We start from the raw sequence: 72,089 nt of genomic DNA, 5'->3' as shown, positions 1-72,089 counted from the left end.
TCTTTAAAAAATAAACGGTTTACTGACTTTTTTTTTTTTCATATTTTTCTTATTAACGAATTAACAAGGAGAAAGGTAACAGACAACCTTACGAAGTTGAAAAGGATTGCCAAAACAACAACAAAGCGTCGCCCAGACGTGGCTGGCGTCAAGAGGACTGCGCTCAACAAAGGCCACCGCCCACCGCGTCGTCTTGGGGCCCACAAAAATTCATGTCCTTCCGACCTTGGCTGTTTTCGGGGAAGAAAAAGGAAGCAGCCGGCCAAAAACTGAAAAGCAGGAAAAAAACGGGAGCCGCGCATCTGGAAAGAGTGAAGCGGCAGATTGTTGTCCTCCAGGAGACGTCCTTGAAGCGGCAAGGTCCCACCACCGCAGGCAGATCCTGTTTCAACGTTGACGCCGCCACGGTTTCGTGCACTGTTGTTGTCCTCCACGCTCCCCCGATGCAGGTCATGAACCCGAGGTGCTCAGGTAAGTAAGCCTTCGAGGGGAAGCGGCAAACATCAGAAGAGAAAACCTTTTTTCCCTAATTACAGCAGTTTTTTGGTTTTTTTTCGTATATTTACATTTATGGCGTCGTTCGTGGTGGTTCGTGGCGTCGTCTGCTCCTTTCTTTGAGGTTTAGAGCGTCTGCGCATGCGTGACGTCCGGGCACCAAGTTGTTCTGAACTTTCTTTTTGGTTTCGGTTTCGGTTTTGGTGTGACAGACAAGTATTTGCTACAGTTCATCTGTTCGTATGAGGATCGCGGTTGGGTGGTGCTGTACCGCAATCGCCGGGCATGCAGGCATATCCGCGTCTCTATCCCTTCGTTTCGGCCGTCTCCAAACACGAGCCAACGTTTTGACCGAAGCAGACGGAACGACTTACGAAGTAAATTACGCCGCGGTCGAACTCGTCGTATTCTGTATGTCTCGCGACCGACGCAGATATGCGGAGTCGATCTAAGAAATGCTGTGAATTTCATCAGCGCTGCAGTCTTGAGGTCACTGATAGGTAAACATTTCTGTTGCTGAAAAATCGGCGCGGGCGCGATGAGAAAAGGAACAAATGGTCCCAGGTAATTCTCGCCAATGTGGCTTCTACGTTTTCGGATAAATCCGATAAAATCTAAGAGCAATTGAACGCAAAGGCGAATCCAGCACTAGAATAGCGAAGGTAATCCCTGGAGAAGGGGAACAAGGGGACAAAGGACAAACACAAATCTCTAAACACAGCTAGGTGACTGGCGCGCGACCGAAACAAATCCGCCTGTTTCGGGTTTCGAACCCGGGACCTCTCCATTACAGGTGGAGCGCTCTACCAACTAAGCTAACGACGAATTAGAGATCAGTAGAACAAACTGGTTTTATCAGCTGCCACCAGTCTAACACCAACAAGGGTGAAAGATTTGCATTTTAAGGTTATGATTATGATGCAATTAAATGCAAAGGTGCAAGCCTAGCTGTGTTTGGATATTTGTTTGTCCTATGTCCCCCTTGTCCCCCTTCTCCAAGGATTACTTTCGCTCGCTCGCCAGTAGCACTCGCCGAATCTTGAGGCTGCCGGTTGCGCAAACTTGACCGGTTTTTATAATTTTCTGGGAAGCTCAGAGATGTTTTGAGCTTTGGAAACTATGAAGGCATTGAGCTCCGCTCCTTATGTGTGCTACCACCATGCGTCATGACGAGATGGAAGTAATTCGAGTTTCATCGCTTCATGACTAAGGGGAGGGGGGGGGGGGGGGGGGGGAGGAGGCACTTACTCGATCGACTGACGTTTTAGCGAACAAACACGTTTCACCGACTGACACTTTAGCGAATAGTCGGCCGCTGAGAAGCGGCATGTACGGGTGGGCCAAATGAGTTCAGATTTATGAAATGAGCCGCCGCAGACTGTCGCCGCGAAGCGGCGTAAGCGCAGCGCGGGAGGGGGTTAACACGCGCACCCGGTATTCACTAAAACGTCGATTCGCTCAAATGTCGCTGTTTGCTAAAACTTCATTCGCTCATGTGATATGGACCCGTAATAAATGCTATAATATCGTATAAGATTACTAAATTAATAGTTGGGAGATAACTGTTGGATAGTATTCATTTCGAAAATATTCTGACGATTTTGAATGAAATTAAGTTCAATACCCGACTATTTTCTTCGAAGTAACCGGCCTCAAAATATAGACGAGATCCTTCATTCCACCAAAAAATCACTGATTGCAAAACGGATGAAGTATATTGCATGCTATATCTCAGTTTCAAAACAATCTTCGTACGGGACCATTTTTTCCTACCTTGGACTTGGGACCATTAGTTCCGGGATTACTTTTTTCGGAACCGTTTGTTCCGGGACCATTAGTTGCGGGACCATAAGTTCCGGGACCATTTGTTGGACGCGATACACCGAAATAGGAGCACGTAAACGCTACGGCTTTTTGGTTGCCAAACTCCGTGACAACTTTTGATTGCCAAACTTCGCGAATTTCGTACGGTGCGACCTCACGGAAGGTACCGACGATGTCCGATGAATCGATACACACGAGAAACACGCCATGTATAGTTAGTCACAATATGCAGGGAACCAGAAAGCGTGCTGCGAGCTTAAACCAAGGAAGCCCGAAGGAGCTTAACAAAAATTGCTATAAGTTTGATATAACTTGACTAATATTATAGTAACATTACGTAATCGAAGCTAAAAAGAACAACTTTATCTATTTCTCAATTGATCAAGTTACTCCCAGCAAATAATTTTGGTCGAACTATATCCAGCTGCGCAGTGAAACGGCGTGCATCGGCGCTGTAGCTTCGGCTCCCTTGCCAAGGAAAGTTGACCCCGAGTTTAGTGGCGTACCGAATCGAGTTAGCGTATATTAAACAGTGTAAACATCTCGACTCGCTGATCATTTCTTTTTTAGGAGTCTCAACAAAATCGAGTTTACTCGATTTTGTTCGGCGGGCGGAAATGACGTCTTTCAGTCGCATTCATCGTTTTTTTTTTTTTTTTTTTTTTTTGTCTAGAAATGGATTTAGTAGTAGGGCTACTAGTGCTGCGCGGCTCGGTCAAAATAACAAAGACGTAACCATGACGTAATGAAAGCGAAATATACTTGAAGTTGAAGTTGAAAAAGAGTTTATTTATCACCAGCACTTTTAACTCCAATTGAGTAAGCTCGAGCTTGAAATATATTGCTATAGGTTCTATTGGCGACTTGAACGATCGAAAGCGTCGCGGTGGTCGGCCCTCCACGATTGGCCGAATGCTGACTATGACGTCAGCAAAGGATTTTCCATCGTCGGAAATAGGAGTAATGTAAGAACTTCAAGGTAATGACGTCACAAGGTAATGACGTCACGAGAAGTAACCATAGGAGGGCGCCACCCAAACAGCTGCTGTTGAGCGCATGCTGACGGCGAGCTTCCGCAGTCCTTTCGGAGCGTGCATTTAGCACCATCAAGGTGGCCGGTTTTAGCAGGCTATTAATGTGAGCTTGTTCTGAGCGTGCGCTCTAGACATCGCCCTCAAATATGGCGTCCAGTGAATACCTCCTATATTTCAAGCTTGAGTTTATTCAGTTGGAGTTAAAAGCGCTACCAGCAAGTGGTCAGGGCTAGGGCGGTCAGTGTGGATTCGCGGAAGATTGTTTAAATAGAAATTCCGCTCAATTCCAAAAAAAAAAAAAATGTCAGGATTATGAGGGATTTCACGTTAAAAGCACTAATAGAAGGCACTACGTCATTTGCTTCGCGAAAAATGGGATATGTATGGTGCAGAGATCGAAACCGAAACTTCGGCACCGTCCGGCAACATTGGCCTCGGGCCTCCAAAAACATGACTGTGCCGAGGTACGAGATGCCACATGATCCACTACGCGACAGGCTGCCGTTGGGGCGTGCGTGTGTCAGGCGCAAGTGTCGTCTGCGCCGCACTCTTCACGTTTCGGTGTCTATGACATTCGACGACGAAGTAAAAACAAACAAAAAAGGGCAATGGTGATGATGTTTAGCTCAATGTTGGCTGCGCCAAGGCTCTAGCCTTGACTGCGCCCGCTAGAGTCAGCCGATTTCGGCAACTTGGCGCGTTGCAAAGTTTGCCGGACCGTTTAAAAACATTTAGGCAGAACTAAGCCGTAATATTTGACGTGTGATCTTCCTAGGTGATACTTAAGAGAACTACATTGTTTTTTTGTTTTTTTTTCGAAAACAAAAATTTTACATTTTGGTGTAACAGAAATTCCCAAAAGCAGCTTTACATAAATCTTGGCAGGCACGTGGGGTAGATGTCAACTTGTCATGCTTTATTGAATGGTTAATTGATTTATTAATTTATTGATTGATTCCCGCCGGTTGTGTTCCGGCACACTATTCAGTTCAATTCAATTCAATGTTTTTATTCAGATAACATACATCAAACAGTTGTCTAGGGGGCCGTCGCAAAATGCAATTAAAAATGCCTGACGAGGCGTCGACCCCCTCCCCTCCCCTCCACTTCCCCCCCCCCCCCCCACACACACACACATCACTCAGCGTGGCACACACGAAGACAGAGTAAGGAAAACTTGCGAAACGTAAACAACGATATGAAAAGCATAAACATAACAATGCCCACGGGGTAGCACTGCATAAAGGTCAAGAAAATAACAAATAACATGCCATGATAAAATGTCACGGGGGGGCGTCGTGTGGACATGTCCATGTGACACCCCCGTGACATGAACACCAAGGTTCCTTCAATGTTCCACACGGTTACGCCGGGAGTATGGAAATAACATTATTTCTGTTCCTACCAATCAGAAAGACAAACAAAACAAAAAATAGATCGTAAAACAACATGTAAATCCCACTCCTCAAGTCATCTAGCAGTTTGCGCAAGGTGGTGATTTCGACCAGTTGGTATCATCCTTTCATCACGTCGTCTAGAGGTAATTTACCGTTCGGCTTTTCACTATCTAAGTCAGGGTCCCATTTGCAGAGCTCGTGCGCGCGCAATGTAGGATAACATTGTGCCTGCTTACAGCAGGCTTTGTAAAAGGTTGTATTGCTCTCTAACGTTATACATCCATTCTGCAAAGACAGAACATAGTCTATGGTATTAGATATTTGTTCACCTTCTTTTGCGTAAGCGTCGCCATTTTTATTTGCGACGCCTAAGATATGAGTGAAAATTGCAACAAAAACAAAAATATAAAAAACTTTTTTTTCTTAGTATATGTACCAAAGTATCCCAAATGGATAGCATGTAAGTTCTCTTTGATGTCACGATGTTACTCTGTGATGGCATGGTACCTCCACCCGTCGGAACACATTGTCATCGCGTCGTTTTGCGGTACAATCCACTTATAACGATAGCAGATATAACGATGTTATAACGCTCAGTTTCTGGTCCATATACAACGATAATCAATTATAACGATGGAATTTTCGGGTTTCCTCGTTATCGTTACAAGTGGATGGCACTGTATCCGCTTCCACCGCGTTTTGTGCCCCATAGGCCTGTAGATGTTTAGGCAGCGCCCCCTGCCGAGCAAAATTAAAGATTTCTCGGTCGCGTTTCGGTTGTGGGCCATTTTACGCACTTCCACGTTGCTCGCGTACGCTAAGTTGGCAGAATTTCATTTGGGGATAAAAAATTGTAAAAAAAAAATAAGATTTAAAAATAATAATAAAAGCTACGAGCATGGCGTTGTGCGCACGCGCGGAAGCTTACTGGCAAAAAGGGTCCATTTTCGAAATGACGTCGCACATTTCCCGCCGCATCGGCTGTCGGTGCGACGACTCCTCCGCGGGGCGGTCCCCGTGCTTGGCGCTTATCGGTGCCGTCCCGGCTTATCTCGGGCGGCGTCGATGTCCCCGGCGGCCCGCCGAAGCAGCTGCGGCGCACGGCCAGATAGCGGGCACGGTCAGCGACGAGAAATGCGGCCTTCGACGGCCAAAGGCTGCGTGCACGAAGCGCCGGTACGCGAAGGCGCGTCGCCGGAGCCGTCGACAGGACGGGTTCGATTCGAAAGTGACGCGAAGAGACAACTCGATCAGTGGGCGGTAGTAGTGCTGGACCATTTTGGTGTTCACAGCGCCGCCGCTCGGCGTGCAGTCGGGGCAGTCCTGCACACGCGCGTGTTTCCCGTTTTCGATAGAAAACAAGGTGGAAATTCGGAAGTGTACAGCGCGCGTGCGCAGCTTAGAAAGGTGCTAAAGGTCCCGAACATCTTATTACTGCTACGTAGCCAATCACGTAGCGGAATTTGCCATCCTTTGATCGCGCCGCGGCCGCTCCAGTTTGGACGCCGGCGACGCGTCGCCATTTTTGGCTCATGACGGGTCCCAGATGCGAACGCGCGCGCTCGTTTCTGTGCGAAGCGCAAGTTCGTCTGCTTCTTTTGCAGGGGTTGTGGTGACGTCAGAACGCCGAGCTCCAATCAGAGCTCGGCGTTCTGACGTCATCACAACCCCTCCAAAGAAAGCAGACGAATTCGCGCACCGCACTGGTCTGCCGTGGCTGCCGGCGACGCGCCGTCGGTGACCCGCCGCATTTGCGGCGACGCTCCGCCATTTTTGGCTCAAGCAGGTTCAATCGTGTGCTTGGAACCGTCATCCGGTGTTTTAGTAAACGCACTGACGCCAATAGCTTTGACTACGCTGTGATTTCGCTGCGTTGCATCAGAAAAGGCATTTAATCACCGCCGCCATGCCTTCGCTCGTGTGTATGCGAGCACGGGGAATAGACCTGCTGCAATACGTACAGCGCCCTCGGTACAGATCACGCGCTTTCTCGTTGAGTCTCCGCAACTGCACGCGCGAGTCGAGGCAGCTGCACGCGCGTGTCGAGGCAGCTACCGCCGGCAGCCACGGTCGTGATTAGTGAAACTAAACCAAAACGTTCGCGGAGAGATTAGCGGTGTCTCTGGTCGTTTTCGCGATTTGTTTTTGCGAATGTCCGGTGCTTGGCACTGTGATTATTCGTAGGTTAGAGACTCGTCGCTAAGCAATGCAAACGAATAGAAAGAGGACCAATATGCGCACCACTGCAGGATGCGAGACCGGCTACCCCGATTTTCGCGACATTTCCCAAGAAAGCTTTAAACATTAATTCGCGGACGTTGCAACACCCATTAAGTGTACGTGAGGTCACACTAATGAACCGCTAAGATCGAATACAGCCACGCTTTGCGCGGTCTTCGCTGGCAAAGGTGCCCCGGAATCGGTGCTCTACACGCAGCGCCTCGTCCGGAGGCTGCAGATTTTTCCAGTATACCCCTATTCCAATTCGTAGTACCGAAAAATCCCATAATTCGTCGCGCGGCAAGCGCGGGCTTCTTGGATTTTTGCGAAGGGTCTATCGCAAGCTCGCCAAGGCACATGGCTAAATTTACATTCACGCGCATGCTGCACGTGCTAGCTGCGACTGATAGACGATAAGCTATACCATAGCGTCCTCTACACTAACAATGCCTGGCAGTTTGACGACGGAGACATAGAGTGCGCGGTCGCAGATTTGGAGCGCGAGGATCTAGCACAGAGCATCAAAGAGCCATTTATCGGGGAACCTGGACGTCAGCGCACAGCTTTTGCAGCGGCGAGGACCCGAAACACACTTGTTGGCCCGGGAGAAGTGTGTTTCGGCGTCTCGCCGCAGCGGGGCGCCAGTCACGTGGCTCTCCTCTCATCCGTTGTCTGCCGCTCCAACATTTCCATTTCGGCAGCCGCTTCTCGTAGCCATCTGCCAGGCTTTGTCAGTATATAGGAGGCTATGGCTATACTCAATTCACCCAACGTTTTTGCTGATGACCAGACACGAGTACCTCACGATGCCATTTCTCAAGCCAGAGCCATCTGTTGGCAGTTGCACCAACTCAAAAATCTCTGCTCCAGACTTCCCTTCCCCTTCAGGCCGAAATAAACGAACCAAACCCTTCAGGGCACGATATTGCGGCACGCTAACCACTACACCACGATGGGGTGTAGTTATTAGGGAGTTTTCGTAGATCGTTTCCGCTGTCCCGCAACGCTCTCCGCAACCAGCTACGCTAGCCGGAACTCTACAGTCAAGGCCATCGCCGCGCCGGCGCAGTAGCGGCTGCTTCGTTGCGGAGGGCTTAGCGGAGGAAGAAACACGGTCTACGAAAACTCCCTATTAGCACTCCCTACCGTTCGGACTCCAGCGCCGCCAAAGATTTTGTCTGTCGGCGGCTTCGTGACGATTCGATCCGTAACAGTTCATTCATGCGTATATTTTCGAATATCACACGCATTCTCGCCAGCCCTGTAGGGTGCCTATTTTAAGCAATCAAATTACTCATGATTAATTTCTCTGTGGAGTAATTTTTTAAATAATTTGATTACCTTTATAGGAAGTAATCGCAAGAGTAACTTTTATACTTTTGGAGGTCATAAATCTACTCGTAACGGTTACTGTTTTCTCCAACCCTCATTAATGTCACCCGCCACCGCGCCGCCATCTTGAATTGACGTCACTTCCAGTATGGGCAAAAACATTGTTTTGCCTTTGCCACGCCAATAGAAGGCATTTAGGATAAAAGCATAACCGTCACACTTTCTCGTTTTGCCTCCCCTTTATTTTTTTTACTATTTGCAGGTTGAAACGTTGGATTATTTTTTCGTCGCCCAGACCGGATACGCCTATTAGGTATAGCTGGGGACGAGAGTACACAGAAAAGGTCTATACCAAGGAATCCTCGAATGAAGTCTCCGATAGACTTTTGGTATTTTATCTACCAAACTTAGTGGTGGATTCAGAAGATGAGTAGTTTGAAGTCCGATGATTATAATTCAATAATGGACTATACGAAAGGCTCGTTTTCAAACCGGCACAACGATTTGCTGTATTAAAAATTCGAAGTAATCGGAAAAGAAACGGTTACTTTTTGGTGTAACGGTCAGTTTCTTTTCCTTTCAAGTAATCAAGTACTCTAATTGAATACTTTTCAACCAAGAGTTATTGTAATTGTATTCGATTACGTTTTTCGAAGTATGTGTAAAGGAATAGTTGCCGTACATACATGCAGGTTGACGCAACTGATGATAAGTTGCCAGGATCACAACTCGTGACGTCACGTCTCAAGGTCGGTGTAAATACGCGCGTGTTCGGCGATCCGACCGAGACAGGTCTCGGCGCTTCGGCGTATTTCGGCGTGACGTAACCGGAAGCGTACGGAGCCAGCCAATCAGCTCGCGAGTTTACGGCCGGAAGTTGCTCGACGAGGATCGGCTTGCCTAGTTTTGCGGCCGGCTGGCTGGCTTGACCTAGCCGCAGAAATGGGCGCTCGCTTGTCTCGTTCGCAGGTGTGTCGAAGAACTGTACGAAATCGCTATATCTTTTTCGAACCAGCGATGACCGACTGAAACAGAAGGACAGAACATCTATGTGGCGGGCGAAGTGGAAAAAAAAAATTATAAAAGGAAAGCAAAGATCGTGACTGTCCTCCTGTCGGGACTTGTTGGCACGTGGCTGTTGCGAGGGGCATTTGTAAGACAAGCGTCAGCAAATTAGGCTTTCGTGGTTGATTCACATTTGGTTATTTCTGCCCCCTTGCGGAAAGCAATAATATAACAGCCGATCTAAATTTTGTCTCGTTTCGTGAGAAGTGCGAGTCGGGCCACACTGTACCAAACGCCGAGGAGACGTCGACGAAAAGCACCGTGTGTGGTTTGGCTACCTTCCCCTCTTCCCTTCTGCGAAAAAAGCGCCCGCCAAATGCCGTGAGTACGCCCGCTCAAACGCGCGTAAATATGTTGGTATCACATAGGAAGACTACACGTCAAACATTGCAACCTAGTCCAATCTAAATGTTTCTCAAACGGTCCAGCAAACTTTGCAACGCGCCAAGTTGGAGAAATCAGCTGACTCTAGCGGGTGAAATGAGGCGCAACCAACAACGCAGTTAAGGCTATAGCGTTGGCGCAGCCAACATTGAGCTAAACGTCATCACCACTGCCCCTAGAAAAAGTCGTAAGGGTGCAGGCAATCTGGTGAATATTAACCATGTTCAAGAAACCTATTTTCAGTCCCTTCTACGTTTTGATGGTTCTTCTCTTCACCAGTCCCAGGTTAATTCAACATAGTGCTTGTTTTGCTAGGGAAGTCGCGAACCTTCCCAGGTTCGAGTTCGACCAAGGTCGATTTTTCGAACTTTCAACGTGATGTTCGACAAAGGTTCGACTGAAGTTCGACTTTTGTGCGCATGCGCAAAAATGAAAAAAAAAAAAAAAAAAGTTGACTCCACCTGGCGGAGGAAACGTGCAATACGAAAGTTGCGTCGTTTGTTTCGTCCTCTTGTGTGTTTCTTTCGTTTTAAGTAAATGTAGGTCACCAACACGCTCAAGTCTTTAAAGGTTCTCATTACTAACGAAATCATTAAAAGCGCATATTTTCGCTTTTATATGCCGTAAACATTGGAAACCGTTTTATAAAATATGAAATAAACTACTTCCTAAATTATTTGTTTTCCAAAATTTGAAATATTTCCGTAGAAGCCGGGCAACGCTATCCATAAGTCGAACTTCTGACTTCAGTGAGAGGTCGAAGGTTCGGCGAACCAGTCGAACCTTAAGGTTCGACAAAAGTTCGCGACACTCCTAGTTTTTACTAGGGGTGTCGCGAACTTTCGTCGAACCGGATTTTTAGGTCGAACTTTCGGGGTTCGACTGGGTCGAACCGGTTCGACGAGCAATCGACCTTTTCACCAGATTCGACCGGTTCGACTTTGCGGACAGTGTCGCCAGACCTTAATACAAGCATGTCTAGCTTCGGAGAATTTTTTTTTATGCAAAGGGTTATTTTATTTTGTGAACAGTTGCAATTAAAAGAAGCTAATTCTAATCACCGAAGAAATTAATAACTCAATTTTTTGTACTGTATTAACGGAATAAAACCAATCAGCGCTGCCCTTAATTCATCTTTTATCCATCACCATCCAATCCGAAGCCAACTGGCCAGCCTGTCGCGCATGCGCACACGAGTCGAACCTTAATACAAGGTTCGTCGAAATTTCCACTAAAGGGTCGAAAAAGTCGAACCTGGTCGAACACGAACCTCGGCCGGTTCCCTAGTTTTTACTTCTCCGGTCAAGCGTAACGAATGACGTCAGCAACTTTTCCACTCGGCGCTCAGCGCTGTCCACGTGATCGGACGTATTGCGCACACGCAACGCGCTTCTTGGGAGATCTCCGGCCGGCCACCGCGCCGCTTCCCGTGTCACAATCGCCGTCGTCGGAGTTTCGTTCAGACTACGTGCACAGACTGTTGCCGCGGTTGTGCCGACGTCGTCGAATGTCGTAGACGCCAAAAACGTGGTGAAGAGAGCGGTGCAGGCGAGCGTTGCGTGGAGGATCACGGGACATCTCGCACCCCGTGGCAGCCATGTTTTTGGCGGCCCGAGGCCAGTGTTGCCAGACACAACCAAAGTTTCGGTTTCAATTTCTGCTCATGTTTAAAGTAAGATTTAACGATATATATTTCACTTTTCGCCAAGCAAACGACGAAGTACCTTTTATTTGTGCTTTTTAATGTGAAATCACTTATTTTTGCGAGGGAGTTTCGGGAATATCTCGGCGCCATGAGTGTCCCTTTCACATGCTGTGTGGAGAAGAGGGCCCGTAGGAATCACGTTAGCGTATGATTCTAAGCTAATTGGGTCAGAAAGAGTTTGGAGCAGGTAAGTTGTATTAACCGCGAAACCTTAGGACTGTCGGAAAGCAAGCCACGGGTCGATATGGGGAAGAGTGGCGCAACGGCGGTAAGAAGCTTATGAAAGGGAACGCCGTCCAGATTGCGAAATACAAAACGGCATTCGTATAAAAAAAAAAAAAAAAATGGCAAGAGAAAACGTGCGGCCGCGAACGATACTCGTTGCCCTTCCTCGCACGCGGCGTTTTGTTTCATGCTGCATTTTGACGAAGTCACGTTTTGAAACGTCAGGTTTTGGGGAGCTTTTGTAGAACGTGTTTCCCTCCCAGGGCTAGACTTCAGACTGTCCGTAACAAAATTTCGTCCAAGGGGAAGTGTGCACCGTACACACACACACACAGACACAGATATATTTTTCCCCAAAAAGGTCTCCTTCTCCTCTTCACATTCTTCCAGTTTGTTTTCTTCTAAAACATGGATTAGGGAGCTAGCTGGGGCATAGGCCTAGGCCTTCAACTGATCAAGAGCCTAATCGTTCGGCCAAAAAGAATGAAGCAGTCCCCTCTTTGATTTCCTCTTTTGAGGAAATGTCAATGTCCCGGAGAATAATAATTTAATTATTGAATTAATTAACAAACAAAGTTTCACAAGCGTGACCGTGCTGACAAAGGCCGGGAACCACAGAATGTGTTCGTGTGCGTCGAACTACCACGTCGTTAACTAGAGCTGAAAGTTTAGCGGGGCCATTGATGTCACCTAAATTGAGGTCGCACGACGCGATCACGTCGCGTCAATTTCCCCGCTAAATTTGGCGTGGAAATTGTTTCTGTTTCATAATTATGCTTCAAGTTTTCAAGTACATTTCTACCTAAAGGAACCTAAAAAAAGGAAACGCGAAATAGAAAAAAAAAGCTGCTGTTATTATCGAATCGAATATGGTATAACATTAGATCTGTTTAAACAATACTAAACACAACCAATAAGGGCGCCATAATATCTTACTTCACGCACCAATATGAAAACAGAAAAGCAGTCTTGAAAGGTTACTGCATAGTCTTAAATTTTATTTGCAATGAAACCTGACAATCGAATGGTGCTCGCCATAGACGTAACGGTTCTTCCTTGCGGTTTTCTCGTGTCCGACAAAACACATTCTTTGTTTAAAAAAAAAACGTCTCTAATATATATTTGTTTTACGTAAAATATGTCTTTGATTACACCGCGCTTTACCGACCCAGAAACACAGTCTGGACATGGTGAATTTGTTTGGCATTAGCAAAACACTGCCGCACCAGATTTTTTTTTCTTTTTTTTTTATTATTAAAGATAAAAATGCGGCTATGAGAATGATTCGCCGTGGTGGCGCTGATGTCGCCACTTGCTCATGCGCAGACGCTTCCCTTCACTCCAATCTGGTTCCTGCTAGAGCACTATATAGCTCCTTCGGAGCAGAGTAGCGCAATCTAGAACGCCGTCTCTCGGCGACTAGCGGCGAACGCCCGGAGGTTCCAACTGCGGTCAGAAATGCATGGAGAACGTGAGAAAATCGTTATTTCTTCAGTTTTGTGGGGATGTGCGGAATGGAAATCATTTTTGACATAATAATGAAACATTTTAGAATAATATGCGATAAGTTTTGTGCCATACAAGGACGTAACTTTTTTTTAAAAATTGCCTGAGCGGCATCATGCAGCAGACGACACGGCGACGTCACACCATTCACGTGACCCGCTCCGGCCAACCCGAAAAGCCCATCTCCGCTGCGAGCAAAAATCGTCTGCTTCAAACGCCATTGCCTTGGAAATTGCCTTCTCAAAATTTGCACACGCATCCGATATTATTGAAACTTTGATAAAGTTTTTAGCGCTTTACTAACTTCACGACAGGCTAGTTTTGAAAAATGTGAACTCGCTGTTAGTTTTTTAATCAGCCGTGTTATGTCGATCTCCATGTATTCTCCCATAGGGCGGGCCGCCTCCTGGAACCCTGAGTACCACGTGACTCGCGCCGAGCCGCTCTGTCGGCCATGTTGTCGGCAAAACATGGGGTTCAAAGGATTGCGCTACTCTGCTCCGTAGGAGCTATATAGTGCTCTAGTTCCTGCATGCGCGCGCGCAGTGCGAGCAAACGCGGGAATATGGAGTTTCATGGCGAATTCGCGTGGTTCTTTCTGCGCGCTCTCGAGCGCTCTTTCCATAGCGGGCTGGGCGTGTTCCAGGGCGTCTTCAGAAATTTGAATGTGACCAACCAGAAGCCGGAAATAATACCCTGGCAGTGGTCGCGAGAAACAAACCTGATAACTGCAATAAAGTAACTCTCAATGGCTGAAAATATGGTACACGTGATGTTTCAATCACGTTAATCCAAAATGATGGTGGAAGAGTGCGACTAGCGGAACGATCGACATAATCCATACGCCAAGCGCCGAGGGCCGGGAATCTGCCGTCCGAGCGGTCACACTCTGTCCGCGCAAAACAGATTTGCGCGGCGCATTCGGTTCTTACATCTTTCTGCATGATCATGATCAAAACTTCACGTGCACCCTATTTTCAACCACAAAGAGTTACTACACTTCGCTCTCACGCGCTTATTAAAACCATATACGAACATAGACTTTTGATCAGAACTGTTTGCCGCTACCACCGCTAGGGGATTCTTTTCGGCTTCTGGTTGGTCAACAGAGCATGCCAAGCCCTCTTTCCGACTCTGCCGCACGCCATGACTCTGCCCGCGCCTCCCATTGACCAAATTCTCTACATATACGGCTCTGCTCTCTAGCAGTCCGTCTGTAGCCGTCGGAGTGCGGAGCTGCGCAGGCGTCACGTGGTACTTGGACGGGGATCACGTGGTTATGTTGTGCGTTGTCCGGCGAGACGGCGATTGATATCTGGTTCTACAAAGTGCTTGTGCATTCGACGGTGCGAGGATTACAACGGACTGGACGACATTCGTGTGTGACCTAAACAGAAAAAGTCGACGTGTGAAGTATTCCCAGTGCTTGTACAAGATCATAAATCTCGCGGCGGTGATTTCGCTAAGCTTAACCGACGAAGAAACAGCTCGGAGAGCTCGCCGCGTTGTTTTACCGGGTTTTCTGGTCGCTTCAAGAAATTTTCAGGTTTGGTAAGAGTGCGTTCAAAGGTTAATGTTGTAAAATAAAGGGAAAGCCGAATTTAATGCACAGTCATTTGTGTCACATGGCGATATGTGCTATATCCCGCTTGCACAGTATTTCGCCGTGAGAAAAATACGGTTTATTAAACATTTTATAATTGCCGGCCCTGCCGTACGCACGACCGCTATCGCAGCGCGTTCGCTGTCAAAAACGCGATGAGTTGACAACTCGTTCCAATGGCTTTCATTCTGTTCTGCAAAAATCAATACGCATACTGCTGTCTTTTTTTTTTTTTTTTTTTTACGTGCCGATGCGTAAAACAATTTACGTCACAACCGTTATTTCCTCACGTTGCTAGCGTAAATTTTTCTCAATCGTCCACCGTACGCTGTAAAATCTTGTTGTTTTTTTTTATGCATTTTTAAGATTAAGAAGTTTTACTTCCATTACTAGTCTGAGGATGTCAGAGCGCTCTGAAGCCAGCAGTTGTGATCGGCTGAAAAGGATCCCGAGTAGCTCTGGCGGCGAGGAAGGGGCGCTCTGTTGAATCGAGGTCACCATTAGGGAACCGTTTTTGCGCATCCGATAAGGTACGGGTGCGTTCCGGTACGTACTGCGCATGCGCTATATCACAGAAAATTCGCACATGCGCACTTCGTACCGGAGGGCCGATCGTTCCGTACCGGATGTGCAAAAACGGCTCCCTAAAACTCCCCATTGTTTTGAAAACAGCGGGTCGGCGTACACCTTTCCAGCTCACGTCATACTTGGACGGTACCCATTACGAGTTATCAAATTACCTGCAATTGAATACATATTGGCAGGGTGGAACAAATTATGAGGTTTTTTTTAATCAAATAAATCAGATTTATTTTATTTAATTAATATTAATTTGTTTTAATCACCGTAACTGGAAAATAGTGGCTCTATATATCACTACATGCTAAGCGTGGCAGACTCAATCCGTCCGATCATATGACAATGAGGGAGAAATAATTACTGTAAATTTAATGTACGGTTAAATTAATAACTCTCTTTTTTACGTAACCCCGCCATACTATAACAAAGACAGCTTGATTTTGTTTTTCTTTTTAGTTAGCTAAAGTTTTATTTGCTCTTTTTTTACGTTGCAAATTTTTTGCGATAAGACATTGCTTTTCTAGTTGCAGATAGAAAGCATAAAATGGAAAACAAACGGTAAATAAAAGCTATTTCAGGAATAAGTTTTGCGGAACATTTTTTTATTTAAACAGAGTAAACAAAATTGTCAAGATTGTTTCTTTTTTAACCCTTAATAGGGGTCTGTTTGATAGAAATCATCGTAGCTATGAGGTAATGATACTTAATAGCGAGTTTTAGTAGATCGTTCCCATACCCCCGATAACGATACCCAATGACGATACGACGCATGCGCAAAGGCGGCGGCGGTGCATCGCGTACCATTATCGGAACGATCTACAAAACCTCTATTCACTGGACACATTTTCTAACATGCAAGACTGATCGACAAATTCGTCCCATTACTGAAAACAATGTGGCAGAAAAAAACACTTTTTTTCCGCCACATTTTCGCCGCCTTTTTTGCGTAATTTTGTAACCATTCGAATACTCTTATTAGGAAGTAGTCGCGAAAGTAAATTCATTACTTTTGGAAGTATTAAAATTCTTCATAACCGCTAACGTTTTTCCTTCCCTTCTTGATGGCATCCTTCGTAGAAGTTTCCTACAAACGAACTTTCGACCCAAGTTTTCCCCGGGAGATTAAGAATTTGGGTGGATTGAGAGCTCAGGTAGGCTATAGTTGCGTGATTCTAATGCAATAATAGTAGGAAATACCGGCACCCGGAAGAAAAATCTCTCGTTCTGAAAAATAACGCTTACTTTTCCGAGTAATGGCCCATCACTTTTCTTCCGAGGTAAACAAAGTAACCTCACTGAATACTTCTTAACCGAGAGTAATTGCACTTGTAATCAATTACGTTGCTTTGGAGGGTTAACGTGTATACTCGAATGTATACAGTGGCGTACCAACTTGTCTTTGAGTTGGGGGGGGGGGGGGGGGGGGGCAAAACACATGCCTCGCCTCCCACTCTAAGAACTGGAGGTGGAGTCAAGCGTTCCCCCCCCCCCCCCCCCCCCCCCCCCCCCCCCGGTTGGTACGGCCATGCGAATGTATATGCAACACTGATTCCGGGTGAAAATAGTTGCGTCGCCGGGCTGTGTGGGCGCGTGCGCGCGGCGTCGAATATTCCGCAAAAGGGGTCTAAGCGCATGCGCAGAACGATATCTTTATACAGCCCGGGCCGCGAGGATGGTAGGGCGCAGAAGGTGTTTATTGGAATGGTTTATAGAGTATTATATCAGCCGCCTCGGTGGCTCCGAGGCGAGAGCGCCGGCCTACGGATCCCCAGGTGGCGGGTTCGAATCCCGACCGAGGTGCCCGCAATATGACGGAGGCTTATTGCGGAAAAGGCGCCTTCGGGCTGGCCTGAGCCCGTGCAGTGCTCTAACTCACACGACGCCCGTCCTCACTATATTCTCTTCACCCCTAAGCTGACAGTGTGGTGGTTTAATCAGCCGCCTCCCTTTCATTCTCTGCGCGTGGGTATGCGCGAGGGAGCGCGATCACGTGGCTATAAATAGAAGTGTGGCTGGCCGAACGAGCACGTAGCTTCCGCAGCACTGTCAGCTTAGGAATGAACGTGTGGTGAAAGCGACGAGCTAAGATGCTGAGCAACCGAACTGGGCGGGTGGTGTCCGCCATTAAATTTCTCTCCACGGTTTGAGTGGCTCCCGCTCTTCGATGTCGGTTCGCTGGTCGTGCGACTCACCCCGCGGCGTCCTGTCGGTGACCGTGCCGAGTTTGCGGACGGTGGTGACAACGTGCGAGCAACTCGCGCAACGTTGTGGCCGTGTTGCCTCTGTTGTCGATAAGTTCCGTTACTTTGCGCTCTTTACTTTTTATTATTATTTCTTTATCGCGCGGTAATCGTGCTTGGATAACAGGTATAGGATAACGGTAAAACGCTTTTAGAGCTCCGGGAGCCCCCTATTTACGCAACATATACGCAGCCAACAACAATCGGATGCCCTTTTTTTTTCTCTCTCTCTCTCTCTCGCCGAGGAGCCAATCACGGAGCAAGAAGCGTGCACTGCCTTGCATTCGTTGAGATCAGGGATTGGCCATAGTCACTACAAGAGGCGGGGCACGCATATTGGACGTGAGTGCCGCGTCTCAGGGCTCGGCTGATGAGACTACTTGTAGCTGAGCTCTAGTTGCTTACACAATAGTGCGATTTTTTTTTTTTAAATCTTTTTTTACGTGAAACGGTTTTATAGGTTATATAGGCCTCCGGGTGAAGTGAAGCCTCAATAAGCGTAGCCGCGAATTTCCCCCGCTAAACTTATCGAGGGAAAATGACGTCACATGGCTTCGCGTCACCTGACCTATACAACAAATTCAGTTTCCCCGCTAAATTTGGCGGGGAGGAGTCAATGGCGTGGAGCTCAGGAGTGTGTGGAGTCAATGAAGTCGAGAGGCGTGTGGACAGACCTGGAGACAGAGCTCGAGAAGAAATGCCTGGAGGTTACTAAAGTCCGTTGCAACTCAAGAAGGTAGGGCGAGGGAAAAGAAGGCCTGGGAGGAGGAAGCAGAGGGAACGCTAAAGAGAGGAAGAGGTTTCCCCCTCTCTTCTCCAGCGTTCCGCCTGCTTCCTTCTCCCCGCCCTTCTTTCCCCTCGCCCTACCTTCTTGAGTTGCAACGGACTATAGCGCTAAACCAAGAACGTCTCACGTAGCAACACAATTGCGGGGAAATTTACGATACATTTGTCTTCTCTCTCTCTCTCTCTCGTTGTGTATCTTCCTACGTTCAGCTGACATCTTTCGGAATCTCGGCTGGAGCTCGTGCTCATTCGGTGAGAAGTTAGAGGACGACCCGGCGCTGACGCACATGACTAGCTCTTGGTGCCCTTCGCTTCATCTGTGCTACTATGCGGTGTCTCTGGAAAGCGTCTCCGACTAGTGTGTTGCGTCGACCGCACCCCAAACAGGTCCCCTGCAGATTTCCACCTGAAGACGTCACACGTTGCCGCCGGCCGCGATCTGAACAATTTCTAAGCAGTAAGGAACGTCACCGATCGAAGCATGAGAAATTCAGTTAACGCCAGTTCTCCGCCAAGTCGAAAACGTGGGGGATGTGGACGCGCTTTTTATTACGGCGATAGCTGCCGGTGGGACACTTCATATCCTCATTTTCGGCACTCCGCCAAAACATTCTACGGGCCGCTGATAACAAGATAACAAGTAAGCATGATAACCTCCATGGTCAGTAAAACAGTCTCCGGCGAACAGTCTGACAGTGCACTGGGACAGGTGCCATGTGTGACCCCCAGAATTATACACAAACAACGATTCTCGGGATATACGCGAACAACACTGCCTTAGATTTTTCTCGTGCATCCTGTATCAAAAAGCAAAGGGGAAGCAACTGCGTTAGTGCCCGGCCGCCAATATACGGATACGGTGTTTTATTTTATAAACGGATAGCCAGAAAGATGGCGTTAATTAGGGTGTGTGTGGTTGTTTCGATAAACCTCCATTTGAGAATATACACTTCGTATTCTCCACTTCCTCGTCCCCGTTTATTCGGCACTTTTCGTTTAGCACGTGTGACTATTTGTACGGAAGTAACGTACGAAAATACGCTCCCCTCTTGCGCAGACGGCTCAAATGCTATCAATACGAAACGGCCTTAAGGACTCTATGGTGAGCGCACGTGCCTTTACCGTTCATTCAGTCCATCTGCTCCGAAATGACACCTTAGCGGCGCCGATGTCACACCTCAGCTGTCGCTATCCTTCACCTTACGGGTTGCGTAAGCGTTTACAACTTTCGACACTAGAGCACCCTATTGACATGCCCTATCTTTCCTTGGACATGAAAATGTTCCCTGACTATACCCCGTTCTATTTACTGCTCACGGGGAAAGCGTACCAACTGGAGGAAAAGTTAAGCGAAAACGTACAGCATTTTGGTCGCAGATCAGTAGAAGGCTTTGTTGCAATTCCAAACTGTGTGTGTGTCCTATAGTTGCTGGGCACATCTGGTGCGCTAAAACCGCTCATTTTCCTGGAAACCTTCGACTGCCTTTCAGGGAACTCTACCCTCAGGTTAGGGCGCGTCTGACGAACACGCGCGACTTCGACGTTTTTGGTGCTATAATAGGGAGTTTTCGTAGATCGTCTTCGCCATCCCGCAAGGCCCTCCGCAACCCGCTACGATAGCGGGAACTCCACAGTCAAGGCTATCGGCGCGCAGGCGCAGTAGCAACTTCTTCGTTGCGGAACGCTTAGCGGAGGGGGCCAGCGCGGTCTACGAAAACTCCCTATTATGACCTTTCGGACATGTTACGTGCTTTTTCGTTTCCTCTTTCCGTTGCTTAGACTATTTATCGCGACTAAGGGTGCAGGATTTCAACTCAGAAACCCTAAAATCCTTCGCGTTCTCAACACCGGTTACACCTAACCGAGCCGTGTCGACGAACACGCTTTCCCGCGTGAAAAAAGACATCGAATCGACGCGAGCGAGGCTGTGCGGGGAAGCAGCGGAGGCGGGCAGGCAGAGGAGAGCACAGCGCGCTCTCTCAGAGTCACGTGACCCTGGACGTAGCCGGACAGGTACGGCATATCCAGTCGTTTTGTTGGGAGTCTGCCAGAGCCGGGAAGCCAACGCCCCGCTGACCTCTCCTGTCGCAAGTTTCCTCGTTCCAGTACAAAAAACTTTCCACCGAATACGTCATAATTTAGCGAGTCAGACCGAAAACAAACTGAGCTGTAAACTTCACTGGATGCAGCCAACACAGTAGGCCAGCAACAGAGAAACCAAAAAAACCCTAAAAAAATGTATCGGTGGACGCGGTTCAAGCATATTCGTAGCACGTTTTGTTTCATAATATGCACGCTGCGAAAAATCTCTGGGGACCGTTTTTGTGCGACGGAACCGTCAGACAAGGAATAATAAACATGCCTCATACAATGTCTAGTGACTGTCTTTTAGAGTGATTTAAGGAACCGTGTTCGTACCTCCCATACTGGTCACGCGAATATCAGCTTATGGTAACGAAATTCGAATGCGTGTATATTGGTCCCAATCGCGATAGTTTGTGCCTGCTAAATATATCCCCGAAATAAATAGTGTGGCGCGTATGTTTATATAGCCGGAAGTTAGTCGGCCCCGAATGGGCGGCGTCTGATGTTTCGGCCGTCGATGAGAAATTTAGCCAGTGCAATACGACCGCTAGCCTGGGGTCTTCGCAAAAGTCGCGAAAATTAAGTCAACAGTACAAAAGGGTTTTCTTTTATTTTATTTTTCATAAAGTGATTTTTACCGCTTGACCTAAATCCCTAAATTTGGTTTGTACGTCCGTGCATATTCCGCTAAATTTAGCGGGAAAAGTAGCGTCACGTGACGTCACCTGACCTATACACCAACTCGGTTATCCGCTAAATTTAGCGGAAAAATTCGAGTCTCGCGACCTAGAGACCATTCCAGTTTACCCGCTAAATTTAGCGAGAAAATACACGTAACTCAACACACCGATTCCCTCACCTATTCCCTATAACTAGGGTGTGTATTTTCCGGTTTTAACCGAAAAACACCGATAAACATCCGTCGGTGACGAAAATATAAAATCGGTTAAAACCGAAAAACACCGGTGGTTGGATTTTTTCGTTCTGGTTAAAACCGAAAAACACCGGTCGTGGCATGATTCCGACCTAGCGAAACCTTTTCCCCGTAGAGGTTCGTCAAACGTGTTATCTCGGGGATCCTGCATCCTTCCAGTGTTTATACATGGCTTGCACATGGCGTCAGTCCGCCCTCCTTTCTGGGGGTCAAAAGCGTCTAGTGAACGCAGTGGAAGCTAAGCTCTCACACGCCTTTCCCCTATTGTGTCTCCCATGGCCCCCTTTTGTGGAAAAATTAACGCGGTGGAGGGTAGGCTCTCTCCAGAGCCGTATATGTAGAGAGTTTGGTCAATGGGAGGCGCGGGCAAAGCCAGGGCGTGCGGCAGACTCGGAAAGAGGGCTCGGCATGCTCTCTTGACCAACCAGAAGCCGAAAAGAATCCCCTAGCGGTGGTAGCCAGAAACAGTTCTGATCAAAGGTCTATGTTCGTATATGGTTTTAATAAGCGCGTAAGAGTGAAGTGTAGTAACTCTTTGTGGTTGAAAATAGGGTGCACGTGCTGTTTTGATCATGATCATGCAGAAAGATGTTAGAAACGAATGCGCCGCTCAACTCTGTTTAACGCGGACAGTGTGTGATCGCTCGGACGGCAGATTCTCGGCGCTTGGCGTACGGATTATGTCGATCGTTCCGCTAGTCGCACTCTTCCACCATCATTTTGGATGAGCGTGATTGAAACGTCACGTGTACCATATTTTCAGTCGTCGAGAGTTACTCTAATGCAGTTATCAGGTTTGTTTCTTGCGACCACCGCCAGGGTATTATTTCCGGCTTCTGGTTGGCCACATTCGAATTTCTGAAGACGCCCTGGAACACGCCCAGCCCGCTTTTGGCCAATGGCGCCTCCTCATTCGTCTCCTATACTTCCCAACAAATGGCCAAACTCTCTACATATACGACTCTGGCTCTCTCGTGCCCTTTCCCTATTGTGTCTGGTCAAGTGATGTCGGTGCAAGCCACGTATTCAGAGGTTGCTGTGGTTCCTGGAAGACACTGCCAACGTCCGTGTCATACAGGAGCGTGCGTTTTCATAATTGTGGGTTGTGAACCGCAAGCAACCTGCTGCCATGACGGATGCAAGCCTCTCAAAGTATGCTTGCATCTACTATAATAACCAAGTGTGAGAAAAAGATGCTTCCTAAAAAAGAAGTGTATAAAATATGTGAATAAAATTGGAACTCTGTCTGTGATCAATCGCATTTTTTTCCACCGATAATCACCGATTTTAGCCTTGTCGTGAGACGTTCCACCGAAATACACCGGTGTTTTGAAAATAAATAAACACCGAAAAACATCCGCCGATTTTTCTCACAAATAAACACCGGAAAGTACACACCCTACCTATAACGGAAAGTACACACCCTACCTAATTTAAAAATAAGGGTTGCTGCCTTTTTTTTTTTTTTTTTTTTTTTTAAGGAACGCAGGGCGCGATTTTTATGATTCATGTTTCTTGCGTCGCAACTTTTCTCCGGCGTTCTTGTTTTTTGTTTTTGTTTTGAATGCCGCAATTTTATTGGCTGTTGATGTGTGGTATATTTACAAGGCATGCTCAACTGTATAGTTCTTCAAGCGTTCGTTTTCTCGCTTTGATTTTCGGCTCGTGACGTCACAATTGTGTAATGCAGGATCACTGCGATCCCAGCGGGGGGCCGAGAAGCGGAGGAGGAATCGACGGCCGCCTGTTCTGCTACAGCTCGCACTGCAGCCGGGTCCAGTCGACGGAGACTATCCACAGTCACGGGTGGCGACAGCTTACCGACGAGAGCGACACCTATACACCCGGCTGTGCCCTTTCACCGCCGCGCTTCTGCCACCAACCGCCAGGATCGCGACGACAACCCGTCGCGTGATGTGGCGCCACTGTAACGATGTGGCCGTGGCTCCTGTGGGGCAACGATGCATGTCGCCGTTTCGGGCCGGTACACGGGACTCTAAACGCAGCAGATAGAGATGCGGTTAGAGCAATAGATACCGATAAGCACCGATAATGAAGTTCCCCCGAGCCGTTTCCTGATCAAAATCGCCGAAAACCAAAAACTGTTCGCTAGCATTGTTGGCTTATTGGCATCAAGAGAGCCACTGTCGCTCGCACGAATTGACGTCATCACATGACATAGTCTTGTTTATCAACCGACCTAACTGACATTTCATACATTCACACTTCGCTTCCTGTGTCCTTATGGGCCATCGGTCGCTTCTTGATGACATTATTTTCGGATATTTGATGTGTTGGAATAGCATCCATGGAGCATTGACTGCAAATAATTTCATTATTTTAGCCGTGCGCACGAACTAAACGCGACCTTGGGACACACTGCTTAAATACAGCAATTAGATTAAATATACATATATATATATATAACGAAGTGACGTCAGGAAAATGTCGTAATTGGGAACATCAAGCGAGGAAAACGGAAGAAACTAACAATCGCAATTAAAACCAAAAATTCCAACTTCCAGAACATCACTGATACCTGACTTTGTTTTTAATTTCAATACAAACGAGCTCCTCATTGGGTACATAACGCGCATAAGATGTCCAACGTTCCTCCATAAGAATGGAGGGACGTCCACTGGGAAAAGGCCTCCAATTGAAGCTAATTTTTCAATGTCCCCCATTCTTATGAAAAATTATTATTATTATTATTATTATTATTATTATTCGCTTCTTTGCTTCAGTCTCGGGTGTAGCGCGCGACGAAACCGTGACCCCGACTAATCTAGAGTGTCCTTCTTTACATTCTGCATTTTTACCGAACCTGACAATCGAAGAGTTACGCTTGATTTTGTTTAGCTTTAAACCCAATAAGGCGCCCGGCTCAGATAATATTCGTCTCTGCGACTTACGGCGTAATTTTGAAGCGCTGAGCACAGTTTTGTTATACATCATAAACGGGGTTATAAATTCTAGTATCATTCCCGGTGGCCTGAAAAGTGCCATTGTTCGGCCCCTTTACAAAGGTGGTGCTCGTGATAGCGTTGAAATTTATAGGCCTATCTCGATTTTACCATGTTTAGCATTGGTACTAGAAAAGCATATTTTGAGAACAATGACCGCGTTTCTTGGAAAGTTTAATATGATATCGCCGTGTCAGTACGGCTTTATTCTAGGACGTGGAACAGATTCTTTACTCGAAGAACTCGTGGACACTTTGCATGGAACTTTTGAAAATAACAAATATGCCTGTGCCCTCTTTCTTGATGTCTCAAAGGCATTCGACTCCATTAGCCATAAGATACTAATGAAAAAAATATTCGACTATGGTTTCAGGGGACCATTTGTTTCTTCACTCAAAGACTTTTTAACGAACCGCACACAGCAAGTTTCAGTGTGTGATAGCCGGAGTGCCAAAGTGCTTTTGAAAGCTGGTGTACCGCAGGGCTCTGTTTTAGCCCCCCTTTTGTTTAATTTATATGTCAATGACCTTTCTAAAACTATATCCGGATGCGAAATATATCAGTACGCTGATGATACGCTGCTAGTATCTAGACATTTAAATCTGAGCAGTGCGACTGTATCATTGCAAGAGAATTCGACTAAAGTTATTGACTGGTTCGAAGCAAACCTTATTAAAATAAATGTTCAGAAAACAAAAATGATGTGTTTCAGTAGTCCGTCAAAACGCAAAAGCCTTGATGTTCCTTTTATATTGCACTCGTCGAAATGCACTCACTGCTCCTGTATGCCTCTTGAATATGTAAACACAACAAAGTACTTAGGCATTTTCTTTGATAGCGATTTATCGTGGAATTCACACCTCAGCTACATAGCCAAAAAGTTAAGGAGTGTATCTTGTATGTTATATACTACAAAAACGTTTTTACCGCTGTCTGTCCGAAAAATGATAGTCAATGCCTTAGCCTACGGCCTGTTACGTTACGGAATTTCTATATATGCGAATTGTTCCATGCTCTGGTATCACAAAATAGATAGCATCTTAAAAAGTATTTTAAAAAGCGTAGCGTACACATTTTTGATCTGCCAAGTGAAGAGTTGTTTTCTTCGTTGTGTCTCCCGCGTTTTTCAGCACTTTATAAAAGATGTGTAATTGACAAACACTATTGGCACAGCCCTTTCAAAAAGCCCCGTGTCCTGCACGGGGCGTTTTTCATTCCTCGTGTATTCACAAAATATGGAAAACGAATGCGCTCTTTCTATGTCCCTGAACTTTTCAATACATTGTCAGAGTCATTCTTGGAACTCAGGTCAAAGCGTCAGTTGAAAAAACAACTAAAAACAATTTGCTAAATATCCTGCTTCCGAACATGTCCTTTTTGTGCATCTCGTGTTTTTTTTTCTCCTTTTTTTGCTTTCACAGTTCCCAGTTCTTGAATAGAAGATTTTTTGTGGTCAAAGAGTGTATTCCGTGGCCATCCGTTCTTAATCCCCTTTAGTGTATTTATTGTGGTGTATGATTACATGTCAGTAATTTTTTTTAAGAGTTATTTATGCATAGTTTTTGGAATTGTTTTTTTTTTAAAGTGTTTTGTTTGTTTTTTGTAATCAAGCGTCAGAATTTGATTTTCTTCACGCCACTGCTCGGTCCAGTCCTACAAGCCTCCTTCGGCTTTCGACGGACCCGCATTCTTGTATGTTGTTATGAAATAAGTGAAATAAAAAAAAATATTATTATTATTATTATTATTATTATTATTATTATTATTATTATTATAAAATGCATACATATTCAAACAAACGAAGAAGTCTGGAATACAATGAAGGTGGTCTTTGAACTATAAAAAGACACTCCTTCGCGGAGTAATTTACTGCCAGTCACCTGAACTTCTTCGTCTGATATCGCAGACTACTCAAAAAACAATGCTTGCGACAACAAAGGAAGCGAGCGCACACACATACACACACGCGCTAAAGGTCTTCGTCATCAATCAGGGAGGCATTTGAACCCGTCGACCTGGTTGCACAAAATACGTAGCTGAATAAGACATTCAGCCCGAATAAAAGTTTTTTTTTCTCAGCTATAATACGTGTAAATACACTTTGCATTAGAAAAAAATAGATCCGTGGCGCATTTGGAAAAATGCAATAATTCTGGGGTTTGTAGCTTCAGGCTCCAAATGCGACTGGCGTTACCAAAGAAACTGGGCGACCGTCAACAAGGGTTTAGTGAATCGTTCCGACAACTGCGATAACGGTACCCGATAACGATACGATGCTTGCGCAAAGGCGTCGATGGAGAATCGGGTATCGTTATCGGAGGTAACGGAACGATCGAATAAAAGTCCCTAATTTTCCGATGACTCTGATAACGACTCTCGGTACCCCGCCGACGCCTTTGCGCACGCATCGTATCGTTAGAAAGTTTTCGTAGATCGTTTTCGCCGTCCCGCAAAGGCTCTCCGCAACCCGCTACGATACCCGAAACTCTACAGTCAAGGCTATCGGCGCGCAGGCGCAGTAGCGGCTTCTTCGTTGCGGTGGGCTTAGCGCAGGGAGAAACGCGGTCTACGAAAACTCCTTGTTGTCGGGTATCGTTACCGGAGGTATCGGAAGGAACCAGAAAAGCTCTCTCAAAGAGGCATGCCTTCGTCCATCGAGATTCGAGCCCTCAAGAACTCTCCCCTCTCTCTACGTACAGAAACCCGCTCGCGCGCAGGCTGTCCCGCGCAAGACCGGTTTCCCGAGGGAGGCAGAGAAGAGCTCCCCAAACGGGATCGGAAAGGGGAGACAGCCTGGGAAAACGGGTTCTCCGCTCGCGGCATTTGCATGCAAAGAACTTGTGGGAATAAGAATTCCCGCAAGTTCAGAAAATCAAAATGGGGCCCGTAAAAATCTATTTCCATTTTTTTTAAATTCACAAAGAATGAAAGAAAAAGAAAAGCATTTAAAACAAGCGTGTGTAAAAAAAAAAAAAAAAAAAGTCATTGTTGCAACGGTGCATTTAAGAAAAATCACCAAAAAGCAGATATAAACAAGTTACAAAAAGGGATTTTGCGTTATGAAAATATTTGTAACGAGCGTGTTGGTATACTTCTAGCGGAAAGAATGAAAGCAAGAGGACGAGACACAGACGGACACATTGTTTCCACTTCGAAAGCATCTGCTCGTCTGTGTCTCGTCCTCCTCCAGTTTAATTATGTGTGCTAGAATTACACAATAATAGTTATAACAATCGTAAGAAAAAAAAAAGAAAAAAAAAGCGGAACAGGACTTACTTGTTTGCAGATGGACATCGAATGCAAAGGCCGGTTTGCAAGAAGAAGCGTGAGGTCGTTTCGTATGTCGTGCGACATTTACCAAGTACCTCAAAAAAAACGGGTGGTGTATGTAACGTTTCCTCTATTTTAGTACTCTACTTTTTTTTTCTCGATGGCCATGGTGACAGATAGTGAATTCCAGACAAAATTTTATCTCACGTGATTAAGCTTACCGTATATATGCTCGCCAGATGATAAGCTCACCCTGTGTAAGCCAGCCTCACACAAGCTCACTAAACACAAGATCACTGGTCATTCTTAGGGACATAGGCTCAAGTAGATAAACTGTCTGTATATAAGTCCGAAAAATAAGATCACTGGACGTAAGCTCTGCAGACAGAGATAGGCTCGCACTACATAAGCTCACCGGAGATAAGCCCTCTGAACGTAAGCTAGTCAGACATAAGTTGTCCGGACAAAGGCTCAGTAGGCAAAGCTCGCCGGAAATGAGCTCACCTAACGTAAGGTCAGCGGACATAAGCCCGTCCGAATAAGCTCACCGGACATAGGCTCTCCAGATATAAGCTCATCGGACATAAACTCACCGTGCGGAAGCTCGCTGAACAAAAGGTCACCGGACATAAGCCCTCCGGACATAAGCTCAGTACGTATCTTTCTGGACACAAGCTCGCCGTACATAAATTCGTTGGATGTATACGCTTACCGGACATAAGCCCTGAAGGCGTAAGCTCATAAGGAATAAGCTCACCGTACATAAGCTCTCCAGACACAAGCTCTTGGGACATAACCTGGTCGGACATAAACTCACCGGGCATAAGATTACCGTATGTAAGCTCGCGGGACATAAGCTCGGTGTGCATAACTTCACCGGACATACGCTCTTTGGGCAAAAGCTCACTGGACATAAGTTCACCATTCATAATCTCTCCGGGCACAAGGTATGGGGACATACGCCATCCAGACATAAGCTCATTGGAGATAAGATGACCAGACGTAAACTCGCCAGACATAAGCTCTCGAGTTATAAGCTCACAATACATAGGCTAGGCGGGCATAACTTCATCGTGGTAACTGGACATAAGCTAACCGGGCATAGGATTGCCCGACATAAACTCAACGGACATGAGCTAGCCAGTATAAAATTAACTCACTGGACAAGAGATCACAGAATGTCAGCTTACCAGAGATACGTTCGTCGGACATAACCTCGCCAGACATAAGATCCCCGGGCACATAAACTCGCCTGACATAAGTACACTGGACATAAACCTCCCGGGTATAAACTCGCTGAACATGAGCTCACTTCACAAAAGATCACCGAACATACATAAGCTCACCGGACATAAGTTCACCAGACATAAGCTCAGTGCCAGTGGACATAAGTTCACCAGACATAAGCTCAGTGGACAAACTCACCGAACACAACGTTGTGGGACATAAGATCGCTCAGCGAACGCGGGCACAGAAATTGACGGATAAATTTGTTTATACGAGTAAACTAGTAACAGACGATAAATGTCTGTCCCGCGCGCATTTGAGTCGGCCACAGTCTCTGGCTTGTAAGCTTTGTTCGGGTTTGGAACCAATTCGATGAGTTTTTGTCCAACCAACGCATGCCAAACTAACCTGAAAAAAAGAAAGAAAAGAAAACTTGTTTGTTTTTTATAGATTGCTCCGGGGTTGCTGGTCGGCACCTATAGTCAGAACTCTAATCGGCGTATCATTATTTTTTTTTTATATTTCTGTTTTGTTTTGTACACGTTTCGAAATAAACAATAGAATTTAAAACACGCACCTATTTGCGCACCAGCGAAATTTCTGCGTGTATATAGACCGACACGCGGAGCGGCTCTGTTTACCAACACGGCCGGAAGGCCGCGCATGCGCGGTAGCTATGTGGGCAAAAGCGACCGGTCTCTCCGCGTTTTCGCCATCGCGTTGTGTGGCGTGCGCTCGCTGTTAACGTTGTAGGGACGCTTCTAGCTTTATTTGTGCATCGTATTTTCTGGCAACGTATGTCGTATGCTATGCCCGACTATTTGAGCTCGCCAGCCGAGCCTGAACGGCGGCGGTATCAAAACAAACTGTGCGTGGACGGTGTTGCCTACGAGGATCCGTACGCCGTAAACAAGGGCTGCTGGACTTCCGACGTGAAGTTGCTGCCACCGAAGTCGACGGCTCACGTCGTCGTTTATTTAGTTTTTTCGCCAAGCCAGTTCACGGCCGACACGGAGCAGGCGTACAAGTCTCTCGAGGCCTACGATTACTTCGAGTCGGTTTCCGCACTGCCGGCGGGATCAGCAGACTGTGGGTCTGCGGAACTGTAATCATTAATTAAATAAATACACACAGCGTCTTCAAGTCAAGGTATGCCACTTTTCCTACTCTCATGACCACAAGGCATTACAAGCAGTAACGCTTTGTCCGTTCTGCAGTCTTAGCGGTAACACGTTACAAGTAACGGCGTTACCAGGAACGCGTTACTTTTTTCAGTAACGTAGTAACGTACTCGTTTATTTTTCGACACAGTAACGGGTAACGTACTTACGTTGCTATTTCAAGTAACGTAGTTACGTTACTCGTTACTACAATTACACTTCAAGTTTTTCCGTGTTTTTAGGCGTCAAGCCATGTTTTTCTTTGCGTTTTTTCTCGTCAGTGTTTAGGTGAAACCATAAAAAGAGATAAAGTAATTATGTTCTGTTTCTGCATGAACATAATATTTCTTGGTCTATGAGCTTATGCATACCTGTATCTTCAAAACCGTAAAACGTGTTATATCATAATTTAAAAAGTAACGCAGAAGTAACGTGCGTTATTTTTTATCAGTGGCCGTAACGCGTTCCTTTTATTTTTAGGCAACGTAGCTCAGTAACGCGTACCTTTGATTGGCAAGTAACGAGTAACGTATTTCGTTACTTTTTTTTTGGTAACGCCTACAACACTGCCGTTTTGTCGCCCATCCCCTTCTGCTGGGTAGCACGGGCGTAGCGAGCCTCCGACGAGCGCTTGGCCGGTGCTTTGTGCGCGAACACCGTGGGAACAGGGTGGTCTCAATCAGAGGACGGTTTCCATGTACATAAGCAAGCCTCGGGACGGAGATTGAAATGGAATCCGCACTTGCCTCCAAGAAAGTGCTTTCCGCACAAACGCGCGAGGCGACCATAATTTTCGATCCACGGATATTATCCACCTTCTATGTCTTTCAGAGTCTGTCGGGAACTTGTAGAAGCTCACTCCGCTACTTTTCTTGTAGATTTCGGTGAGATTAAAGGCAACACAGCTTCGGGGCATGCTGAAATACCGTGACGCCCATGCGAAACGTGCGCCCTTTTGCCCACACCCCTCGGCTCCGGCGCGATCGCAGCGCCGCCGCAGCGCCGTGACGTCAAGCCCGCGTGTCGGTCTATACGCATAATATTGTAAACAAAACTAAGCTGGATGTTGCTTCTGAGCGCGCCACTGAAATGCAAAGTGCGTGTCTTGTTTGTTCTGCTAATATCTTACTGGCTTCCATGCACCGTTATTGCCTCTGGTATTTTTAAACTACTTTATTGATGTGGAGTTGATGACGAGTAACGCTAATTCTTCTATAAATAACAGCCTGTTACTTCGAATCTAAGACATCATAGAAAAAAAATCACGTCATTCCAATACAAAAAGTTTAAGACAAAAACTCAATAAATACGTCATGTTGACGCTATTAATATAGCCCCTATTATCTCAACTCGTCTCGCCGCTCGGGACGGGAAAGACAAGAATAGCTCATATCTAAAGATATCAAGTATCACCAAAGCGAAAAACATCGCTCGCAACGCAATTTTTTAAAGCACCAATAAAAAAAGATGAAGAACAAACACAAAAGAAATCTCAAAAGTTAAATTGACAGGGAGACTTGATGGTTCCTAAATTAATATACGCCCATGCGCCACAACAAAACAGTGTTTTTTTTTTGTGCTTATTAAAATTAGCAGCATTTCGCGGCGAACTTTTTTACAGGTACACACACACACACAAGTAATTTTTTTTTTCCGGGTTTTTACGCGTGGGTTTGTCCATAGTATCCAAATTTTGCTCTTAAATCCTTCTTGGATTTCTTTTAAAGTGGTGCGCGTGCGAAAACCAGATTCGTGTGAAGTGTCTGAGCATGCGCGGTACCAACAGTAGCGCCACCACAGCGGTGTGACGTCGGAGTTACTAAGAGCTTCAGAAACGCAGGGCGTCGCTGATAATGTTTAAAGCTTCCTGCTTCGTGAATCGTTCCGATTTTGTAGACCTTTCTGGCCTCTTTGTTTTCAGCTTCCCCGCTAAATTTAGCGGAAAAATTGGTGTCACGTGACCTGACATCACGGAACCTAAAGGTAAATAGATACTTGTTCCCCGCGCAAGGCCTCTCCCACCCGTTCGACACCCAAGACGTCAGCGACATCCTATTTGCACAAGTCCGTTGTCCCCATCGTGGGTGTCCTTCAGCAGCCCCGAAGTTGATAAAAAGAAACCATCTTCCCTCTCTGCTCGGACAAAAGCAAGAGAGAGAGGGTACCAAATCCATTTACGCTCGAACCAATATTTCTCCCAAACGTCCATTGGGCGCCAATGGGCGGTGGACCGCGCCACCTAGCGTGTGTTTATAATCTCACCAGACGCCACCAAAGACGCGTGCCCTCTGGGCCAGCCAGCCACACCAGAAGCAAGCAAGGTCGACCTTGGCGTCGGATTTACTTGGAACAGAAGACGCGCGTGGGGCATGAGGGATTTGCGGACAAAGGGGAGAGGCCCCGTTCGTGTCAAGGTCAGCAGGACCAAGTCGAGAGCGCGCACGTCCCTCTGTAGGGACGACGGTAACTATGCGTGCGATTCGAGCTGCGAAACGAAGGCACTGTCGTTGTCCTACGTCAATGTGCGGAAAGCTGCACGCAGTGTTGTGCGAAACGGCGTTCCTGGAACGCGTTCCTTTTAGGAGGAACGAAGGAACGCCACCGTTCCATTTTGCACTGGTGGCACTAGAACGGGGACTCGTTACATTTTTAATGCAACATAAAAAGGAACGGCGTTCCCTTTTTCGTCCTGTGGGGTAATCTTTATTTTATTTCTAAGAGAGAAATTCTAAGAGTATAAAAACAATATCTTTGCGAAGAGCAGGATTTCGTCAACGTTTTGGTTACTTATCTTAGGGTTTATTTTGCAAAACAAGCAGACGAACTTGCGCTTACACTGTATTCAAGGACGGCTCGAGAAACGTGGAACATTATGTTTACCCTTTTTGTTTCGCGATTTGTTCTTCGGATGCCATTTGAGCAGCTTATGTCATGACGTCATTAGCTATCGAGCAATAGTAATTTGCTCGGGAGATGCCACACCGTCAGTTTTTTAACTTATCTGTCACTACATAACTGCCTGAACTCCTTTTTCTTTCTTTCTTTTTGTACTGTTTTATCAGCAGCCACCATCAAGCTACCACTTTGGTTGCTCTATATTTATGAACAAATGGGGACGGAACAAAGCTGTAGAAACTTTGGTCTAGGGCCTACTCCGAGCACTTGTTGGCTGCGTTGCACACGGTTTCCGGGATCGGGTTAAAAGTTAAAACCATACTAAGAGCTCGGTTCCTCCATGCCGGTGCGTTTCTGAGCCGGTCACTGGTAAATATCACAACAATATATCGAGCATGTCGGCCTTGCGGAGCTTTCGATGTTCGTTTTCTTATACTAAAATTATGGTTCTCATTCACTTCATTTTTTGTCACGTGCGGGCGGTTTGATATAGGTGCACGCACAAATGTACAGCTTTTCTTTTTGCTTTTTGTTTTATACGTTGTAGAATGAACGGCATGTAACGGAATTATTTTTATTTAAAAATTGAAGCAACGTTTTAGTTTTTTATACAAAAAGGCCATAAGAAGCAGCGAAGAATATCGGTTTCCTTAGGGATCCCGGTGGTGCCAAGTTTGAAGACTTGTGATTCTGTACAGCCAAAAAATAACTGCATTAATATAGTTTTTTTAAATATATATTCGAATGCACTTCCGAATTTAAATGAATTCGCAATAAAATGTTTGTGTCAAAAGTCTGGAATTTTTGAAGAAAAACTGAATGCTAGAGTTTTTACAGTATCAGATTATAATTGGTATAATCGTAATAATTTGTATAATTATAAAAAATATATATATATAAATTTGAGCAGCACGAAGGAAAGTCGTTTTTGTTTATCGGGTGTCTAGATGCATTTGTTTTTCACTTTCCTTTGTCTAGCCTGCACTACTTGTGAAACATATATCTTACAAATTCTTAACCTAAGAATATTATATCGCAAGTATAATTTAGCTTTTCCAGACGATGTTTTTTGGGTTTTTTTTCTTTGTGTGTTTACACGCTTGTCTGGGAATATTCTCAATAAAGCACTAAACTTTTTTTTTTTTTAATTTGAGTTTGGTTGTAATTGAATTCAGTTCAACTTTGAGAAGGGTTATTATTGGCGGCTGAAGGTTTGCAGAAACACCAAACACGACCTGGCGAACGACTGTTCGAAACTTCGCATTTCATTAGTAGAATGTTGTGGGAAAGAATTACATTTTAGTCAATAATGTGAAAACCACATAAATCCAACTGTTTTTTCTCTAAAAAGTGGTGGTTTCGTAGTGCATTCAATTTCGAGGGTGGACACTCGGATATTTTTTTAACAATAAACACAATTAACATCGCCTTTAAACAGTGTGCTGAATTTCAACAAATATTGAAACATTTTCATCGTCGATAAAGTGTTTCTCACAGTGAAAAAGAAAAAAAAAATACAGGAAAACTAAGATTGATGTTAATTTTAGGTCATTTAGATAGAATTGACGTAGTTACAATTAAAATATGGTACACTAAAAACTGCGGGTAAACAAAAAACGCCAATAAATAATTTTTACCATGATGTCCCGCAAATGCGTGTCTTAGATTTTATAAAAAAATTTGAGAGCACGAGTAAACTTACTTTATGTAAAACATACGGCAATAATTGAACACCAGGTGTCCTTCGCTAATGGTTCGTTATTGTAGTTCTACTAAGCCTCAACACATTGCGTAGAGAGTACGAGCTACATCGTTTAACTTTTTCGAATAAAAAAAAAACGCTCATTAACTTTTGACTTGGGAATTAGGACTGCAAAGGTTAATTTGTATTCGGGGACGGCGACTGTCTGTTGGTCTGCCCATCTTGAAAATACCGTGAAAACCGCATAACCTTTCTTTTTTCAACACTCTAGAAATCAACAAAGACGAATACGCGGCGTTCTCACGTCATTTTCTCTTTTTGGGCGTGAAACAATGGAATCATCGGGGAGGCGCCAAGCCAACTTGACCCGCTTCTCTAGCGAGCTCCCCGTCAGATCGAGCGCGGGCGAAAACATCCCAAAAACGAAAGCGAAAAGCGCCGTTCTGCCGCGAGCCACTCGAGAAAAAAGTGAACAGCCCGATACAGCGAGCGTTCGGCTCGCTCGCGAACGGTGAGCCCCTGCGCGATCCGTTCGGAGACGCCGCCGCCGCCGACGCTGGCGCGTTCGAGCGCACGTCGACGTAGTCGCCCGCGCAACCTTCGCCCAAGCTGCCGTCCCTCGCCCACACAGCCCTACACCGGCCGACGGCGGCAGAGCAACAACATGGCGGTCGTCCTCACTCCGCGCTTCCCCGAGCCCCCGCCAGACGGCGAGACCATCTCTCCTCTCCCCATTGGTCAGCACGCTACCACGTGACTCAGTCGCGCGGGGCTCCACGGGACGCTGGAAATGGAGGGGGGGAGGAGGGGGGATCCCCCCCCCATCGGTCGGCGTCGACTGCGAACGCGTTTTTCCCCGGCGCGCGCGTTCAGTGGGCGATCAGCCAGTCGGTGGAGCGGTAGCGCTGTTGTTCGCTGGCAGCGCGGCGCTCTCGTGTGCGTGGTTTCGTTGTTTCGCGCTTCGGTTGCCGCTTTTGACAGGCGGTCCAGCCTCACCGGATTTGTGCGTGTCCTATTCCCTGGCCTGTTTCATCACGAGGAGGCAAGGACTTCCCAGACGAAATCGTCCGGCCGTCATCCTGTGCCCGCCGACACCAGACGCCTATGGCATGGGGGTAGAAGTCAGCCCGCTGCACGCACGCAGGTTTAAGGTGAGCGCCCGCCGGACACTTTTTTTGGAAGCGAATGTCCCGCGCGCGCGACTACGCTTCTTTTTACTATTATTATTATTTTTTCGTTGCCTCTTGATGTTGCAGACAGCGGCCGATTGATTGCCTATCTCGAGAGCAACGGCACAGCGAGTTGTGATTGACTTTGCTGCCGTGTGCGTTCGGTGGAAGGCATTGTTCCCTTCCGTTTTGATAAGCGTCCGTCGCGCTCGGTGCTACGGCTCCAATAACGTTGTGGAAGTTGGTTCTTTGGGGTGATCTGGTGTTTGGTCCGGTTTGTTCGGGACTGTCAACAACCGCGGGCTCGAAACCGAGGAGGCATGCTTGCGTCTCGTGGACGTGACGTGAGTCGAGACCTCGCGCGCGATGCTGGGAGAGGCTCTTGTGAAATCGCGCGTCCCCTTCGCAACTGGCCAAGTACCGACCAAGCAAAACTATGAGACGAGTACGATCGTGTAGTTGTTGATCCGACCAGCCTCCGAGGTCTTGAGATTTTATTTATGACGTCAAACATGTTTCGCGACGAACTTGTGATTCACTTTTGACAAACGCGGTGATGTGAACATGTAACGGCCAGTATAACGTTAAAAGTTGTGACTTAAAAACGCCGCAACAACGGTAGAAAAAAAAAAAGAAAAGGAAAAATGGGTTGTTTGTGGGGCTACAAGTCGAAGACTACGAGTGTCTCGAATTTAGAGGCAAGCAAAATTTTGGCCTAGTCTGCCCTTTCCGTTTTTTTGAAATTGCGGGTACTTAGTAAAGCATATCTGGAGACAACCCACGTGAGCAGCCGCCGGGAGCCAGGATTGACGCTACTGGTGCTGACGGAACAAACTCGGGCGGCGTTGGCCGGGTACTGCAAAAGAATGTTTCTTAGCAGTTCCGAACGGGCAGCACTGCGCTCAGCTCAGCTGACGCCAACTGGGAAAAAGCGACCGGTCTTGCCGGCTGTTGCGCCGCTGGAGCTGGTAACTAGTGTGTGCAGTTGCCTCCAGGCGGCAGCACCGCACGGAGCCGTGGTTTCTGCGTTCACTGGATCCGACCGGCGTCTGCTTTGCGTCGTCTGCTTTTAGGCTTTTGGGTCCTGAATCTGGCTCAGTCTGTTCGCACTTGATCGGCAGTTGTTTTTCATTGGCTTGTGCAAAGCTGTGTTGCGTATGTTGAGGTTTGCAATATTCGTTGTTTGTTCCTGCTTAACTTTATACGCGTTACGACCACGTCGTGGTTGGCTACGATTGGATGAATATTCGTCTACAAAATACATGTCACAACGTTTTTCTGATGTGCGTTTGTATTTTCAGCAAATTTTTTTGTCTAGGCTGCATTTTTCTTTCTTTTTTTTTTTTTCCACAGTGTCGAATAGTTTTAGTCAGTACCGATGAGCGTGTTGTTGGTGTCTATTTGTTCTGGAATCATCGGGGCAGGTCTTGCTGGGTCTCTAACTCGGAGCCCGTCTCTTGTCTTTTCGTTGGATCCAGCTTCTTACCGTAGGACAGCCGGTCTGCGGGGAGAGGCGAGGCCAGCCTTTGGCCGCTTCCGTGTTCCGTGGTTCCCCGTTAAAGTCGGCGCTGTTTTCCCCGTGGCCGAGCCCTCCCTTTGCTGCGCTACCCCGTGCCTTTGCAGTTGCCGTGCCTGGCAGACAACCAGTGTCTGGCTTGGCCCTCTAGTCCTGACAACTGCTTCGTCGGCGCTGTGCAACGGAAACTCTCCCAGCTCCTGTTTCCCCAACGAGCGCAGATTTCGAAAACACCGCGCTTTAGAAGACCGTTTCATCCCCCACAAATAAATAGTTGTGGTTATTCTTTTTTTTTTAAATGCGTTTTGCTTCCTTCTGTCTGGGGAAAGCCAACATGGCGCCTGGTGCGAAGAAAGTCGTCTGCTAATTTCATTGACCGCAAACCAACCGCCGTTCAGACTTTGCCGTAGACAAGTTTCACCTTACATCTAGCGAGGATCAACAAGTCAGCCGCTCGAGCAGACGGCGCAAGTTCGCTTGCACCAGCTGAGAAATCCGGCCGCCTTCGTCATAGCGCGGCGCCGCGCCGGTGCTTTAGTTCTCCTGGCATCCGCCTTCGTTATCAGGGCGCTGGCGTCGCTCTCTCGAGGTGAGTCACGTGCGTCACCCCTCCATCAGCTGGCAGATGGGCTGCTGCGCGCTGTCTACGGCGCATGCGCGAGAGCTCCGCTCATTCTTTTTATTTTCAGTTTCGTTTTGCTGCTTGTTCCTCTCCGAGGCCGATTTAGCGCGGTGCGCGCGGTCCCGTTGCTTTCAGACGGGGACTACCTATCGACCACGAGGTGGCGCTAGCTTTGCATCAACTGTGTTGGCAGTGAAGCTGGTTGCTGTCTAGGAGTTCGACACGCGGTCGCTTTTACTGCGGCTGTTCGGACTGGCTCGTAGCGTCAGTCAGCAAAGATCTGTCATTAAAAAAATTGATAAAAAACAAGCTTATAATTTAATTCAGTCTAAAATGCCTTCATACCCAACGAAACAGCATGGTTCAATCGCGACGCCTGGCGGTTTCCGTATCGTTCAATCGTGTAGTTTCTACTGTAGCGTTCTGCACTGGTCGAACTACCCACTGATAGCAGGAGCACTTGACGCTATTTCAAGGCTACCTAACCGTTGTATCAACTGTCATGTAAGAAATTTGACATTAGATGACAGAAATTCAGTGGAGTTATTTCCGCTAATATAAGATTTTTTTTTTTTTTGTGCCACTCAAGGTTTGTTATTTTACCCATACGTTGCCCATGATTTTTTAATTACTCTCGAGTTGTGGGAGCACTCGAGTTTATCGGTGATTGGTCGAAAAGGCCAGACGCGAATTAACGCGAGTCATTCCTAGGAACGGCAGATTTTTCAAACGCTGCGACCGCTTCGTAGTTCCCTTCCCAGCGATGGAATTGTGGCGGTGGGGTCCCGAGGAAAAATATCGCGGCCCGCGCGACTGACTTGCTCCCTCCGAGGACGGAGGGAAGGGGGGAGTTTTTCTGCACAAAGCAAAAACGGTGAAGCAAAAGGTCGGACGGCGAGGGAAGAGCGGCGCAGGCGGCAATAAATAAAGCAGCCAAGAAAAAGCACTCGCGCAGAGAGCAGACGACGCGCAAAGAAAAATGGCGGGAAGGGAGCGCGTCGCGTCTGCTCTGCGCATGCTCCGAGCGGGAGCTGGAATATTGTGGAAAGGAGGTGGAAAACGGCGCGCGGGCGAGGGTTTTGAAAAATGGAGGCCAACCAGCTGAGGGGGGTGGAGGAAGGGAAAATTCTGCGAAATGGCGGCAGGGGAGGGGTCTTTCCCTCCCTCTGCGTAGATTTACTTTTCTTCGGGAAAGGTAGCGAGGGAGTTAGCCTTTGTTTTCGGGCATTTTTGTTTGTGTTTGTGGGCCGCTGCGCGAGCGAGGGCAACTAAAAAGGTAGAAAAATTCGTTTTGCGCATGCGCGCCCCTCTCTCCGACAGCGCCTTTTTTCAAATGGTGTTATTGCAGACGCTGGCTTGCTGGCTTGTGCCCGCGCATCGAGAAGGCGTTAAAAACAACAGAACAGCGAAAAGCGTTGTCTGTGGTGTAAATGCGTAAGGTTTAGAAAAATATTCGATGCGTTAGGTAGGCTGCCCGATAGCGAGGCGATCACCGAGTTACTTTTATTTCCAAGGATCATTGAGGTTACTGAATAATGGTCTGCCGGAAACTTCATGCGTATCTTTATTTTTTTTGCTTATTCTTAAAATGGGGACGTGAAATTTTACGTGAAAATGTTATATTATACATTCATACTTCATTTTGTGCAAAAATTCTGCAGCCACTCCATTCTACAGCTCTAAAATATCCAAAATTATTAAAATGATTACAATAGGCATAGTAAATCCTGCAGCAAGTAGATGAAGGGACCTATCAACACAAAACTCCAAACACCTGTGCGATTGTGCCAGTTTAATAGCCTCCTGGATTAATTGATGTCCGGCATTCCTTTAATGATCAAGACGAGATAGACGCTGTGTTTACTCATTTATATAACATTCTCGCCACAGACGAAAAATATAATCACCACACAAGTTAGGTTTTTTCTTACGAACGCAGTCCTTCTAACATTTCTCATATTTTGCCCAGACCTTTGCTCTAACGGCCTGTGACAAATGCAGTTATATCTAATACTAGTGTATAGTATGACGTATTTAGGAGCTGCATGAAACGCGACATCTCATGATGATGGAGTGTATATAATTGATTAAATAATGGATAAAAACAGTAAGCTTCATCCAAAGACCCTCGCCTGCCGTTGTCTCGGATTTTATTAAAAACAGAAAAGGCAAAATTCAGTCTACTCGCTCGCCCCTTCGACAGCCGAGGGCTCGAAAAGAAACAAGATTTGCGTAGCAGACAACGAGAAATCTAAACGCAGACTTTCATCTTTTACTACGCCGCAGACGAGGGAAAATGACGCAGCGGACAGACGTTGTTTGCGTCTGCCACCGCGGACGAGACGGCGGCATACGAGGCATCAGATACGCTGTTTGCGTCTGCCACCGCTACGCAGACGACGGAGAGTGACGCAGCAGACGACGGAGGTTGTTTGTCGTCTGCTACCGGACGACCGGTAACGGATAACTAGCGCGTCTCTGTGGATAACGGTGTGGTCCAGGCGACGAAGACTGCGCGAGGCGGACGTGAAGGCTGCCACGCGACGGCCCTGCGCCCGTTTTGGGCCAGCGGCCGCCAGGATTTGTCGGCGCTTCGATCGTTGTTGCTCCGAGTCCGCGCAAGGAGGCCTTTGAACTCGTTTTTTCCTCTCGGTCGGCCGTCGCACCGTCAGAAGCAGAAGGCCACCGCCGCCGTCGTCTGCTACGCTCGCTCCCGCTGCTGCGCTGGGCTGGCGGGCAGCTTGCCGTGCGTGGTCGGCTGCGGCATCCTCGCTGGAGTCCGAGCGCGCGCCCGTCGAGCTCGAGACTATGCTGCAAACAAGGGCTCAATTTCAATGTTTGACAAAAGTTATTGTTGTGTGCACGCGTATAGATTGAAAACGAGCTGGCGCCGCCTGACGGAGGAAGGGTGCAGCGTTCGTACAACATACTAACTAAATCAGTAAACATGTATATGCTTGTTTTTCGAGTGTTCGTGCGAGTCCTGGTCATCATGCTCTAAAGTCTTAAACAACTACTACTACGCGGTAGTTTTTCCCGAAAGTGAAAGGTCTCGTTTTGACGAACGGGCAACGCCGGACACTGTCCACTTTTGTATGACGCATGAGCAGTCTGGTGCAGTTTGTTAAACTTCGTATAATTTCGCCAAAAGGTCCAATGTTCGCCGAACTATGGGCTAACTTTCGGGTTTAGCGAAAGTTCGCGGGGTTTCTTCTCTCGACGGTGCATTGTCCGCAGCGTTCAGCGTTGGTGGCGCCGCGGTGCGAGAGTCGCGCTCCCTAGTTCGTGGAGCATCGACTTCGTAATGAAAGCGCTCGCTTACACGGTCAGAGAATACGATGCGAGGCTCTGATATCGCTCGTATTTAGCGCGATTGAAATTACTTGCGCTTCGCAGCCCCCGCCCCGGACCCCTGTTTTGCGTCAAGAGAGTTTCAGTACAGATAGTTCTGATACCTGCAATAGGGAATTTTAGGTAACCGACTTTGCACATCCGATAGAGTACGGTGGGCACTCCGGCACGAAGTGCGGGTGCACTAACCACAGAAGACCCGCGCATGCGCAGCTCGTACCGGAGGGCCCATCGTTTCGTACCGTAACGGGTGTGCAAAAACGGTTCCCTAAAACTCCCTAATACCGGTATACCTGATAACGATACGATGCATGCGCAAAGGCGTCGGCGGGGTATCGGGTATCGTTATCGGAGCCTTCGGAACGATCTACTAAAACTGTCCGATAGGGAGTTTTAGTGGATCGTTCTGATAGGGAGTTTTAGTAGATCGTTTCGACCCCCCCGATAACGATGCGATGTGTTGCGCCAAGGCGACTATAAGATTTAACTTTTCTTTTTTTTTTCTTTTTCTGCGTTCCAATTTTGGGTGTTAAACGACATGATCCCTGACACGTCGTTTAGAAAGATACTGGTGTTGAAGTCGAGCACGTGATTGCGCGTCCGTTTGACAGTCGATGTTTGCTAGTTCTGGGCGTTTGGTCGGAACTTCACCGAAAACGGGACCGAACCCCCAGATTCTCAACTACCTACTTACGCCGGAAATCCTCGCAATCCTCCTCTCCCACGGATAGGTTTAGGCGCAGCAAAACCAAAGCGGCTACCGGTTGGGAGGGGGAAGGGGGGGGGGGGGTCGACTTCCGTTTCCGGTGTGTCCCCTTGCGTCGGCCCCCCCACACGGTTTTTGTTGCGTTGATTTTGCTTGGCCGGTCGTCGCCATTTAAATTCTCTCTCTACTCTAAAAGGACGCACTTTTCGTTTCCTTTTCTTTTTTTTAACACTGCGTCGTGGATATTTGTTTGACGGATGAGCGGCGTTCAGAGGTGATATCACTTGAGGCATACCGGACTCTCGTTGAAAGGGGTTGCTGCGTTGTCTAAATTATTTCAGATATCCCCTAAAAAAAAAAAAAAAAAAAGTGTACTAGTTTTTTACAGTTTTATGAAACTAAAAGGGGGTATTTTTAGCATGCTTTTAATATACGAAGTTTTCATAGACGTTTAATGCAGTTCGTACTTTAGCGGCGCGTTCCGCGTGTTGACCCAATCTGGCAACTAAGGTGCGAGTACTAAAGGTACTAAAAACGTACTTCTAGGTTTGACTCTTTCCAAGAGAAATGCGAAAAAGGGTCCATGTCGTTTTCTGCGCCAACAGTGGCGCGCAGTGTGCGCGACGACATTCCCTTTGTGACGTCACTTAGCCGGATGCTACCCCGCGGAAGGGTCCGTCCGTTTTCGTCGAGGACAGAGACCGGACTGACATAAGCGCGGGGGCCCCCTAATCCGACAGATTAACGGACGACCATCTTGTAATGCGGGTTCTTGACCGACGCCTTCTGATGCCATCAGAGCCCCCGGGGGACAGCCATCTGATCTGTCGGTGAAAGGAAAAATGATCGAAAGCCGAATTGCGCGAGTGTCGGTGCAAATGGCCTTATTGCGAGAAACCAGCACGGTGACTTGGCAAACGGCGAAGGGCTACGGTCACAGTGAGCCAATCAGCGCGTCGGACGGACGCACGTGACTAAACTCCATCTCACTAGCTAGACGCTTTTGTTCGAATTTAGAGTGATAGGCTAATAATCTTTGAGAGGGGAAAAAAGGCGACGTCTGGAATACAGAATAGAAGCTACGGATAAGAGGGGTGAACCCGGTGTTGGGTAAAGCACATCTCGAAAAGTAAAGTACGAAGTAAATGAGAGGTTATGTACTTCAAGTACAGTGGTAAGGGCACCGGGTGCAGTGTACTTGAAGTAAATCATTATAAATCCTATATACTTTTAACGTAATGTAACTTTTAACACGACGTTTCGTTTACTTGTATGCACTGTTTTAGGGGTAATCGGGGGTGCACCAATTCTTTTTTTCGGAAATGGCGGCGAATATTGGATAAAGTCAAGAGGCTTCAGAGTTGACAGAGCATCATTGCGTGATACAAATTTAGCACGACTAAGTTTGGGGAGTGAATTTGAAGTCGGGAGTTGTAGTTGTATTTTCCTCAAAAAGTACAAAAACAACAACAAATGAACTTGAGTAAAGTTCAAGTGCATTGACAGAGAATGTACTTCAAGTAAAATACGAGTATTATAACTTGAAGTAGTACTTAATGTACCTAACGTATTTCTTAACATTGGGTGTTTTCTTCCCCTCTTCCCCAACTGCTTGGGTTAGGCTCTCGCCTCTGTACCTTTGGTAAGGGTTGCCACCTGTTTCGCCTCCATCGCTCGCATTGACCCGTAGCGTTTGCTCTTTGTTTAGTTACGGTGAAACGAACTATAGGATCCACGAACAGCCTCCTCCTGTACACCTCCATGTAGCTCGGATGGCTCCCACTGTTCCTTGACAGGCCCTGCCGAGCGCTGACGAGGCACTTGTGACCAAGCTGCGTCTTCTGTGCTAGATCTCACTGTGAGACGACGCCGAAATGTACACGCGTGCGGGCTTTGCTTACCCCAGATGGTGATGCGAGACACCCACCGATGGTCCCTAAGAAATCGTGCATCGATGTGGATGGCAGTCCTACGCTTCGTGTTGACTCTCGGGCAAAACCTTTCGTTGTGGGGCCGGCGATATCGGGTGAAAACTTTCATTGTCGGGGAATATTAGCCCGAATATAGTAGGGAATTGGGTGGGATGGGTTAGGGAACTTGGGGAAAGTTTTGCTGTTGGAGGACGCGTCAGGGGGGAATTGGGGAAACATGTGGGGGCTTGAAGGAACCATTAGGTAATTTGATTACTTGCATTAGGCCCTAAGTACATGATACTAGAGGCGTGTGGAAAAGTGCTGTCACAACGACAGCTCGACGAAATCTCTGATTTGAAACTTAAGGTAGTTGCGGGAGGTATTAGGACAGTGCGCCCAGACTTCATCTTGCAAATACCCTGAATCCTTTAGTCTAATAATACGCAGATCGGAAGTCTTCCAGTGCTACCCGATAGATGGCGCGCCAGCGCGCTGTCTTTTCGTGAGCGGTCACGAGCGAGCACAACGCACTGGGGGTCACGCTCGGACGCAAATGTGTGACGCAGTCTTTTTTTGCGTCGGGCACAAAGAGGGCTCGAAGAGAAGATTGATCGCGAGTGAACTGTCAAAACTCTCCGAAAACATCATTCCCTCCGACGCGTTTGCATCCTCCTCCTCCTCCCTACTGATTACTCTCTCAATTGCGAGACCAGTGCGCATATTTGCACGTCGCAGTCAAGCAGCGCTGCTTATCAGCTCGGTGTCGCGGAGGCCGGGGGTTTCCAGAGGCCGTGCACATTTTGCCGAAGGCATCGATTGGGGGACGCGGACGAAGCGTCGCCGTCCCTTCGCTCCCCACCGGCCGCGGGACAAATTGGGAAAAGCTCGATCGCTAGACCCTCCAGCAGGCGCCCGACGACGAGGCGGCGACGACGATGATGATGATTATGGTGACGGGACTCGTGGCGCCATCTCTCGGCGAGTTCGAGCAATACTGCTTTTCGTCTCTCTCTCGAGCGAACATCGATTTTTGTTTGAGTTCGGCTATAAGTCGTTTCATTTTTTAATTCTGACCGCAGCTAATGTTACTGTCCGATCGAGCCAATCAAGCGTCGCCAAAAGTGCACCGTCATGGTGTTTGTCGTGTCGTTTTTGTGCGTTCTTTGCTAACGAGGTAGAGAGCCTTAGAGCAATAAACTGGCAGCTGAAAGTGATCCCACCCGGCCGCCGCCATGTTGCACATTTTTGACCACTAGACACGACCTTATAGTTTTAAGTCTAGATTTTAACAAAGTACCACACCGACGAGATAACTTTTAAGTCCAAACGACGACAAAAACTCAGGCAGCTTCACAATGCCTCCGCTAGATGCCGTGAGCCGCGATACTGTATTTTGGGTTTTATCGGAGTACAAATATCGGCTCGGTTTTGCGTAAAAGCCTCAGGATTTGTTACGGTCACGTGTCTAGTGGTCAAAATTGTACAACATGGCGGCAGCCAGGGGGAGGCGGTCACTTTTGCCTGGAGAACGGAATACCAGTTTATCGCTCTAAGCCCTTCAACCTCGTAGGTTCTTGCGCGGACTTGTTTAAGTGGAGTATAGCTTCGGCAAAACAGATAGAAATGCGCACAAGAGAGCAGCCGAAAACGACCAGCGGGCTTGTTTACAACGCGCGTCGAAAGGCCAGACCCGACCGAGTTGAACAAACCAATTCCAGAAGTTCACTCGAGCTCTTTTTCTTTTTTTTCTTTTCTTTTACCCGAGCGAAAGAACAATCAAAATACTATGGGACTTCCCTGTCTCTGTCGTCAAAACCCAACAAACTTTCTATTATAATTTTTTTTTGTCGACATTTTTGTACGACTTTTGCCACAGCATACACATCATAACAATGGGTTCTGAAAGAAAAGAAAGAACATCATTGTGGGATATTTACTACAACTGCATTGAGCAAGTTAAAACAGCACAATAACGACAGCAACAAAAAAAAAAACGTTAAAAGTGTTTGCATATTTTTTTCTCGTTTTTCGCTGTTACGCGAGAGCACGCACACCTACGCTGTAAGCGAGAACATCAGCAAAATCGCCCATAAGGTGGCAGGATTGTCTGTGGCAATGGCTCAAACATGTTCGAGGCAAATTTGCGTTCGCACATTACGTTTCTTTCTCGTGTGGCGGTCCGCCACACAAGGAGGAAACACAACTCGGACGGTGTCCGCAGTCTCTCTTGTGATGACGTTCTAGATGATGACGTGTAATCAGTAGTGTAACGTGATGTGTTGTAGACCGAATACTCCGCAAGTTGTACGGCTGCGTTCCAATTGCCCTCTGTGTAGAACACAGACGGCGGGCATGTCATTACAAATCTGGTCATCTTGCTTCCACCCGAGATGGAGCGCAACTCGAATCCGAGGTCTGCCACCGAACTTCGAGGTCACACGGGTTAGGCGAACCTTCGACCTTTTTTTGGCAAAAAGTTTCAAGATGGATTGATGGATGGTGTCGGCAACAATCTCTGGTATCGGGCGGTACCTCGCGCCACCTAGCCCAGTTCGACGTTTGAACAGCGTTGCCGAACCTGTGCGTCACAAAAAAATTTGGAAATGTTGCCAAAAACAGGTAATTCATTCGGTAGTTTGTTTTAAGTCTTATAACACGATCATCACGGTTTCTTTTTTTATTATATAAAGCGCGAGCCTCGTTAAGAGCAATATATATTACACGTCTAAACTGAGTCTCAAATCTTGTTGTATTCAACCCATTTTTTTTTTTTTTTTTTTTTTTTTATCTTAGGGATTACAAGTATGTTGTTTCCGAATAAGCTTGCCTGCTCTCTCGCTTCTTACTTTTGATATGTTTGTTTTTATACATGCAAATCACACAAATGTGAAACCACATAGTTCCCGAGAGGGCGCTACGTGTCGGCAAAAAGAATAACAAGCACAATGTGTAAAGAAAAAGAAAAAAAAAACGAGGAAAAAAATCGGAGAGTCCTCCTCTCGCCATGGTTGCTTGCTTCCGTAGCCGTCCTCTGCTTCGCCCAGGTGGGGGAAAAAAAGGTCCTCCTCGCATCACGGCGACCCAGATTTTCTTTTTTTTTTTTTTTTTTTTCCCCGAGCCGTCCTCACTTCGTCTGCTTCTTCTCGGTCCGCGAGATCTGAGTGGAGAAAAAGTGCACCTTTCCGTTCGGCCTCCCTACTCGTCTCTGGATGGACTTCTCGGCTTCCCTCGGCTTCCCTCGGCTTTCCTCGGCTTTCTTCGGCTTTCTTCGGCTTTCCTCGGCTTTGGTCCAACTGCTGGCTTGCGAGACTCCAGTGAAAGTCGGGATGTTAATTTGGCGTCTGCGCTAGCCAGCGACGTTGTCGCGCGATACAGCGAATGAATTGGCACCCGATTCCACTAGTCTCGAAGGGACTTTCGTACGACATTGGCAGACGATGGAGTCCGAACAAGCGTCGTCTGCCAACTTTCAGCGGATTTTCGATTCATTTGCTCTCTGCTCTCGCGGACAACTTTCTGTGGAGTTTTGGAAGGAGCGAAGTGCGTGCGTTTCACAGCTCTGACGGACGCTCAAGGTTCCCGAGTGTCGACTGGCCCGTGTGACAGGTTAAAGGCGCACTAAAAAGGATGCTGCGACCGTCTGTTCTTGGTCATAACCGATTCTACGGTCTCCAAGCGTCCTAAAAACCCCAAAAATTACAATGACGCGACGCCGATTTCCTTATTAAAAACATGATGAAAGGTCAGGAGACACCCTTTCCTGAGCGTATTTTTTTCCGCTCGGGAAAGGCGGCTTATATTCCTGCAGTGGTGTTAGCGCGGTGACGATGGGCGCTCGCCGGCCAATCGCAAGCCGCCTTCCTTATGTTGTGTATTTCGAAAATTTCCTTACCCACAGAATAGATCGTACAGTGCTCGACAAAACGAAACCGACCAGTAGGGCATGTGGCCTCGCGAATATACCGTTACTTTAGATATTCCCGGAATAACTGAATGGCAAAGCCATATATGATTACGCGAGAACCGAGCAACTGTATATGATAACCGTGAACGCTAGAGTAATTGATAAATAATAATTTTGACCAATTTGTACGATTGAGATAAAAATGTCCCAGAAAACGCAGATTACCCCCCCCCCCCCCCCCCCCCTTTCCCCGCAGTTAAGTAAGGAGTTTGCCGTCGCAACAAACGGCTGCAATGAGAGCGAGGCCCAGCTGGTTTCTCGCTAAAATGAGCAGTGCAAATGTAATACAAATGCGGTAAAGTTGTCTCCATGTATCCCGCCCCCCTCCCCCCGGGATCGGTTTGAAACCGAAACTGCACCGCGATCACGTGATGTAGTGGCGTACAATTATTACAAGAACGCCAATAAAGAAATGACGCAATGTTTTCGTCACTCCCGATTTATTACTGGAAGATTAAGTACAGTTGACTATCTCTTCAACTTTCTTGTGCAGCTACTATAAGGTTTTGTTGCTCATTCTGCTGAGGGGAGTCGCACAATCGTTCACACAGAAAAAAAAAAAGAAAAAGAAAAGAAAACGCTATTTTTAAACACGGCTCTTTTTTTTTTTTTTTAATGCAGACGCAATATTTTACCGTAATACTTCGCGATTAACGTCTTTGTGGTTTAATGAATATAACAAAAATCAATATCCGGCAGATATATTTTCTTTTTTTATGACCCCTTTAAGCGAAAAATCTCTGTCTGTGTCTTGACATTCTGGGCCGGCAGACGGTTGTGCTGCGGCTTTCTCGCCTCCCCTGACAATAGACGCTTTGCGTTCGCCGTCTGCTGCTACAAATGTCGCCTCCCTCGATGTTTTGCCGACGTTTCCTGCGTGGCCGGCAAATCATGCCGCCGAATATTCCAGGATATTTTCCGGCGCGATTTCACCACGCAACTCGAGTGTGGTGGCAATGCAGCTTTTGGGTAGAATCCCATTTGTTTACGACGCTTAGGTATTGTGTATTTAAACTTGACTAGAGAGCCTTTCTTGACAAACAAACAAAACTACAATTCCGTTTTTTTTTTCGTTTTTTTTTTGTTGTTGTTTAAAGCAGTAACGCTTTTTAGCGAAAACCCTTAATCCCAGGAATTTGTTCGTCCGTCCGTGCAATTCATGGCTAAATTTAGCGGCAAAATGGATGCCACGTAGCGTCATGCTCCACCGTGACATCACGTAACCCGGCCACGTCGCGTGACGTCAGGTTACACGGAGTCAATTTACCCGCTAAATTTAGCGGGAAATCGAGGTAACGTGATCTGGCGTCATCACGTGATCCCACGAATTCTCACCGCCAGGTCACACGTGGCGTCAATTGTGTAACGCTATACCACGACGTCGCATGACGTCAATTTCCTCGCAAAGTTTTCGCGGGAAAACTAGCGAACCGTACGTTCTTGTTCACACCCCGAAACGACTGCTTGATGTCTTCTAAACAAATATTACGCATTATCTCCCTGAATACTGCGTTTCATACATTGTGGAACTTCACAGATACAGGGCGCTTTCACATTTTTATGGTTATGTTGTTGAGCCCGGAGGACAGAAAACATTTCTCCTATTTGAACTTCAAAACTTCGCCAGCCTTCTTTGTACACTCCTCGACACTGGTAACATAAACAAACCATCGCCGATTTTTTTTTTTTTTTTTTTTTTAGTAGTGAAGGGTTCTCATTAAAACTACTGTAGTGGTGAAAAGTACTCAGTTGCGGGTAGTATTAAACTAACTGGTAAATTTTTTCTGCTGTCCAAATACGCTTTTTGAAGTAAACTGCGAAGGAAGCACCCAAGTCGTGTTCGTGCTAACAGTGTCGCCCAGTCTACATCCTTAGCTACCATACCCCAGTTACACCGTAACTTGGCAAACGGCACAAGCTGGGATCCCATCGAGCCAATCGCAGCGTCGGAGCGAAGGCACGTGACACCGTGTCATCAGAGTGCACCTCCCCGTGCGTTCGGTCGTCACGTGCTTCGCTCCGTTGCTCCGATTAGCCGGAGGGGGCGTCCGCTCTTGGTCGAGTTTTGCTCAAACGGGCTATTGTGCTCCGGGGGGGACTGTTTGTTCTCTAATGGTGGCTCCTCTAGCTGGGTGTGGGTCCGCCCGCGCGGCAATGTACTTACAGGAAGCATCTGAGCAGGGAAAAGAAGCGAAGCAGTCAAGTACCTTTTACTGCACACTGCTTTCACTCGGGGATAACATTGTTACCCCGCAAAGCGATTGGAGGTGTGGTGAGGCGTCCCAAAACTCGTTATTTGATGTCTAGTGACAAACAGGACACCGTTCCTACGATTTTTTTTTTCTTCTTTACCATCCTCCGATTAAAACGTGTCAACTTATTTTAGACTAAAGTCAATAGAGAACAATACATAATATTGTGTTAAACCGTAGACAATGCCCCTGTTAACAGCATATAATTACGTTTGAAGCTCAATCATACACGTCATGACGTCATAGGTCTGCGTATCAACGTGTATCAATTATTTGTTTCTGTTCGTTTTCCATCGGCCGATTATTAATATGTTTAGAACCACGTGCGGTCATGCACAGGTGAAACGGGGAAGATAGCTTGGTATACGTGGTTGGACAAAACCTTAGGCGCTGTCGTTCAAGGATACCAGGATCGTTTTCTGCGATACTGAAGGCGATCTGCGGGTACAGGCGGTGGTGATCGCGTATGTCTACGGTCCTGGTGACTGGTGACTGAGTATTGTGAGTGATCTTGCTAAAGGGGGTGATCTTGAGCAAGGACATAGCGAGCATTTGTAGGAATCGAGGTTTGACTGGTTTGGCGAACCTTCAACCTTTTGGAAAATGCCCGACGAAGTTCGACATAAACAATTTCGCCCGACTTAAATAATTTCGGGACTTCTTTTTTTATCTTAGAACATTTGAATTTTGAGGAAGTTCGACGAATTTTCAGTGTTGCTCGACTTTAAAAAAAAAAAAAAAAGTAAAAATTTTGGCGAACAATTATTTATTTAAATAGCCCGTAAGTTGAGAGAGTTATTATCAGTGTTACCTTAATATGAAAGCACACATAAGCTTTCAAGAATGTGTTTAGTCACTTCAAACGCTACACTCCTGCGTGAAGCGGCAGGCTGTTCGTTTTTAATTTAGGCGCATGCGCATAACAGTCGGAACTTCGAGTTGAAAGTTCGAAACAGTAAAACCTGGCCGAACCTGAACCTCGGCACTTTCTCGACATACTCTGATCTCGAGTATCGATAGTGGGTGATCTTGAGTATTGTGGCCAATCTTGAGTATCGAGGATACTAGAGAGTTTTCGTAGATCGTTCGGATACCTCCGAAGACTATACCCGACACGACGCCTGCTCAAAGGCGTTGATGGAGCGTCGGGTATCGTTATCGGAGCCATCGGAAGGATCTCTACTAAAACCGTGATCCTGGATACCGTTGGCAATCCTGGACGCTACCGTTGAGTCCTTGTCTGCAATCATGACGGGTACCGCGACGAGGGAGGTTTGCGTGCTGTCCGTCTTTCGAAGCAGGCGGACTTGCCAAGTCAGGAAAAGGACGCGGCTCTGTTGTGTTTCCTGATGAAGGAGGGGAGGGCGAGAGATGGAAAACTCCAGCTAAACAACAACAGCCTGGACGGACAGCAAGGACGCCGCCGAGATCTCCGCAGAAAAAAAAAAAAAAAAATCTCCGAGCTTAAAGACGACGAAAAATAAAGAGAAACCAAGAAAAAAAATGATAGAAGGTTCGTGGAGTTGAGAACGCGTTGAAAATAAAATAACTCCGCTGACTGGAAAACTCTCGGAAACGTCAAGAGGAGAGAGAAGCAAAAGAAAAACGGGTGAAGAAGGAAAAAAACAACGGTATAAAAAAAAAAAAATATCTGGAGAGAGGGCTGGGGGGAGAGAGAGAGAGAGAGAGAGAGAGAGAGGAGACGACGGGGAAATAACCAAGATGGCGTCCTCCTCTGGATGGCGCCACTACGCGCCACGCGCAGAAATGTAGCAGAAGAAATTGAAAAATGCCAGCGCGAAAACAAGAAGGAAGCAAAAGGGTAGAAGGAGGAGGGAGAGGGGAGGAAAACAAAAGGTCCCGAGAACAACCGGTCTGACCGGTGCGCACCGGCTTGCCAGGAGCCAGCGAGGCCTCGGCCGGTCTCCTTCCCAAGGTAGCCTGGACTTGCCTGCCTGCCTTCCCGTCGCTGACAGAGCCGTACGGCTGGTTGCGGCAGCAGCAGCGGTAGCAGACGGACAGATGCTGCCGCCGACCAGTGTTGCTCACTGGCCGCTGGAAGGGAAAGGGTACTTGAAAGGAACTGAAAGAAACCGACCCTTGTCTTGTTCATGAGGCAAGCCCATGGTCAGATTCTTCAGTTTGGCGTAAAAGCGCGATTTCATCGAATATTCGTTGCAGCCTCCGACGAATTTACGACATAAATTAATTTTTTTTCCTTAAAAAAAAAAAAAAAGACCTTTGGAATTTTTATTTACTATTTAAAAATAATAAGTAAAATAGACACGATGTGAAAATATGTCAATCTTCCCGACATGTACTTTTTTTTATGAATCAATGAGTCAAAACGATATTTGGTGTGGTATATGAATTCCTGGTTATATAAGCCGCATCTGGAGGTAAATAACTACACATTTCTTGTATTTTTATGTACATAGAATTTAAATCTAAAAAAAAACATTTCTTTAAATTAATGGTAAATAATAAAATCCCAATTTCACCCTCGCTCCCTCCCCTGAACCTACTTCGAGATAATAAAAATACAGAGGACGAAGAGAGACAACCATACTGTCTTTGATCTTTTTTTTTTTCATTATTAATTATTATTGTTATTATTCGAATTAATTATTCAAATTCGCAACGCGCTCGCTCTAATCAGCCTTGTCCCGAATTTCCCAAAATTTCATCTCCGCAGCTTGTAAAAGTTTGCAAAGACTTCCTTATCCATACGCATCGATAAGGTAAAGTTACGAACACCGCATTAATTAGTGCCGTTTCAGAGTTTACGAACAAATTAATTCGGCTTCTTGCCTCTTGACAGCCGCCTCCTTCCCGATCGGACGCCCTCACCCGTGGAGCAGCAGCCCGGCTCGCCGTAGTTATTTTATCGTAACCGACAGGACGAGCATGCGAGGGCGGGATCTTTGCAACGCCCCGCCTCCGGCACACGCTCTCGTTGCTTTTCGTTGTGCTGTAGCCGCTAGAAATAACATATCGGTGGTAGAGTTTTGCGTGAGACTTCGAATGAAATCGATCCTCGCGTTTAGTCATTTCTTGCGCCCTCTTAGGTACAGTAAAGGCTCGGTTAACGCAGTTGCGTTCGAGTGCGACAGCAGCAACTTGCGCCTCGTTAAAACCTTTTGGCGTCGAGCTGTTGCTATGGCGACCCTCACGGCGAGCCAATGGGGAGGCCCTGTGCTGCACGTCGCAACGCAGCGCGACGCAGACGACGGCGTCGTCTGATTTCGACCGAGTCCTGTCGTCTGCTCGCTGCGCCCATCGAGAGATGGCGCCACATGCACGACCCTCGGTTAACCCGATCGCCTACATCGGCATCCGCCATTGATAATATTAAGAATGTTCGTTTAATTTTCGTAACACGAAGGTAGCTACGCCTCGAAATTTCGCAGGATAAAATCCGGAACGGAAAGACACCTCTGCTGAAAATCTGAAATCGCTACGGCGGAGGCGCCGATTTTGAGGAGTGATCTGAAAACGAGCCTCTCGATTCGTAGCACCCTGTATAGCATAAATGCCAGGTTTGCCTATGTACGATCGTCGTCATTATCAGTAGCACTAGCGTACTCTGTTGCAGGTTAAGAAGAGTAGCCCACGCTCCTCCCGCAATCCACTTTAGCAGAGCGAACGCTGGAGAGGAGGGACAGAGAAAAGACGAGAGTCCATTCGCCCCCTCTCCGATGTTCGCTCGGCTAAGAGCGCAGCTCTTTTTGGCGGGAGCTTGTCCGGCTTTTCTTGACCTGCAGCACAGTACAGTAGCGGCAGTAGTACATTAATGGACACCCCCCGTACCCCCCAGAAAGACATTCCTTACGTGAGTTGTCCGTAATAACTAGACAAAAACGCGCGTATATTTACCCAGTTCTTCCCCCCAAATCTCGTCGATGTAGCGGGATGTTCGTATTAACGGGATTCACCGTGACGAGACATCACTGTGTAGTAGTAGTAGCAGTAGTAGTAGTAGTAGTAGTAGTAGTAGTATATATTACAGATCTAATTTCGTGACGGTGGGCAATGAGCGCGCGCTGGAAGATGGGTAGCAGAAAAGTCGGACTGCCGTTCTACGACGACACACCACTACGGGTCGCTATGGCCCCCGAGGTCCGCGCCACGCTTAGTGGGAGAACGCAAGGTGTCGTAACTCAGTCGGTATAGCACCCAAGCGCGAATCGTGGTTCAACTTCAAGTCACGAATGGACGGTGACATCAAACCACATTGCACCGCGGCTTTTAGCTTTTAGCTGTTTTTTTTTTTTTTTAAGCGTTCGGCGGGGGGTTTATTGTCTCAAGATTTCGGTTTTAACCTGCGCACCTGTTATACGGCGGAATGTTGTTTTCCCGCTCTTCGTATTTTCCCCCGTGAGTGAGCGCTGTCGGCATCGGTTATAGAAACAGTGGCACTGTTAAACGAAATAAAGAAGCAACAAAGCATTGAAATACTCTATACTCGTTTTCACCTCAAAGACCGTAGTAAAAAAGAAATAAAGTACGGCTTCTTGTGGAGCATTACTAATTTTCCTCTTTATGCTGAGGATTGAGATATATGTATAGGTGCATTTTAGATTAGATATAGGCTACCTTATCAAGACGTACTCGTTTCAAACGCCTAAAGCATCGCTTTTTCATCTGACAACCAAATATCGTTAGAGCTACTTCGCTGAGCGTATGAACATTGAGCAAAACTTCCTTTTAACTTCAGGTGAAAACGGGTGTAATTAAAGTAGGTTCAGAATAAAAAAAAAAAAAAAAAAAAGGAAAGGTAGTTTTGCTGACAATTGTTTTGTGGGCGGCTTCAATGTTTGCGCATCTCAGCCTGCCCAAACTTCCCAAATCGCAGCCCGAAACGCGCAAACGGAGAAAATGGATCATCATCTACTAAGGTCGGCATTGTCTCAATGATCGGGGGCGCTATATTAGCGCCCCTGCGCCCCCGGCAGGAAAGAAAGGCTGTCTGCTCGAGCTGATGAAGATGAACCTCGGAAAGTTGGTTCTTATGCGCGACTGCTCGTGCAGTGAGTGAGAGCACCGGGGGAAAGCCACGAGCTCGTGGCGCTCTCACTCGTGTCTTGGCGAAAGCGTCGCTGTAGTCGGCCTTCCACGATTGGCCGAATGCTGACTGTGACGTCAGAAAAGGATTTCTCATCGACGGGAATAAGAGGAATCTAAGAACTTTAAATTTTGACGGTGTTGGCAGTGTTGGTTTCAGAGCGCAATGATTTTAAGCTTCCACCGTGCTCATTACGAGGTCACGCAGGACAAACTAATGAAAGCATCAATACATTATGTTGTTTTATTTTACGTAAAAATTGGTAACCGTTTCAACAAATTTAATGCAAACTATACGCTTTTCTATTACTTTCCTTTTTTGTGTGTGTATGTGTGTTGTGAGAGAAAGCGAGAGAAGTTAGAAGACAACATTGGTTCCGGGAACCAATCGAACCCACAGGTGTCGCTTCGCGTTCGACGGGTTCGCCAAAAGTTCGGGTTCGGATCGGGTCCGACAAAACTTCGCACCCCCATCCCTGGCCGCATTTCATCTCCTCCGATGCCGAAAAGAGACTCCGGATGCGGATTTGAGAGAGAAAAAAGAAAGGCAGCTCCCCTAGGGTGGGACGGGTGGCGCCATCTATCGTGGTGGACTGGCGGTTCCTCTCCACCGGTCGACCGTCTCGCAAGAGCGGCATCACTTCCTAGTTTCTGGTTTTGCTCGCTGCCTCGGCGGAGGGTACGGCGACGAGGCGGGGGCTCGGGATGGGGGCGAAGCCGATTGTCCCTCTTATTCAGGGTACCTCGATACCGCTGCTCCGTTGTCCTTCTCCTTGTTTGCCGCCTGCTGGAAAGCTTGGGCTCGCCGCCATTTTCACTCTCGGCCACCGTGCTCTACGGAATGCACTGCCACGAGCCCAAGCCCCGTCGTTCGCTGCCCCCTGCCCCGCTGTCTAAGCAGACCCCGATAGGCGATAAGAGTTACGCCTCATCCCACGTTAAAATAAGACTGACCGCGACGCTTGTGCAGCCGTAGCGCCAGTCAAGCCGGAATGTTGCTTACCACCTATCAGCAAAGATTGCCGCTATAAAGGTTACCGTCAAGCTCGTGCAGACAGCGAATTTTTATCATATTAGGGACTTTTCGTAGGTAAGAGCTTCGCGTTCCTAGCGGTAGCTTGTGCCGTCACTTCGAGCACGGCCCGAGTGCGTGCCCGCAGAGCACGCAATCCGTAGCGCTCGATCCACAAACGTCTCTATCATCGTGACACCATGGACTCTTAGAATTTTAGGACTTTATTTAAATTCAATGCAAACGATATTGTAATTTTATTTTTATTTTTACGTTTTCGGTGTTGTCCTGTCTTCGCATGCGAGGGAAGCACGCACGAAATGCGCGGACGTCGCTAGTTGTCGGAAGCTCTTCTGGACCGTGAGCATCGACGCAAAGTTATGCAAGCGCGCTGACCGCCACGGTGCTGCGTTGCTCTCGAGTAGGAGTGGAAAGCGAGTTTCGAAGTGATTAATCTCGGACCCTCAAAGCTGTTGCCCCTGACAGACGACGATAAGTGACATAACCCACAACTCGTGCTGATAGCCACATGAATACACCCTACAGATGATTCCGCTTTTGAAAAGGGCCCCCGCGATATCTGCTTTGAAGTCGCGGTTTTCCTTTCAAGTAGACGTTTTATACCGGGTGTTTGATCTCAATTCAAATAAATCTCTTGCAAAAAAAGGAAAAAAAAAAGCAGTGTAAGGTACATTAATGTGATCTGTGCAGGTATACGGTGGTATGGTCAGGGGGACATACGAAGTGGGCTAATCGTCGCGATAAATAGAAAATTAAATAAAATGTCTTCATTATCTTCTTAACGAATTAAAAAGAAACATGTTTCCAATTAGAAACTCGCAGAGCGTCATCGAAAACTACTACATTATGAGGAATTATCCTCGGTGCAGTTGGAGCGATCCAAAAGCACCCGATGCTCGCAGCTTAACCGTTCATTCACACTGGAAGCGGATCCGCGTTCGCAAAGCGGTCGCGAACGCGGTTGTATAAAGATTCAGTGCAATTGCACGCGCACTTGATGTCATCGAGTGCTCGTGCAATTGTACTGAATCTTTATACAACCGCGTTCGCAACCGCTTTGCGAACGCGGATCCGCTTCCAGTGTGAATGAGCGGTTAGTGCGGTAAATCTGAGCGCTCACTTGCACGCGCAAACAGCTCCACCGCCGCGAAGTGACGTCACAGATAAGTTCGTGCATGGTGTGCACCAAAATCCCCGAGTGCACGGGCCCGCAGCGTACAATCGATAACAAAAGCTGACGCTATACGCGGAAGTTTTGACGCCTTGCATGCTACCGGGGCAAGGTTCTCCGAGTAGCTCTGCGAGGAAGTTCCGACGGGAGCGTTTCTTCGAATCCACGCGGTCGTCGTCCCCCTCGATGAACAGAAACAAACAACACACTCTTCTGCCGCAGACCCATCGCTTCATTAAAAGGCGTACTGCGCAAAAGACGGAACGTAGACGGAAAGAACGCGTCGCTTCGCTCTACTTCTTTTTGTGCGTCTTTAAATACGAATAAGCTTCCGCGTGAACATCACTTGAACATCGTCGGCAGCCTTGTTTTAAGTTCGAGCTTCGTAAAACTGGTCACCAAAAACAAATTTATCACAAATTGCCCCGCAGTTGTCTTGCTACGTGAAACATTCTTGGTTTAGCGCTAGTAGGGCTAAACCACTAGCGCTGAAGCAAGAGTTAGTTTTAGAGTTCGTTAGGGTTAGTGGAGTTGTTGATGCTAACCCCACAACTCGCGGTTACGCTTTTGGTGGCTTCATTTAAAGGCCGACGATCAGACTCGAGATTCTGCAAGGCAGAAGATCCACCTCACCATGGGGGCGGAGGAGGAAACAGGCAACGGTGGACAAGGTAGAAGGAGGGAGAGGAGAAAGCGAGGGAAAAGTGGAAAGTTAGAACTAATCGTCGGTCTTTAACCTAAAAACCTAGCCTAAAACCCGCAAAAAAAAAGTATTGTGTGAATAAGCTGTGTTGTGAAAGATTGCTTCAGTCGCCACGAATCTGATTTTAATTTGGTTGGCGGGCCGAAATCGGTGTTTACGATTGCTAGGCGTAAGCGTAGTCAAATCCCTCTATTAACGAAATTTTGGGCGTCAATTTATAATTGCTGGCTGTAGTGGGACAGCTTCAGGAACGCATGGGGCGTGTCCTAATGGGATTGGTCCTTCGTCCTTATCGACGACCAATGCCGCCATCTGATTGACTCGCGAAGCGGTAATGAGATGCTTGGGAGTGCTCGCCACAACCCGCGTTTCTACAGTGTGAGCGAGGGCTTTCACGCTAGGTGGACAGTTGTTGGCGAACCTTTGGTTTTAGCCTGGATAATACGAAACGGGCAAGTTGCGGCGCCGACACCCCCCCTCCCTTCCCCCGAACAATCCTGTTGGTTGGTGTCATCTCTGATTACACCAACATGGTCGTTTCTGTGTTAGCGAATGGACGCGTGTGTACTCGATGCTGTTTCTGGAAACCTCTAGCTTTTCTAGAAAGGCGGCCGAGTCGGCCGCCTTTGTCACTGTGGTGATTACCGAAGCAAGACCGGTTGGAGCATCGATGTGTAGTGAATTACGAATGTCACGTTGTGAACACTTGGTCACTATATATGTCTCGGGCCCAAAGTCGAATCATCGGAGGCGTACACCGGAAGTGACAGATTTAGGGCTGCTCCGAGCTAGAACATTTCCAATAATAATATTAATAATACTTTATTCGTACTTTGGAGGGGTTGATCCAGGCACACAGGGTCGCAGTGCCCTGTGCGCCTGGCTTTAGAAGGCCAGGCATTTGCTGCACGTTCTCGGTGCTTAGGAATCCGTTGCACCTTCAAACGACCAAAATTTCCAGTATAAGGTTCTGCTGCCTCGATGCTTCTATTATAGAGTTATGTTGCTACGATGTTCCCAGGATAGAGTTCTGTTTCTAGTTTGCGGTTATGATGTTTCCCCTCTAAGGTTTTGTTCCTTTGATGATTCCACTGCAAGGTTTTGTTGCCTCGGTGTTCCTAGTATAAAGTTCTGCTGCTCGATGATTCCAGTATAAGCCGAATTGCCTCGATGTTTTGTATGCTGTTCCCAACTTGCTCCTGACCGCGGCATCTTCTGTCTTCTTTGCAGAGTGCAGCCGTTGCGCCCCCTTTCCATGTGAGCGCCATGTTCCCGGAGGCCCATCCGCGCGGCGTCAAGCGGAAGGCCCGCTGCCTGGACGACCTCTGCGACGACCTGGAGCAGGGCGACGAAGAGGAGGAGGACGACGAGGAGGAGGACTCCAGCTCGTCCAGTTCGTGTTCGTCGGGCGCCAGCTCGACGTCCACGTCCTCCGTGGACGACCTGCGCTCCTACTCGCGGCGCCGCCACGTCGTCTTCAACATGAGCCTGTGCAAGCTGAGCCGCTTCCGCCAGGCCGCCGACCCGAGCCTCCTCCGGTCCGTGCTCGTCTGCAACACGCTGCGAGCCCTGGAGCGGGACCTGGGGCCGCCCCCGCGGGGCCCGGACCCTCCCCCGGCCCACCTGGCGGCGCATCACCACCACCATCACCACTACGGGTCGCAGTGCCACGCGTCCCACTACGCGGACGACTGTTACGACCGGTGTCCGCCTTCCGGAGGCGACGGCGGAGGACGCCTCACACCCTTCGTTCGCTCGTCTTCGATGACGAGCCCGGCCACCGAGCTGGCGCCCTTGTGGACGGACGAAGACCGGCTGCCCAGCCTCAACTGGAGCTCGGTGCTCAACTTCGGCTCGGGCCCGACGGCGCAGCAGTCCCCACCGACTCCGAACCTGCCCCACGACCCCCCCTCCCCAGGGCTGCGGGGTGGACCCTGCCTGCGGTCCCGCGCCGTCGGCGGCGCCACTGTACACCCTACTTCCGGCGCACAACGGCCACCACCACCAGCAGCAGCAGCACCAGCATCACAGCAACGGCGGCGTGGTGACGTCATCTTCGTCCCAGTCGTCGTCGAGCAACAGTAGCGGCAGCAGTAGCGACGAGATCTTCGGAGACATCGACCTGTCCCTGTACGACTTCGATCTCCTTACTCCGCTCTCTCCGCCGAGTGTCAAGTTGGCCCCCGTGACCGCCGAGGACTTGATGCGCTCCTTGGCCGCGTCGTCGCAATCGGACTGTGTGGTGACCACCATGGCCGCGTCATCGGCCGCCGCTTCCTGCCAGCTTGTCGCGTCCTCGGGCCAGCAGGTCAACTTCTGCTACAAGGGCATCGGGGAAGACCACGTGGCCACCGTCATGTCCTGAGGGTCCTTGAGACCCCGCTCTTGTACATAGACACCCCCTACGTCCTCCATGACTTCATCTAAGAGCCACTCATCTCTACGTAGAAATACCGTTCTGTAGACCAAGGTCGTTCCTGCGAGCACGCGGGTGTCGTGGGCCGCCTCTGAGACGCTTGCTGAGGTCGCTTGCTTCACGGCGTGTGTGATCAGAGTCTGCCTACGACCGCCGTTTTGTCCTCTTGCCCGTAGGTACGAGGTTAGTCTACAGGGAGATCAGTGTCTAGCAGCAAAACGCGTGTCTTGCCAAAGAAGCCGCAATCGCTTGTCGAAATGCCGCGCTAGCGATCCCAGCGCCGCGTCCTGTCGCGGCGGTGCCACCACCAAAATGTAGTTTCCCTTCATTCGCAGAAAGACAAAACGATCCACTAAATTTCTAAAAATAAAAGAAGCAAACTGCTTCTATGAAGCTCAAACAGCCAACGATTATTCGGTGAAGGTCAGATTTGTCCCGCATTGGACCTGTACGCCGGATCATGGACCACTCACTAGATGGCATCCGACGCGACTGCGGCGCCACTAGCGGCGGCATTCCGCGCGGTCATGTTTGGCGGTGTACATAGTTCACACATTCTCCGTTCTTGCCGCCTTGCGCAATTTCGTGCAAGAAACAAAACGAAAAAGTATTATTTCTGTACATGTATATATTTTGTTTTTCTTGACAGCGTCCCTGCCCGGGTTCGCTTTGTACATAAGAACTCGCATAATTACGTATTCAGACGCGCGTCCGCGTTCGACTCAAGACATAGCAGACAGCTCAAATGGCCCACTGGGAAAGAAGAAATAATATTACGCGAGGGATGTCATTGATCTCAAGATGGAATATATATACATATATATATATATTACAAAAAGATATACCTCGATTCATGCGATATCGTGCGTGCTCAAATCAAAGCGTGCCCTTTGCAGCTTTTGGCTTGCTACGCTGGCAGATTGATCACAACATAGCCGAATGCTTTACTAGGGGGGTCACATTCTACTCCGCTCATTTGCATTGTTAGACAGCGCTCCTACGGCGCCAAGTCGTCCCCTAGCGGTGTGGGCATCGCGCGGCGCCGAGGGAGAGGTTGGCCACTGGCGTGCCGAGATACCGGGCTCGACGAGACAAAAAAGACGGCTGTCTCGACCGGCGCTCGAGATGCCCACGACGGTAGATGGCGGCAGGCACCCATCCTGATTCAAAGGGGAGAAACCTCGAGGCATGCGGCGCATCCAACCGTTCCAACTACGCAAAGTCTGTCCGCGCCAAGGCCTTTGGATTGTCGTGGAGTGAGATGCATTCCCCTAGTAAAGTATTTGGCATGGCCAATGTGCACGGGTGAGGGGGAAAGATCGGCGTGGAAACCAATCAGTCAGTCACTCGATCTGCGGATCGACTGGTCTCAATCATCACGGGAGGGGAATTTTAGCTTCTCTTACTAATAATGTCCGTAATTCGCAGCTACAAAAAAAAAAAAAAAAACAAGCCAAGCTTATTAACAAGCAGCAGCAATAATCTGTGTGGCAATAACGATGCCAAACGTTGAGAAAATACGCGTAAATTGAGGAAATATCACTCTTTTTCGCTCTTTTTGCCGCCTCTAGCAGATCACGGAGCAATAAAAAACGTTACAGTTGGGCCGTAGATTTTCCGGTATTTATTTCCATGGGAAATCGGCGGATCATTTTCGGTGTTCATTATTATTATTTTAATATGGCTTCAGCGATCTGTTTTGGACGAACGCTATAAACGGTGATTATCAGAGAAAAGAAATCTTCTAAAAAAGTAAAAGTTCAAGTCTAAGCAGAGAGGGAGCGTTTCGACAAAAACAATCTTAGCTGAAACAAGCATTTCAAGAAATCATTTTTTTCTTTTTTTTTCAGTTTTAACCGATTTCGTATGTTTTTACATCGGCTGACGTTTATCGGTGTTCTCCGGCTAAAACCTGGAAGTCTACGGCCTAAATATAATGCCCCGATTCTTTCAGCACTTGCCAACGGGACGTGAAATCTCTTTGTCCCCTTCTCTCTCTATTCCTTTCTCTCTCTCCCTCTTAGGAAATCAACGTTCAATTAGAACGAGAAAGAGAAATGCGCGACAAAGAAGTAAAAAAAAAAGAAGATATGAGAAACGATGTTCAGCCATTTTTCCGTACGTTGTGTGCGCTTTGAACGGGTCGGTCTATGTCGCTAAGCTGGCGCTTTTTCTTTCCATGCAGAGGGCCGCCTTGCATCACACACACACACACACATACAAAAACAAATATGAAGTGCCTTTTCATACGCATGTCATCCTAGAGTCGTACGTACTGCATTGAAGTCAGACAGAACAGCGGTAGGTTTCAAACTACATGGTCCCTATTGAAAAGAAAAGAAAAACAAAATTTCATGGTTTGTCCAGTGAGCATATCAGAATCACAAATTAAGTAAGGCGTTTATAGGTCCTTATATTTTCTCCCTAATTTTTTTTTAAATTTTATTTGGAGATTGGACGAATAGAGAAGTAAATTGTCTTGCTATTGATATTGTTTGCTTTTAAAATCACCGGCCAGAGACTACTTAAAAAACAAAATGGCGTACGAGATGAACTTGGATTGAGGAAGCTATCCAGCCATGTAGCAGGGAAAATCGACCGTATAACTCATAAAATCACGTAGAGAAAGAAAGACCAGCTTGCTTTTATATCCCTTTTAAAATATCTTGGTGCTCCTCAATCTTTTTGCACAATAAGAAAAAAAATATTATATCTGATCAAACGGTATCAGAACTCGCTCGCTTGTCCAATCAGACCAGTCTCGACAAAAGCTTGATGAATGGATCACTGCTTCTTTTCTCCCTCTGACGGGGGGTGGTAACCTACGCCGGCTAGCGGCAGATCTAATTGGTGGTGTTCTTGGATTAAGTCCATAAAGGTATAGGAATCATTTCCGTTAGTTTTAAGCTTAATGTTTTTTTTTGTTTTTTTTTTTTTCCTTGATTTGCAAGACGCCAGTGACACCAAGATCGGTTTATTAAAAGAGATAGGTTGGAAGTTGAGCGGCGTCATCTCGCGGTTGCTCACTGCAAATTCGGTATCCAGTGTGTGCTTTTTTTTTTTTTTTTTTTGGGGGGGGGGGGGGGGGCGATATGAGGGAAAGGTCCGCAGGATTGTGGGTGGATAGCGGCGATACCTGCCACCTAGTCCCCAGAACATGACCAAACATTCAAACCGCACAGGGCTTGAAGCTCGACCGTTCAACACTACATCGCTACACTGGTGTACAACCACGGACAAAAAGGAAAACAAAAACAGTACCGCTAGTCCTCCCACGCCTTCTAGACGTAACATGTTTTCTCACGATACCCTTTCGGCGCGCCGTGCGCCTGCAGCACCCCTTGGATGGCAAGGCCGTAGCGCCCAATTCGCAACGTCGTCTACAAAAGGGCCAGCGCGGGACACTGACTGGATACGAGTGCTACATCAGCACTCGTGCTCAATCAGTGACGACCCGAATCCTAGCCGAACGCTGATGTCACGCTGTCCATCTGCCCCGGCCCTCTTTGTTGGTGACGTGGCAAATCCAGATCTTCGGCCTTGTTGTCTAACTCAGGTGCCGGCCAGAGCCACTTGTAACGCCATGCGTTGCAAATAGGCGTGACAAAATAGCGGCTATTAGGCGTGACCGGGATGCGAGTGTACTACGGTCTGTCGGGCCACCGGTCATCTGGTGCTTCGTGTTGGTTGACGACGATAAAAAAAACTAGGTATGTGTGCGACTCAAGTCTTTCTTACGAGTCCACAATACTCATACATCCGAGACTAGTGTTTTACGCATCACTGAGGAAGGTATGAGCGTGCAGGTTGTCTCAACCGGTACTTCAGTCGCTCGAGCACACGAGTAGCAGAAGCTCCCTGAGGACTTGGTGCACCTGCTCACGTCTTTTCCCCGCTCTTAGTCTATACTTGCAGTCGCCGGATGGCGCTAATGTTCCAGTTTATTTCGTCCGTGACTGTACTTGAACGCGTTTCCGTACATACAGCTCGGCCTTTTTTGTTGATGACTTGTTTTACCTCCTTAATTTTGCATAGAATCGCCACACTTATGCAAAGCGGCCAACGTCAGAGTACGAAAGAATAAAGCGCGAGCAAGAATTTTAACGAGAGATTTATATATATATTATATATATACATTCATCATACATTATAAATATATATGAAATATATTTAAAGCGAAGCGTCGAGATGTTACAAAGTGTAATATATATAAATATGTGAAACGACAGTCAGACCTCTCGCTCTCTTCTACCCCCTCTCATCATCACACACGCGAAGCGAACGGTTCGCGAGTGTCGGGTGCAGAACACACACCGTACCGAGACATTTTGCCATATTGTTACTGTTTGATGAAAAGAGAATAAAACGAAACATAAAAAAGAAACATCCGGGAGGATGACTTGTTTCCGCCGACAATAAACTGCGGACTTGACAAAAAGAGCCTGGTGTCGTGTCTTATTCCCACTGTCTGGCACCACGACTGGATCGATCCACGTGCGTCTGCCGACCTGCGCTAGCAAAGTGCGTCCTGCCTACCGCAGCGCCACCGTAGCGGAACCAGATTCGCGTCAGGAGAAGTAGCATGCATCACTGAGCTGTACTCCCGCCGGCAATATGAAGGTGAACACCTTACCTGGTTTCGTGCCTGTTTTACGGCTCCCTAAAGCTGTATTAACTCTCAACATCTCAAATGGTACGTGGCCAGGGGTCTAAACTTTGCGTTCTAGCCCTCTTGTGGAACAGCTTGTTCCAAAACTTGCAGGAGCGTCAAAAACAAGAAGAGGGCTGTTCACCTTCGTATCGCTCACGGGTGTACTGAGCACTGCAGCAGACTTTCCACCCGGACGTGAAAGATACAGTGCACCTGAAGTCTACAGGGACATCATGGGATATTTGGGCACTCTTCAGATGTTCACAGAACTTTTTGTCAGGGCAATGTGGAGCGCAAGTTCGTCTGTTTCTTGTGCAGGGCTTGCACTCACGTCAAAACGCTGAGCTCTACTTGGATCTGATGGAGGGATAGTGGGTAGACCTCAGGTGCTAGCTGCCTTGAGGTCTACCCGCTGTCCTTCCAATCGGAACCAATCAGCACCACAACCCCTGCTCAGGAAGCAGACAAACTCGCGCTCCGCATAGAAATTCGTCAGGAAAGAAAAAAAAAAACAAAAAAAAAACAGCATTTTCATTGCGAGCGATTTGTTTTACCCAGGTACGGTCTCGTAAACATCCACGTGCGGCTTTGAGACATTGACATGTTCTCATGATGTTCACAGGTAAGATTATAGACCCCGCACGTAAAACAGGATTTTGTTTCGGGGGGAGGAAGCCCCAGCAAAGTGGATGCGTGCCTGCTACGTAACCTTTGTTGTACAAGATTACCGAATTCTAGCGTCCCCGGGATCATAGTACGGGTAAGTTCGAACTAGGAATGGAAAGAGAAATGCTTGCGGACAAAGGTGGCCAAGTGCAATGGCAGGGTACGATATACCTTTCAGGCCATGCGGCTAGAGTGCCTTCATGTGCGCTTCGCATAGAGTGATGACAACTGTCTGTTTCCCTTTCCCACACCCTCTTCCACCGCCATTTTGTTTCTCTCATTGTTTTCCCGTGCGCCGGAAAGTGGCCTTTGTGTCCATCGGTAATCCCATCCGAGGGGGAAAATGCTATTCCTCCCTCCGTGGGTTCCACAACGCTGCTCCGAACTTCTGAGATAAGGTGCTTGTTTCCGGGAGGGTTATAAGCCCCACGGATTATCGCCGAAGAACAAAATGGCTGCTGGTTTGTCGGCGAGTGGTATTACAAAGGGTGGCATCACCCTAGCAAAGCGCACATGAAGGCTCCCTACATGCGGCCTTCCGTCGACCCCACACTGCACCGCGCGGCGCGGGAAGTTGTGGGGAAGTTCCGATGTGCGCTCGGGCCGGCCCGTCGTACACCCTGGAAGCGTCGCAATTATTTGCCTCTTACCCCTGCGAATTCAGACCAAGAAGAAAACGGAGCGAACGCCTCACGAAACCGCTATGTATCCTCGTTTGTTATCGTCCTGCTTTCTTTGCGTTCCGAAATCGTAAAATGCTAATTGCTAAACCACCATGAACCGCTCCTTCTATTCAAGGGTGCTCTTTCATGTGCCGTACATTGGATGCCGTAGTGCATCGAAAAGATGAGGGGAGGCGCTGCGTATTTTAAGAACGGCCTATTGGACAGAAGCGCCACGCTGTATCGCGGAAGCTGACCTCCGCAGGCAGCGTAAAGAAGAGCCCACGTGACCGATCACGGATTCAGTTAGCCAAGTCAGGCCAACCGTGCTCGAAGATCCCTGGCGGTTCGGTTCTGCGGGCCGGTCTCTCCGTGGTCTCTCGGCGGCTAAAAATACGCCGTGCCGCGTCTTGGCAAAGTGGGGCGAGCCGGACTGACGCCACCGCTGCCAAACGCGTGCGTCAAAAGCAGCCCAAGAGACGACCCTAGTGCGCCTGCTGGGGAACGGGTCTAATCTTCGCCTATAACGGCCGCAAAGTTCGATCGCGGCGCTGCCGTCAGCAGCGCTCGGAGGAGGTGTTCTCTTTGTTTACTCTTGATGGAGTCCGGTAGCAGAGCGCGCTAGCGCAGTACAGCTCTACAGAACCCAGAGATCCTGGGCTCGACCCCCGCCTCTGCCCGTTTCGACCTGGGCTGGGGCTCTAAGTTCGACACTTTGCGGGAAAGTTGGCGAGATCGCCGGCCGCCGCGATTGGCCTTGCCGCTGGCCAACCGCAGCGCGGCGCTGGCTTTCTACTGCTGCGTGATGCACTTTAAAGGAGCCGTATTACACCCGCTAAAGTGGTCACCTACAGCAGAGACATCAGACGCTGCTTGGGGCAGGCTATCTTCCCGCTGACTAAAGTTACAACAAATTACGGCATATCAATAGTTTCACTTAGAGTCACTGTATAGGCTTCCACAGTACCGAAACTCCCAAGCTCCGTGCCGTGACGCTCATATTCATCCATATCCGTGTCGCAATTGTGGAAACTTGCACAGTACTTTATGTGCAATAACTCCGCATACCGCGTTGCTGGCGTTGTCGGAAGGTATTTCAGGTAAGTGTGTGGCGCTGTGGATAGCCGCTTTAAATCATTTGCGACGTTATTTACAAAGCAGTCTATAGCTGCACTGGTGTAAACATTACTCCGTAGTTCACGTTAAAGACAGGTAAGTTAATAGTCATATCTCACTGGTAAAATATATCATTATGAAATGAGTCATCTGTCACTATCCAAAAATCCAGAAAAATTCCAATAATTCACTCGACGGGCGTGGCCTGTGCCGTGTTCCCATTGCAGTGGCGAACTTTAACGCTTAGAGCTTATTAGAGAGTTTTAGTAGACCGTTTTCGCTTTCCCGCTCCGCTCTATGGAAAGCGTAGTCGCCATCGCGCATGCGCGACCCGCTCTGGGATTTGAGCGTGTAGCGTCAGCTCCGCTATCGTCGCCATTTTAAGAAGTACGTTCCACTCTCAGTAAAGGTTCAGTAGATGGTGTTTTTCTGGAAAGGTGGGTGCTCGCTATTTGAAATCATGCTTGGGAGCGCGCTTGACCGTTATGAACCTCGCTGCACTAAGATGGCTGCGCACACTTGGTTTGAAAAGGCGTCCCCCAGAAAACGTTTCACGGTGATCAAGAACCTCTGGCTGCTTCGAGAAATCGCTGGCCGCAATCCTTTCACGGCCCCTGAACGGTGGGAACAGGTGCTGCCTTGTCTAAGCCAGCGGGCTCGATTTTTCTATGCCAGATGACGACGACGACGTTGAGAGGATGACACACCGGACGACGGCGGTGTCTCAATCTGATCCCTGGGCCTCGGTTCCTCGGAGGCGGCAGCTTCTACTTCGGCTAGACTAACCCCTTGGAGCATGATACTTTGACCCCAGTGGACCCCAGTGAGCAATAGCGCCATTATGTTCCTGGTGCTCCTTCATGCACTGATCGAACGACGTGCAAGATCCTCATAGCTCGCTGCTCACCCGCCCAACCTGCCTCCACGAAGTCTGGGCTTCTGTGAATCAGACTGCCACCCTCCCCAATACCAACAACCCATGTCGTCGTCATCTTGCACGTATATACTCATCACATTACCATGTTCCCTAGACGCGGCACCGCGGGCGTCGGTGGTACGGGCTGCTACTTTCCGCGGTGCCGCGGCTCTTCAGAGCCAAAAATTAAAGGTTAAAGACCAAAGACTAAAGCAGTCGGCAAACGGACAGATATTTTGTTTGGTTACTTCAGGCAGCAAGACAGTGAAAATTAGCGAAAGCGAGTGCTCTATTTATATCTCTACTATTTTTTCCCCAATGAAACGAGTCTTTTCTTCTTCGTATGCTTCGGTTTGTGATGAGTGCCTTGGTCTTTATGTACACTGCGCGACATTGTTAGCGGGAGCCTTCAATATCCTGTTTTCATTTTTCACCTTAAATTCGAGGGGCTGACATTTGCCTATTGGTGTGGAATAAAGCGCTCGTTTGGGGCACTAATCTGAGTGACAAATTTTCAGCTTTTTCAATAGCTGTCAAAAAAATAAACTGCAAATAAATGCGATTTTTTTTCGTGTTCGTATTAACAGTGGAGCGCAGTGTATGTATCTGCCTTGGGAGGTGACATGAAACCATTTTGCTTGACTATACACTTCTTTCTATTTCTTTTGTGTTTTTATGAAAGTGCGTTTCCCTAGTTTCTGCCTCACTTGTGCTACGGTCTTTTCTTGCAATAGAAGGCCACGCAACATAGGCTACTCTTACAATGCTGAATTCAACAGTAAGACTGTAATTTGGTTAGATGCAATATTCACACGCACATCCGAAAAGTAAAATGGGAGTCGTTAGTAAACGTTTTCTATTAAAATATTTTTAGATGCCTTTCAGCCTAGTTGGACAGGTATTTCGCTCAGTACAAAAGCTTGAATATGATCTTCTGTGACAATTTTATGCATTCTAATATTAAACAAACAAAAAAATGTCCATGGTCTTTGTAGGTTTCGTCCAGCCGTCAAATTATGCCGTCTGCGCACATCACTGCCTGGTGCTTCACGACGAGCCCTCTCTTGTGGTCCTCTTCTGATTTTTTGATGGACGGCATATGGGCATGCTGTGCGTTCAACAAAACCCCAACAGTTGTTCAGGGGTGTTCCCTTGTCCTTGACGGCCTAATAAAAAAGACAAAGAAAAACACTCTTACAACACGGCAGTATTTAAACACTACCAAAACATGTGATATGGGACTCGTTACTCCTCTAAGATAAAGCGTATTTCCATTGTAGGGTTGTAAAAAACTGGGTATCGTAAGTATCGTAAATTAATATATATATATATATATAATTGTTCCTTAATTCTGCTAAGCTTTGAGGCCGTCAAACTGTGCATGCGAGGCCCGCTACGCCGGAATTCAAAACGAAACTTCTGAAAACTGTTCTAATCTACCACTATTGCTTAGAAGTCCAGGGTTGTGTTTGCTAAATTTTGCATTGTTTATGCCTGTCTGGTTTTTACCAGACAAAAATTGACGTGGAATATTCTTTCGACCGTTATTGGTAACTCTTTTCAAAACACCACCGGGTAACATATTCGGCCGCCATATTTTGGGCATCGCTTTTAGTGCGAGACTTCTGACTACAACAAATTTCATATCCAGTATTGACGCAGCATTCGTGTCTAATACCTTTAGACTCGCATCCGCGACAAACAACGACTTAGCTCTCTTGCTCCCTAGACACGTGGCCAAAATAAGGCAGCCTCGAAGACTAGCGGCACCATGGGTTGCACTTTTAAAAAGGCTGCATTCAAGTTTCTATTATTTTCTAAATCTACCAAGGAAATCCAATGCCAACATTTCCTGGGGAAAGTTAAAGGAGCTGTGCAACGATATTCAATTGGAATGTTTTTCTCTCTACACGAGCTTAATGGCACACCTGGGACTCAAGGATACTCACACGCAACGCCATTGTCAAAGAAACTCCTTTGTTGCGGTGTAATTTCAAGGACAAAAGCGATCATTTTCATTCAATCTCTCCTTTGCAAAATTTGATGACGTAACTCGGGGATCGCAGTACACCCAAGTGACGATATTTGAATGCGGTTCATAGATTGGACCCGAGCATTGCGTGGGCACTCGACTTGGGCTCGTGACAATTGCTAGCTCGAGGAGCATTCGGGTTGTGAGCCGTGTCCAATCGCTGCAACGATGACAACAGCCGAGCCATAACAACGTCTGGAACTCAGCGCGTGTCCTGCGCTTTGCCAACCCCAGCGCGTGGCTATGATCAACACTGGCGGCATATAATCGGCTCCAGATCACGTGGCCGCTTGTTCTGGGTGCGAGTTGAGGGGGTGAACGCTGCTCGTTTTTCTTTAATTTTTTTCTGGGACTTCTATTGCGTGGGGTGAAAAACGAACGCCTGTTTCATAGGTCATTAACGTTAGGGATCCGTTTTAAGTGGTATTTGCGCAAAGTACAAAAATTGTTGCATCGCTCCTTTAAACAATTCAAAAGTTGCGAGCGAGTGTGAATAAATAAAGCTGAGATGAAAAGTTTCTTTGGTGCAGCTTGCGAGCGCTATGCTCGTGGTCAGCTTTCAGTGGCATTTTCGACAGGGGGGCACATACACAGATATTAGCGGCGAGATGTTTTGGTGGCGCCCTCCTACGGTTCCCCCTTGTGACGTCATTACCTTGCCAACAACAAGTTCGATGGTGTTTGTAAATAGCATGGTGGAAGCTTGAAATCATTGCGCTCTCAAAGGAAAACTGCCAACACCGTCAAAATTAGTTCTTTCATTCCTCTTATTTCCGTCGATGATAAATCCCCTTTCCTACGTCATAGTCAGCGTTCGGCTAATCGTGGAAGGCCGACCACAGCGACGCTTTCGGTCGCGCACGGGGCTAATAATCGGCGTTCAAGCACGCGCACCTGTACATCTGACAGCATAGCCATTGGACGTCCACAAAAACGCGACGACTTTACCGACGCCGTGCCGGTTGCAAAGTGATACTCGTTCACTTCGTTTGATTATGCTGTTTTGTGTTACATAGAACTCAAATCGAAGGGTTTACTTTTTACGCGCGGGGCGTACGCTTTACTTCTTGATTCAACCTCTTTCAAGCTGAGGTCACGGTCAAAAACATCGACGCGTATTGAGTAAGTGCAGCCATCTTGAGATCTAAGCGATCACGCTAAGGACGCTGAGGGCAGTCCGCTCTACAACTTGTGAAGCGGAGCGCACGCTCACTCCGCTAACTATACGCTCCAACTCAAAGCGGGCCACGCATGCGCGGTGGAGACGATGCTTCTTGCAGAGCGTAAAGTAGAGCAAAGAGGGCTCATAAAAGTGGCCTACTAATACTCACAGATTACGAACGCGCTCGTCGTGACTTGTCCTGACACTGCCCATGTACACCTTTTCACCAGACAGAGCAGCTGTGCTAGAAACAATGGAAATGCGAAATTTACACAAACCATGCAGGGTCTCACCTGTGAGCACAGCTCCAGTTTCGCCAGGGTCAACCAAATATGTTTGTTCATGTTAGCGAGCAGGTGGTCGAACCTCTCGT

General features: G+C 47.5%; 1 protein-coding gene and 1 long non-coding RNA gene across 2 annotated transcripts; both read left to right on the top strand.

Moving 5' to 3' along the window:
- The first annotated feature begins 34,621 nt into the window (after nt 1–34,621).
- On the top strand, nt 34,622–64,951 carry LOC8026490. Its single transcript, XM_029974125.4, is given in 3 exon segments — nt 34,622–35,782; nt 59,326–60,000; nt 60,002–64,951. Coding segments are annotated over 3 exon segments (1,176 nt in total). The 5' UTR covers nt 34,622–35,740; the 3' UTR covers nt 60,461–64,951.
- On the top strand, nt 36,592–37,605 carry LOC121834822. The gene is made up of 2 exons (XR_006077334.1): nt 36,592–36,965; nt 37,279–37,605. It is a non-coding gene; the product is annotated as an uncharacterized LOC121834822 (long non-coding RNA).
- Nucleotides 64,952–72,089: the final 7,138 nt, after the last annotated feature.

This window comes from Ixodes scapularis, unplaced genomic scaffold (assembly GCF_016920785.2).
Source record: "Ixodes scapularis isolate PalLabHiFi unplaced genomic scaffold, ASM1692078v2 PGA_scaffold10__122_contigs__length_95168666, whole genome shotgun sequence".
NCBI lineage: Eukaryota > Metazoa > Arthropoda > Arachnida > Ixodida > Ixodidae > Ixodes > Ixodes scapularis.
The sequence above is the reverse complement of the archived record's forward strand: the minus strand, read 5'-3'. Positions and strand labels throughout refer to the sequence as shown.